At 48.9% G+C, this 68,043-nt stretch overlaps 1 protein-coding gene across 1 annotated transcript; it reads right to left on the minus strand.

Annotated features, from left to right (window-relative positions):
• Positions 1-8,232: 8,232 nt before the first annotated feature.
• On the minus strand, positions 8,233-56,207 carry LOC311124645 (protein spire homolog 1-like; the record flags this gene model as incomplete). Its single annotated transcript, XM_084198757.1, has 10 exons — positions 8,233-8,450; positions 15,044-15,110; positions 15,425-15,594; positions 27,355-27,484; positions 29,443-29,529; positions 33,855-34,019; positions 34,436-34,510; positions 35,729-35,854; positions 40,806-41,042; positions 56,176-56,207. Coding segments are annotated over 10 exons (1,307 nt in total), but the record flags the coding sequence as incomplete, so codon positions are not given.
• Positions 56,208-68,043: the final 11,836 nt, after the last annotated feature.

Below are 68,043 nucleotides of genomic sequence, written 5' to 3' on the forward strand. Positions count from 1 at the left end.
CCTCCATGTGCTCCTAGTCTCCCTCCACGACACACCGCCTGACCTGACCAGTACCAGCCCTCCATGTGCTCCTAGTCTCCCTCCACGACACACCGCCTGACCTGACCAGTACCAGCCCTCCATGTGCTCCTAGTCTCCCTCCACGACACACCGCCTGACCTGACCAGTACCAGCCCTCCATGTGCTCCTAGTCTCCCTCCACGACACACCCGCCTGACCTGACCAGTACCAGCCCTCCATGTGCTCCTAGTCTCCCTCCACGACACACCGCCTGACCTGACCAGTACCAGCCCTCCATGTGCTCCCTAGTCTCCCTCCACGACACACCGCCTGACCTGACCAGTACCAGCCCTCCATGTGCTCCTAGTCTCCCTCCACGACACACCGCCTGACCTGACCAGTACCAGCCCTCCATGTGCTCCTAGTCTCCCTCCACGACACACCGCCTGACCTGACCAGTACCAGCCCTCCATGTGCTCCTAGTCTCCCTCCACGACACACCGCCTGACCTGACCAGTACCAGCCCTCCATGTGTCCCTAGTCTCCCTCCACGACACACCGCCTGACCAGTACCAGCCCTCCATGTGCTCCTAGTCTCCCTCCACGACACACCGCCTGACCTGACCAGTACCAGCCCTCCATGTGTCCCTAGTCTCCCTCCACGACACACCGCCTGACCTGACCAGTACCAGCCCTCCATGTGCTCCTAGTCTCCCTCCACGACACACCTCCTGACCTGACCAGTACCAGCCCTCCATGTGTTCCTAGTCTCCCTCCACGACACACCGCCTGACCTGACCAGTACCAGCCCTCCATGTGCTCCTAGTCTCCCTCCACGACACACCGCCTGACCTGACCAGTACCAGCCCTCCATGTGCTCCTAGTCTCCCTCCACGACACACCGCCTGACCTGACCAGTACCAGCCCTCCATGTGCTCCTAGTCTCCCTCCACGACACACCGCCTGACCTGACCAGTACCAGCCCTCCATGTGTTCCTAGTCCCCCTCCACGACACACCGCCTGACCTGACCAGTACCAGCCCTCCATGTGCTCCTAGTCTCCCTCCACGACACACCGCCTGACCTGACCAGTACCAGCCCTCCATGTGCTCCTAGTCTCCCTCCACGACACACCGCCTGACCTGACCAGTACCAGCCCTCCATGTGTTCCCTAGTCTCCCTCCACGACACACCGCCTGACCTGACCAGTACCAGCCCTCCATGTGCTCCTAGTCTCCCTCCACGACACACCGCCTGACCTGACCAGTACCAGCCCTCCATGTGCTCCTAGTCTCCCTCCACGACACACCGCCTGACCTGACCAGTACCAGCCCTCCATGTGTCCCTAGTCTCCCTCCACGACACACCGCCTGACCTGACCAGTACCAGCCCTCCATGTGCTCCTAGTCTCCCTCCACGACACACCGCCTGACCTGACCAGTACCAGCCCTCCATGTGCTCCTAGTCTCCCTCCACGACACACCGCCTGACCTGACCAGTACCAGCCCTCCATGTGCTCCTAGTCTCCCTCCACGACACACCGCCTGACCTGACCAGTACCAGCCCTCCATGTGTCCCTAGTCTCCCTCCACGACACACCGCCTGACCTGACCAGTACCAGCCCTCCATGTGCTCCTAGTCTCCCTCCACGACACACCGCCTGACCTGACCAGTACCAGCCCTCCATGTGCTCCTAGTCTCCCTCCACGACACACCGCCTGACCTGACCAGTACCAGCCCTCCATGTGCTCCTAGTCTCCCTCCACGACACACCGCCTGACCTGACCAGTACCAGCCCTCCATGTGCTCCTAGTCTCCCTCCACGACACACCGCCTGACCTGACCAGTACCAGCCCTCCATGTGCTCCTAGTCTCCCTCCACGACACACCGCCTGACCTGACCAGTACCAGCCCTCCATGTGCTCCTAGTCTCCCTCCACGACACACCGCCTGACCTGACCAGTACCAGCCCTCCATGTGCTCCTAGTCTCCCTCCACGACACACCGCCTGACCTGACCAGTACCAGCCCTCCATGTGTCCCTAGTCTCCCTCCACGACACACCGCCTGACCAGTACCAGCCCTCCATGTGCTCCTAGTCTCCCTCCACGACACACCGCCTGACCTGACCAGTACCAGCCCTCCATGTGTCCCTAGTCTCCCTCCACGACACACCGCCTGACCTGACCAGTACCAGCCCTCCATGTGCTCCTAGTCTCCCTCCACGACACACCTCCTGACCTGACCAGTACCAGCCCTCCATGTGTTCCCTAGTCTCCCTCCACGACACACCGCCTGACCTGACCAGTACCAGCCCTCCATGTGCTCCTAGTCTCCCTCCACGACACACCGCCTGACCTGACCAGTACCAGCCCTCCATGTGCTCCTAGTCTCCCTCCACGACACACCGCCTGACCTGACCAGTACCAGCCCTCCATGTGTCCCTAGTCTCCCTCCACGACACACCGCCTGACCTGACCAGTACCAGCCCTCCATGTGTTCCTAGTCCCCCTCCACGACACACCGCCTGACCCAGTACCAGCCCTCCATGTGCTCCTAGTCTCCCTCCACGACACACCGCCTGACCAGTACCAGCCCTCCATGTGCTCCTAGTCTCCCTCCACGACACACCGCCTGACCTGACCAGTACCAGCCCTCCATGTGTTCCTAGTCTCCCTCCACGACACACCGCCTGACCTGACCAGTACCAGCCCTCCATGTGCTCCTAGTCTCCCTCCACGACACACCGCCTGACCTGACCAGTACCAGCCCTCCATGTGCTCCTAGTCTCCCTCCACGACACACCGCCTGACCTGACCAGTACCAGCCCTCCATGTGTCCCTAGTCTCCCTCCACGACACACCGCCTGACCTGACCAGTACCAGCCCTCCATGTGCTCCTAGTCTCCCTCCACGACACACCGCCTGACCTGACCAGTACCAGCCCTCCATGTGCTCCTAGTCTCCCTCCACGACACACCGCCTGACCTGACCAGTACCAGCCCTCCATGTGCTCCTAGTCTCCCTCCACGACACACCGCCTGACCAGTACCAGCCCTCCATGTGCTCCTAGTCTCCCTCCACGACACACCGCCTGACCAGTACCAGCCCTCCATGTGCTCCTAGTCTCCCTCCACGACACACCGCCTGACCTGACCAGTACCAGCCCTCCATGTGTTCCTAGTCTCCCTCCACGACACACCGCCTGACCTGACCAGTACCAGCCCTCCATGTGCTCCTAGTCTCCCTCCACGACACACCGCCTGACCTGACCAGTACCAGCCCTCCATGTGCTCCTAGTCTCCCTCCACGACACACCGCCTGACCTGACCAGTACCAGCCCTCCATGTGTCCCTAGTCTCCCTCCACGACACACCGCCTGACCTGACCAGTACCAGCCCTCCATGTGTTCCTAGTCCCCCTCCACGACACACCGCCTGACCAGTACCAGCCCTCCATGTGCTCCTAGTCTCCCTCCACGACACACCGCCTGACCAGTACCAGCCCTCCATGTGCTCCTAGTCTCCCTCCACGACACACCGCCTGACCTGACCAGTACCAGCCCTCCATGTGTTCCTAGTCTCCCTCCACGACACACCGCCTGACCTGACCAGTACCAGCCCTCCATGTGCTCCTAGTCTCCCTCCACGACACACCGCCTGACCTGACCAGTACCAGCCCTCCATGTGCTCCTAGTCTCCCTCCACGACACACCGCCTGACCTGACCAGTACCAGCCCTCCATGTGTCCCTAGTCTCCCTCCACGACACACCGCCTGACCTGACCAGTACCAGCCCTCCATGTGCTCCTAGTCTCCCTCCACGACACACCGCCTGACCTGACCAGTACCAGCCCTCCATGTGCTACTAGTCTCCCTCCACGACACACCGCCTGACCTGACCAGTACCAGCCCTCCATGTGCTCCTAGTCTCCCTCCACGACACACCGCCTGACCTGACCAGTACCAGCCCTCCATGTGTCCCTAGTCTCCCTCCACGACACACCGCCTGACCTGACCAGTACCAGCCCTCCATGTGCTCCTAGTCTCCCTCCACGACACACCGCCTGACCTGACCAGTACCAGCCCTCCATGTGCTCCTAGTCTCCCTCCACGACACACCGCCTGACCTGACCAGTACCAGCCCTCCATGTGCTCCTAGTCTCCCTCCACGACACACCGCCTGACCTGACCAGTACCAGCCCTCCATGTGTCCCTAGTCTCCCTCCACGACACACCGCCTGACCTGACCAGTACCAGCCCTCCATGTGCTCCTAGTCTCCCTCCACGACACACCGCCTGACCTGACCAGTACCAGCCCTCCATGTGCTCCTAGTCTCCCTCCACGACACACCGCCTGACCTGACCAGTACCAGCCCTCCATGTGCTCCTAGTCTCCCTCCACGACACACCGCCTGACCTGACCAGTACCAGCCCTCCATGTGTCCCTAGTCTCCCTCCACGACACACCGCCTGACCAGTACCAGCCCTCCATGTGCTCCTAGTCTCCCTCCACGACACACCGCCTGACCTGACCAGTACCAGCCCTCCATGTGTCCCTAGTCTCCCTCCACGACACACCGCCTGACCTGACCAGTACCAGCCCTCCATGTGCTCCTAGTCTCCCTCCACGACACACCTCCTGACCTGACCAGTACCAGCCCTCCATGTGTTCCTAGTCTCCCTCCACGACACACCGCCTGACCTGACCAGTACCAGCCCTCCATGTGCTCCTAGTCTCCCTCCACGACACACCGCCTGACCTGACCAGTACCAGCCCTCCATGTGCTCCTAGTCTCCCTCCACGACACACCGCCTGACCTGACCAGTACCAGCCCTCCATGTGTCCCTAGTCTCCCTCCACGACACACCGCCTGACCTGACCAGTACCAGCCCTCCATGTGTTCCTAGTCCCCCTCCACGACACACCGCCTGACCAGTACCAGCCCTCCATGTGCTCCTAGTCTCCCTCCACGACACACCGCCTGACCAGTACCAGCCCTCCATGTGCTCCTAGTCTCCCTCCACGACACACCGCCTGACCTGACCAGTACCAGCCCTCCATGTGTTCCTAGTCTCCCTCCACGACACACCGCCTGACCTGACCAGTACCAGCCCTCCATGTGCTCCTAGTCTCCCTCCACGACACACCGCCTGACCTGACCAGTACCAGCCCTCCATGTGCTCCTAGTCTCCCTCCACGACACACCGCCTGACCTGACCAGTACCAGCCCTCCATGTGTCCCTAGTCTCCCTCCACGACACACCGCCTGACCTGACCAGTACCAGCCCTCCATGTGCTCCTAGTCTCCCTCCACGACACACCGCCTGACCTGACCAGTACCAGCCCTCCATGTGCTCCTAGTCTCCCTCCACGACACACCGCCTGACCTGACCAGTACCAGCCCTCCATGTGCTCCTAGTCTCCCTCCACGACACACCGCCTGACCAGTACCAGCCCTCCATGTGCTCCTAGTCTCCCTCCACGACACACCGCCTGACCAGTACCAGCCCTCCATGTGCTCCTAGTCTCCCTCCACGACACACCGCCTGACCTGACCAGTACCAGCCCTCCATGTGTTCCTAGTCTCCCTCCACGACACACCGCCTGACCTGACCAGTACCAGCCCTCCATGTGCTCCTAGTCTCCCTCCACGACACACCGCCTGACCTGACCAGTACCAGCCCTCCATGTGCTCCTAGTCTCCCTCCACGACACACCGCCTGACCTGACCAGTACCAGCCCTCCATGTGTCCCTAGTCTCCCTCCACGACACACCGCCTGACCTGACCAGTACCAGCCCTCCATGTGTTCCTAGTCCCCCTCCACGACACACCGCCTGACCAGTACCAGCCCTCCATGTGCTCCTAGTCTCCCTCCACGACACACCGCCTGACCAGTACCAGCCCTCCATGTGCTCCTAGTCTCCCTCCACGACACACCGCCTGACCTGACCAGTACCAGCCCTCCATGTGTTCCTAGTCTCCCTCCACGACACACCGCCTGACCTGACCAGTACCAGCCCTCCATGTGCTCCTAGTCTCCCTCCACGACACACCGCCTGACCTGACCAGTACCAGCCCTCCATGTGCTCCTAGTCTCCCTCCACGACACACCGCCTGACCTGACCAGTACCAGCCCTCCATGTGTCCCTAGTCTCCCTCCACGACACACCGCCTGACCTGACCAGTACCAGCCCTCCATGTGCTCCTAGTCTCCCTCCACGACACACCGCCTGACCTGACCAGTACCAGCCCTCCATGTGCTACTAGTCTCCCTCCACGACACACCGCCTGACCTGACCAGTACCAGCCCTCCATGTGCTCCTAGTCTCCCTCCACGACACACCGCCTGACCTGACCAGTACCAGCCCTCCATGTGTCCCTAGTCTCCCTCCACGACACACCGCCTGACCTGACCAGTACCAGCCCTCCATGTGCTCCTAGTCTCCCTCCACGACACACCGCCTGACCTGACCAGTACCAGCCCTCCATGTGCTCCTAGTCTCCCTCCACGACACACCGCCTGACCTGACCAGTACCAGCCCTCCATGTGCTCCTAGTCTCCCTCCACGACACACCGCCTGACCTGACCAGTACCAGCCCTCCATGTGTCCCTAGTCTCCCTCCACGACACACCGCCTGACCTGACCAGTACCAGCCCTCCATGTGCTCCTAGTCTCCCTCCACGACACACCGCCTGACCTGACCAGTACCAGCCCTCCATGTTCTCCTAGTCTCCCTCCACGACACACCGCCTGACCTGACCAGTACCAGCCCTCCATGTGCTCCTAGTCTCCCTCCACGACACACCGCCTGACCTGACCAGTACCAGCCCTCCATGTGCTCCTAGTCTCCCTCCACGACACACCGCCTGACCTGACCAGTACCAGCCCTCCATGTGTCCCTAGTCTCCCTCCACGACACACCGCCTGACCAGTACCAGCCCTCCATGTGCTCCTAGTCTCCCTCCACGACACACCGCCTGACCTGACCAGTACCAGCCCTCCATGTGTCCCTAGTCTCCCTCCACGACACACCGCCTGACCTGACCAGTACCAGCCCTCCATGTGCTCCTAGTCTCCCTCCACGACACACCGCCTGACCTGACCAGTACCAGCCCTCCATGTGTTCCTAGTCTCCCTCCACGACACACCGCCTGACCTGACCAGTACCAGCCCTCCATGTGCTCCTAGTCTCCCTCCACGACACACCGCCTGACCTGACCAGTACCAGCCCTCCATGTGCTCCTAGTCTCCCTCCACGACACACCGCCTGACCTGACCAGTACCAGCCCTCCATGTGTTCCTAGTCCCCCTCCACGACACACCGCCTGACCAGTACCAGCCCTCCATGTGCTCCTAGTCTCCCTCCACGACACACCGCCTGACCAGTACCAGCCCTCCATGTGCTCCTAGTCTCCCTCCACGACACACCGCCTGACCTGACCAGTACCAGCCCTCCATGTGTTCCTAGTCTCCCTCCACGACACACCGCCTGACCTGACCAGTACCAGCCCTCCATGTGCTCCTAGTCTCCCTCCACGACACACCGCCTGACCTGACCAGTACCAGCCCTCCATGTGCTCCTAGTCTCCCTCCACGACACACCGCCTGACCTGACCAGTACCAGCCCTCCATGTGTCCCTAGTCTCCCTCCACGACACACCGCCTGACCTGACCAGTACCAGCCCTCCATGTGCTCCTAGTCTCCCTCCACGACACACCGCCTGACCTGACCAGTACCAGCCCTCCATGTGCTCCTAGTCTCCCTCCACGACACACCGCCTGACCTGACCAGTACCAGCCCTCCATGTGCTCCTAGTCTCCCTCCACGACACACCGCCTGACCTGACCAGTACCAGCCCTCCATGTGTCCCTAGTCTCCCTCCACGACACACCGCCTGACCTGACCAGTACCAGCCCTCCATGTGCTCCTAGTCTCCCTCCACGACACACCGCCTGACCTGACCAGTACCAGCCCTCCATGTGCTCCTAGTCTCCCTCCACGACACACCGCCTGACCAGTACCAGCCCTCCATGTGCTCCTAGTCTCCCTCCACGACACACCGGTACCAGGTCATTCAGCCAGTTACCTCAGAGAAGCCATCTCCCAGTAGGGCAGGGAGATGGGACGATGTTGTTATCCCATTTGTAGCGTCATACAATGCGTTTGAAAACATGAGGTCAACCAGGTAATTGAGTTGCATAACCTAGCAGCATTTGAATGGCTGTGTCTAAAGCCCTGCTGCAATGCCGTGGAGAGGCTTGACTGTCTGCAGTGACACACACAGTGGTGTACGTACCAGAGACTTGGAGCTCTGTCTGTTGGGGGCTGTGAAGGGTCGTACGCTGGTGGGGGTCTCCTCCTCAATGCAGTGTCTCCTCTGAGGGGAGGGGAGACTGTCAGGCTGGGGGGGCGACGACACGGTGATGGGCAGGAACCTGGGGGGTGCTGGAATAGAGAGAGAGAGGGAACAGTTAGATTACAGAGTAGAAGAGTTGAGACACGGTGAGACAGGATGGAAGGTTGGACCCACAGGATGGAAGGTTGGACCCACAGGATGGAAGGTTGGACCCACAGGATGGAAGGTTGGACCCACAGGATGGAAGGTTGGACCCACAGGATGGAAGGTTGGACCCACAGGATGGAAGGTTGGACCCACAGGATTAAAGTAGTGCACTATCACTCCTGCTACTATGGACATTCCCCCCCTATGGACATTTCCCCCCCTCCTACTCCCCCTATGGACATTCCCCCCCCTATGGACATTCCCCCCCCCATGGACATTTCCCCCCCTCCTACTCCCCCTATGGACATTCCCCCCCCTATGGACATTTCCCCCCCTATGGACATTCCCCCCCTATGGACATTCCCCCCCCTCCTACTCCCCCTATGGACATTTCCCCCCCCCTCCCTCCTACTCCCCCTATGGACATTCCCCTCCCCCCCTCCCACTCCCCCTATGGACATTCCCCTCCCCCCCTCCCACTCCCCCTATGGACATTCCCCTCCCCCCCTCCTACTCCCCCTATGGACATTCCCCTCCCCCCCTCCCTCCCTCCTACTCCCCCCATGGACATTTCCCTCCCTCCTACTCCCCCTATGGACATTTCACTCCCTCCTACTCCCCCTATGGACATTTCCCTCCCCTCCCTCCCTCCCCCCCTCCTACTCCCCCTATGGACATTTCCCTCCCCTCCCCCCTACTCCCCCTATGGACATTTCCCCCCCTCCTACTCCCCCTATGGACATTTCCCCCCCTCCTACTCCCCCTATGGACATTTCCCTCCCCTCCCCCCTACTCCCCCTATGGACATTTCCCCCCCCTCCTACTCCCCCTATGGACATTTCCCTCCCCTCCCTCCCTCCCCCCCTCCTACTCCCCCTATGGACATTTCCCTCCCCTCCCCCCTACTCCCCCTATGGACATTTCCCCCCCCTCCTACTCCCCCTATGGACATTTCCCTCCCCTCCTACTCCCCCTATGGACATTTCCCTCCCCTCCCCCCTACGGACATTTCCCTCCCCCTCCCCCCCTCCCTCCCTCCTACTCCCCCTATGGACATTTCCCTCCCCTCCCTCCCTCCCCCCCTCCTACTCCCCCTATGGACATTTCCCTCCCCTCCCCCCTACTCCCCCTATGGACATTTCCCCCCCCTCCTACTCCCCCTATGGACATTTCCCTCCCCTCCTACTCCCCCTATGGACATTTCCCTCCCCTCCCCCCTACGGACATTTCCCTCCCCCTCCCCCCCTCCCTCCCCCCTACTCCCCCTATGGACATTTCCCCCCCCTCCTACTCCCCCTATGGACATTTCCCTCCCCTCCTACTCCCCCTATGGACATTTCCCTCCCCTCCCCCCTACGGACATTTCCCTCCCCCTCCCCCCCTCCCTCCCTCCTACTCACCCTATGGACATTTCCCCCCCCCCCCCCCCTACGGACATTTCCCTCCCCCTCCCCCCCTCCCTCCCTCCTACTCCCCCTATGGACATTTCCCTCCCTCCTACTCCCCCTATGGACATTTCCCCCCCTATGGACATTCTCCCCCCATGGACATTTCCCCCCACCCCCCCTCCTACTCACCCTATGGACATTCCCCCCCCTACTCCCCCTATGGACATTTCCCTCCCCTCCCTCCTACTCCCCCTATGGACATTTCCCTCCCTCCTACTCCCCCTATGGACATTTCCCTCCCTCCTACTCCCCCTATGGACATTCTCCCCCCCCCCCCCCCCCCATGGACATTTCCCTCCCTCCTACTCCCCCTATGGACATTCCCCCCCCCCCCCATGGACATTTCCCCCCCATGGACATTTCCCCCCCATGGACATTTCCCCCCCCCCCCAATTCAGAGCAGGTGGGACAGCTAAACAAATATATATATTCATTTATTTTGCTTGTTTTGCCTGTTATTTTGGCATTAATACGTGTCACATATCAGTTTGCAAACAATGTAAAAAAATATATATATAATCATTGAGTTAATAAAGCCGCATACAAACATTCTCTTTTTTTGTTTTCGTGAGTAAAGCAGCTCCTAAATGCAGGTGTTTCAGCCTAGCTCAGTGCTTTCTGTGGTGGTGTTTCAGCCTAGCTCAGTGCTTTCTGTGGTGGTGGGGCAGCCAGCTCAGTGCTTTCTGTGGCAGTGTTTCAGCCTAGCTCAGTGCTTTCTGTGGTGGTGGGGCAGCCAGCTCAGTGCTTTCTGTGGTGGTGGGGCAGCCAGCTCAGTGCTTTCTGTGGTGGTGTTTCAGCCTAGCTCAGTGCTTTCTGTGGTGGTGGTGGGGCAGCCAGCTCAGTGCTTTCTGTGGCGGTGTTTCAGCCTAGCTCAGTGCTTTCTGTGGTGGTGTTTCAGCCTAGCTCAGTGCTTTCTGTGGTGGTGGGGCAGCCAGCTCAGTGCTTTCTGTGGTGGTGTTTCAGCCCAGCTCAGTGCTTTCTGTGGTGGTGTTTCAGCCTAGCTCAGTGCTTTCTGTGGCGGTGTTTCAGCCTAGCTCAGTGCTTTCTGTGGTGGTGGGGCAGCCAGCTCAGTGCTTTCTGTGGTGGTGTTTCAGCCTAGCTCAGTGCTTTCTGTGGTGGTGGTGGGGCAGCCAGCTCAGTGCTTTCTGTGGCGGTGTTTCAGCCTAGCTCAGTGCTTTCTGTGGTGGTGTTTCAGCCTAGCTCAGTGCTTTCTGTGGTGGTGGGGCAGCCAGCTCAGTGCTTTCTGTGGCAGTGTTTCAGCCTAGCTCAGTGCTTTCTGTGGTGGTGGGGCAGCCAGCTCAGTGCTTTCTGTGGTGGTGGGGCAGCCAGCTCAGTGCTTTCTGTGGTGGTGTTTCAGCCTAGCTCAGTGCTTTCTGTGGTGGTGGTGGGGCAGCCAGCTCAGTGCTTTCTGTGGCGGTGTTTCAGCCTAGCTCAGTGCTTTCTGTGGTGGTGTTTCAGCCTAGCTCAGTGCTTTCTGTGGTGGTGGGGCAGCCAGCTCAGTGCTTTCTGTGGTGGTGTTTCAGCCCAGCTCAGTGCTTTCTGTGGTGGTGTTTCAGCCTAGCTCAGTGCTTTCTGTGGCGGTGTTTCAGCCTAGCTCAGTGCTTTCTGTGGTGGTGGGGCAGCCAGCTCAGTGCTTTCTGTGGTGGTGTTTCAGCCTAGCTCAGTGCTTTCTGTGGTGGTGGTGGGGCAGCCAGCTCAGTGCTTTCTGTGGCGGTGTTTCAGCCTAGCTCAGTGCTTTCTGTGGTGGTGTTTCAGCCTAGCTCAGTGCTTTCTGTGGTGGTGGGGCAGCCAGCTCAGTGCTTTCTGTGGTGGTGTTTCAGCCCAGCTCAGTGCTTTCTGTGGTGGTGTTTCAGCCTAGCTCAGTGCTTTCTGTGGCGGTGTTTCAGCCTAGCTCAGTGCTTTCTGTGGTGGTGGGGCAGCCAGCTCAGTGCTTTCTGTGGTGGTGTTTCAGCCTAGCTCAGTGCTTTCTGTGGTGGTGGTGGGGCAGCCAGCTCAGTGCTTTCTGTGGCGGTGTTTCAGCCTAGCTCAGTGCTTTCTGTGGTGGTGTTTCAGCCTAGCTCAGTGCTTTCTGTGGTGGTGGGGCAGCCAGCTCAGTGCTTTCTGTGGTGGTGTTTCAGCCCAGCTCAGTGCTTTCTGTGGTGGTGTTTCAGCCTAGCTCAGTGCTTTCTGTGGCGGTGTTTCAGCCTAGCTCAGTGCTTTCTGTGGTGGTGTTTCAGCCTAGCTCAGTGCTTTCTGTGGTGGTGGGACAGCCTAGCTCAGTGCTTTCTGTGGTGGTGTTTCAGCCTAGCTCAGTGCTTTCTGTGGTGGTGTTTCAGCCTAGCTCAGTGCTTTCTGTGGTGGTGTTTCAGCCTAGCTCAGTGCTTTCTGTGGTGGTGTTTCAGCCTAGCTCAGTGCTTTCTGTGGTGGTGTTTCAGCCTAGCTCAGTGCTTTCTGTGGTGGTGTTTCAGCCTAGCTCAGTGCTTTCTGTGGTGGTGTTTCAGCCTAGCTCAGTGCTTTCTGTGGTGGTGTTTCAGCCTAGCTCAGTGCTTTCTGTGGTGGTGTTTCAGCCTAGCTCAGTGCTTTCTGTGGTGGTGGGGCAGCCAGCTCAGTGCTTTCTGTGGCGGTGTTTCAGCCTAGCTCAGTGCTTTCTGTGGTGGTGGGGCAGCCAGCTCAGTGCTTTCTGTGGTGGTGGGGCAGCCAGCTCAGTGCTTTCTGTGGTGGTGTTTCAGCCTAGCTCAGTGCTTTCTGTGGTGGTGGGGCAGCCAGCTCAGTGCTTTCTGTGGTGGTGGGGCAGCCAGCTCAGTGCTTTCTGTGGCGGTGTTTCAGCCTAGCTCAGTGCTTTCTGTGGTGGTGTTTCAGCCTAGCTCAGTGCTTTCTGTGGTGGTGGGGCAGCCAGCTCAGTGCTTTCTGTGGTGGTGTTTCAGCCTAGCTCAGTGCTTTCTGTGGCGGTGTTTCAGCCTAGCTCAGTGCTTTCTGTGGTGGTGTTTCAGCCTAGCTCAGTGCTTTCTGTGGTGGTGGGACAGCCTAGCTCAGTGCTTTCTGTGGTGGTGTTTCAGCCTAGCTCAGTGCTTTCTGTGGTGGTGTTTCAGCCTAGCTCAGTGCTTTCTGTGGTGGTGTTTCAGCCTAGCTCAGTGCTTTCTGTGGCGGTGTTTCAGCCTAGCTCAGTGCTTTCTGTGGTGGCGTTTCAGCCTAGCTCAGTGCTTTCTGTGGTGGTGTTTCAGCCTAGCTCAGTGCTTTCTGTGGTGGTGTTTCAGCCTAGCTCAGTGCTTTCTGTGGCGGTGTTTCAGCCCAGCTCAGTGCTTTCTGTGGTGGTGGGACAGCCTAGCTCAGTGCTTTCTGTGGTGGTGGGGCAGCCAGCGGAAAATACGGAGCGTAGGGGTTGGTAATGTTCTCTAGTTGAACCGTGATTGGCTCAGTGTTCTGTCACTCATGGGGACACTACGTCACCGCAAAATCTACTGGTAGAGCTAGAAAATGCAAGCCCCTTGGGTGCTGCCATGGAGTTACATTAGAAGTGCCCATTCAAGGAGGCTCAAGGTCATTGGCCACAGATAAAATGACATCAAATCACGTTATATCTACAGTAGCTTTGATTGGACTGATCATGTCAACATCATACTTTCAAAATCTTAACTAACAAGCTAGCAGTCATCATCATCATCATGAATCAAGTCGCCAATATATTAGCAAATCCTTTTCAAGCCTTGTGAAGACAAATTATGAAGAGAAATTATAGATAAAACGTATCGGTGCTCATCGGCCATAAACATTACATAACAAGTTGGAAATTGCAAATTCAACAATGAGCACAGCACAACAAGGTGAGACCAAAAATGTATTATATGATGCTGCATAAATGATGTAATATGCCAGGGAGATATGTATACTGTAGCTAAGAAAGTAATACTAAGTGTATGTTGTGTAGTAAGCTGTTAGTAGCCCATGTGTCTCACCCTAATAATTTGGTCCCTTTTCCCCTCATAACTTAGCCTACTGTTCTGACTTGGTGGTGCACATGTAGCCTATAGCCTGTTTTAGAGAAATGTAATCATTGAATATTGTAAGAGCTTTCATTGTCTGCTTATATGCCCCCTTTATTTATCCTACGGTTCTGACTTGGTGTACAGGGAGAACACTGTAAGAACGGCCCATGTTCTGAATTCTGTCGCTGTACATTTCAAAGGGGCTGAACAAATAGTTATATTGACTACATCCGTCCTAGCTCGCTCATTAATGTCTTAATCGAAATTTCGGATTGCCTCTTGTCCGCTCGTCATCCCCTTATGCCATAGTTTGTACATCTCAATTGTCAGTAGAAACCACATTTGTTTAAGCAAGTCAGCCATATCAGCTATGTTTTTTAAAAGCCAGTAAATGAGGCTGAATGACCAGTTTCGCTGCCAGACAAGGCTCCGCTGATGGAGGCCCTAACAGTTTGTCACCGTTATAGTGCAACTAATGTATTGTTTATAGTGTTGTGTCTTTGCTGGCATGCATCCCATTTATTTTATGATGTGCTAGGGGATCACTGTGTTTGGGTGGGGCTGTATTGGACCATGGGGGGGTTGATGGGGATCAGTGTGTGTTTTGCCTTCTACATGTTTGAATGGGTTGTCTGTATAATCTTTCAAATATCAAATAAAAATAGCTTGATAAAAACAGTAGTGCACCATCTAGTGAATAGGGTGCAATTTGGGATGCAACATTAGTTTTTCTATACATTTACATTACATTTACATTTACGTCATTTAGCAGACGCTCTTATCCAGAGCGACTTACAGGAGCAATTAGGGTTAAGTGCCTTGCTCAAGGGCACATCGACAGATTTTTCACCTAGTTGGCTCGGGGATTAGAACCAGCGACCTTTCGGTTACTGGCACAACGCTCTTAACCACTAAGCTACCTATACCTGGGGAGCCTTCAAAGAGTGGAGGGATCTAGTGTACTAGCTAGTGTTCATGATTGGTGTTATGGAACGTCTAGAAATGTACTTTGTCATTCAGTAATGTGTACGTTTTCGTGGAATATGGAACGGTTTATGAATTCATAGTGAAAATTGTATAAATACAACTTTCAAAATCAACAAAAAGAGAGTGAAGGTATCTTACTGTTCTTCCCCAGGACAGATTCAGGAGACGAGGCGTCCAACATGGAGGAGCTGAGACTGGGCTCATCCTGTTAATGAGGAGATCATGATACATGACTGCTGTAGGTATAGAGACACCATTACAGACTAACCTGCTCCTCAGAAAACATGATCATTTCAGACGACAACATCGACTCATTACTGCCACTGGATATGGGGCTAGATACACTCTGGATACGGGGCTAGATACAGGGCTAGATACAGGGCTAGATACAGGACTAGATGCACTTGTCTCTGTGTTCAAGTCAAGAGCTTGTACTCCTCGTTGTAGAAAAGCAGCTTTCGTGTAGGTGATGTATGGATACCACAAACAATCACATTCTATCCACACACAGACACGTACGTCAGACTCTGAGCTTTCCAGTTCAGCCAGCGTGGGCGCTTTCAGCAGCCTCTTCCTCTGACCCAGAGTCCCTCCCATCCTGTGAGCTGGTGGACAGGACAGGGACGGGGACGGGGACAGGGACGGGGTGCTGGCGGCATGCTTCCTGGGGGCATCTGGAGTGGACAGGTCTGTGGGAGGAGTCAGAGAGGACATCATTAGTCACAGGAAGACAATACGCTTCAACATGGGGATCTGGCTGAACAACACTGCTCCTAGGGATTCATTGGCTTTGTCCCAAATGGCATCCTACTCACTACATAGTGCACTACTGTTGACCAGAGCAGTCTAAAGTAGTGCACTATTATAGGCAGTAGGGTGCCATTTGGGATGCAGATACTGAACATTGGGCTGTTCTGTAGAACCAGGAGACCACACGTTGAACAGGAGAACCAGGAGACCACACGTTGAACAGGAGAACCAGGAGACCACACGTTGAACAGGAGAACCAGGAGACCACACGTTGAACAGGAGAACCAGGAGACCACACGTTGAACAGGAGAACCAGGAGACCACACGTTGAACAGGAGACCACACGTTGAACAGGAGAACCAGGAGACCACACGTTGAACAGGAGACCACACGTTGAACAGGAGAACCAGGAGACCACACGTTGAACAGGAGAACCAGCTACTATGTATTCTTTCATGACTCTCCTCGGTTTTCTGTACTCTTATCTTAACTTCACCTTCAACATGTCGGCTAGCACGGAATCTTCCAGGCATGAAGTGAAGCATCCACTTCCTTGAATGAATAATCATACAGCTTCAAGACGACAACACACAGTAACACACCCATTCTCATCAAAGTTGCAACAGCTTTGACCCCCTAAGGTTGATGTCCGTGCCCCCACGGAAATCTAAATAGCATAATTTTAAAAATCCCCATAAAACAAAAATCTGTCAGTTTAAACTAGAGATATGTTTTTTTGCATTGGATGCGTCTCAATCCACCGCATCCTCCGATAACCCCTCTATGGAAAGATGAGACTCTCACGAACATGTTGGCTGTTTTGCTCTAGGACGCCCACGGGCCTCACAAGACTCATCTGAAAGGCCCCCCGGTACCAGTGCATTCCGAAAGTATTCAGACCCCTTGACTTTTTCCACATTTTGTTACGTTACAGCCTTATTCTAAAATTGATTAAATAAAAAATCCTCAATCTACACACAATGCCCCATAACGACAAAGCAAAAACAGGTTTTTATACATTTTTTCAAATTTAAAAAAGAGAAATACCCTATTTATATAAGTATTCAGACCCTTTGCAATGAGACTCGAAATTGAGCTCAGGTGCATCCGGTTTCCATTGATCATCCTTGAGATGTTTCTACAACTTGACTGGAGTTCACATGTGGTAAATTCAATTGATTGGACATGATTTGGAAAGGCACACACCTGTCTATATAAGGTCCCACAGTAGACAGTGCATGTCAAAGCAAAAACCAAGCCATGAGGTCGAAGGAATTGTCCGTAGAGCTCCGAGACAGGATATTATGTCGAGGCACAGATCTGGGGAAGGGTAACAGAACATTTCTGCAGCATTGAAGGTCCCCAAGAATACAGTGGACTCCATCATTCTTAAATGGAAGAAGTTTGGAAACACCAAGACTCTTCCTAGAGCTGGCCGCCCGGTCAAACTGAGCAATCAGGGGAGAAGGGCCTTGGTCAGGGAGGTGACCAAGCACCCAATGGTCACTCTGACAGAGCTCCTCTGTGGAGATGGGAGAACCTTCCAGAAGGACAACCATCTCTGCAACACTCCACCAATCAGGCCTTTATGGTAGAGAGGCCAGACCGAAGCCACTCCTCAGTAAAAGGCACATGACAGCCCACTTGGAGTTTGCCAAAAGGCACCTAAAGGACTCTCAGATCATGAGAAAAGATTCTCTGGTCTGATGAAACCAAGATTGAACTCTTTGGCCTGAATGCCAAGTGTCACGTCTGGAGGAAACCTGGCACCATCCCTACGGTGAAGCACGGTGGTGGCAGCATCATGCTGTGGGGATGTTTTTCAGCGGCAGGGACTGGGAGACTAGTCAGGATCGAGGCAAAGATGAACAGAGCAAAGTACAGAGATCCTTGATGAAAACCTGCTCCAGAGCTCTCAGGACGAAGGTTCACATTCCAACAGGACAACGACCCTAAGCACACAGCCAAGACAACGGAGGAGTGGCTTCGGGACAAGTCTCTGAATGTCCTCGAGTTGCCCTGCCAGAGCCCGGACTTGAACCCAATCGAACATCTCTGGAGAGACCTGAAAATAGCTGTGCAGCGACACTCCCCATCCAACCTGACAGAGCATGAGAGGATCTGCAGAGGAGAAAGGGAGAAACTCTGCCAAGCTTATTTTTAATATATTTGCCTACATTTATAAAAAAAAAAAAAAAAAAAAAAAAAAAAAAACTGTTTTTGCTTTGTCATTATGGGGTATTGTGTGTAGATTGATGAGGGAAATAAAAATTTCAATCCATTTTAGAATAAGGCTGTAACGTAACAAAATTTGGAAAAAGTCAAGGGGTCTGAACACTTTCCGAAGGCACTGTACAAGTAGGACACATGGAGCGAGTGAAATAAAACATTTTCTCTTTCATCAACGTATGAAACCTCTAACTTTGGTTTGGGGAATCCTGTGGGTTTTGATAGGTCAGGTCACTTGTTTCTCTGTCCATGTGTATCTGTTTTGTTATTAAAAATAATAAAAACATTTGATCACAAAAGGAGGGCTTCAGACAGACACCATAACAGAGGAAGAGGTGGTGAGGGGTCAAGTGCCAAAGGTAATCCCAGTGCATGATGGGATGTCTGCTGCAGAACAGAGCTGCAGTAACACTGGTTCAAGTGTTACGTGGGAGGAGCCTACATACTGTAACTTCATCACAGGAATGAAATCATCAACATGTATTGATCACATCTTTACTAATGCTGCAGAAATGAAATCATCAACATGTATTGATCACATCTTTACTAATGCTGCAGAAATGAAATCATCAACATGTATTGATCACATCTTTACTAATGCTGCAGAAATGAAATCATCAACATGTATTGATCACATCTTTACTAATGCTGCAGAAATGAAATCATCAACATGTATTGATCACATCTTTACTAATGCTGCAGAAATGAAATCATCAACATGTATTGATCACATCTTTACTAATGCTGCAGAAATGTGCTTGAAAGCAGTATCCAGATCCATCGGATCTAGTGATCACAATATAGTAGCTATATCTAGGAAAACCAAAGTTCCAAAGGATGGGCCTAATATATTATTAGGCCCATATATATTATTTTTTTATTTATTATTACTAATATTGTGTATAGGAGGTTTTGTAGTGATTCATGTGTTGTTGATGTAAATAATATTTGTTGGTCCGTGGTGTGTAATGAGGAGCAAACAGACGTTGCACTTCACACATTTATGAAATTGCTTATCCCAGTTACTAATAAGCATGCACCCATTAAGACAATGACTGTAAAAACAGTTAAATCCCCGTGGATTGATGAGGAATTGAAAACGTGTACGGTTGAGAGGGATGAGGCAAAAGGAATGGCAAATAAGTCTGGCTGCACAACCGATTGTGACTAAACTGAATAAAAAGTACTAGAAACGACACTATGAAACAAAGACAAATTACAAAGAATGATAGGAAAACCCTTTGGAGCACCTTAAATGACATTTTGGGGGAAAAGGGCAAACTCAGCTCCATCATTCATTGAATCAGATGGCTCATTCATCACAAAACCCACTGATATTGCCAACTACTTTAATGATTTTTTCGTTGGCAAGATTAGCACATTTAGGCATGAAATGCCAGCAACAAACGCTGACACTACACATCCAAGTATATCTGACCAAATTATGAAAAGACAAGCATTGTATTTTTGAATTCCGTAAAGTGAGTGTGGAAGAGGTGAAAAAATTAGACTTCAGTGTGGCTTTTGACATTATCGATCATAGTCCGCTGCAGGAAAAACGTATGTGTTATGGCTTTTGGTCGGATTATGGCATTCATAAAGAGTCTCAGAGTAGGAGGGCTGATCTGGGATCAGGTGTCCCCTACTTATTCAATATAATCTAAAAGAGCCAAACTGATCATAGATCAGCAGTCCTCCTATAAGACACTGGGAATATGGGCCCAGGAGGAGCACAAACCATGACAGTCAGAGAGAGGCTTTACCTGCTGTAAGAGATGTGCATGGGCTGCATGGTACCATATCATACCATACCAACCGTACCAAAGCCCTACCCAACCATACCCCTACCCTACTCAACCGTACCAAAGCCCTACCCAACCATACCCCTACCCTACTCAACCGTACCATACCCCTACCCAACCAAACCAACCCCTACCCAACCAAACCATACCCCTACCCAACCAAACCCCTACCCTTACCCAACCATATCACAACCGTACCATAATCCCTACCCAACCATACCATACCCCACCCCTACCCAACCATAACAATAACCATAACCCAACCATAACCCAACCCAACCGTACCATTTACATTTTAGTCATTTAGCAGACGCATACATTTTCATACTGATCCCCCGTGGGAAACGAACCCACAACCCTGGTGTTGCAAACGCCATGCTCTACCAACTGAGCTACAGGTGACTACATTATATTAGCATTATATATTATTAGAACATATTTACATTTACATTTTAGTCATTTAGCAGACGCTCTTATCCAGAGCGACTTACAGGAGCAATTAGGGTTAAGTGCCTTGCTTAAGGGCACATCGACAGATTTTTCACCTAGTCGGCTCGGGGATTAGAACCAGCGACCTTTCGGTTACTGGCACAACGCTCTTACCAACATATGAATAATGTATATAATCATCTTCCTGTCAAGACCATTTCTATAGTGTATACTATTGAATGCCACACCAGAAGTTCCCCCCTGAAACCAAGGCTATTCTATTCTACATGCCCTTGGCTATTTATGTGGATTCAAATGAGTTTGGGAAGTAAACTAGTGACAAGTGTATCTTGCATCCGACCTTTGATACACTTGCAGGAGCAAGGGGGAAATAAATAGTGGTAGCTAACCAATGATGTATATAAACCCTGGATTCCTGATGCTATGTTTTGGCCATGGAGAGGTTTTGGAGCCACCGGTCGGCCATATTGGAACTCCCCAGTAGGAGCAGTAGGAGCAGCCCTCCATAGGAATGAATGGATTTCAATTAAACGTTTCAGACAAAATTACATATATGTACAGTGAGGGGAAAAAAGTATTTGATCCCCTGCTGATTTTGTACGTTTGCCCACTGACAAAGAAATTATCAGTCTATAATTTTAATGGTAGGTTTATTTGAACAGAGACAGAATAACAACAAAACAATCTAGAAAAACGCATGTCAAAAATGTTATAAATTGATTTGCATTTTAATGAGGGAAATAAGTATTTGACCCCCTCTCAATCAGAAAGATTTCTGGCTCCCAGGTGTCTTTTATACAGGTAACGAGCTGAGATTAGGAGCACACTCTTAAAGGGAGTGCTCCAAATCTCAGCTTGTTACCTGTATAAAAGACACCTGTCCACAGAAGCAATCAATCAATCAGATTCCAAACTCTCCACCATGGCCAAGACCAAAGAGCTCTCCAAGGATGTCAGGGACAAGATTGTAGACCTACACAAGGCTGGAATGGGCTACAAGACCATCGCCAAGGAGCTTGGTGAGAAGGTGACAACAGTTGGTGCGATTATTCGCAAATGGAAGAAACACAAAATAACTGTCAATCTCTCTCGGCCTGGGGCTCCATGCAAGATCTCACCTCATGGAGTTGCAATGATCATGAGAACGGTGAGGAATCAGCCCAGAACTACACGGGAGGATCTTGTCAATGATCTCAAGGCAGCTGGGACCATAATCACCAAGAAAACAATTGGTAACACACTACGCCGTGAAGGACTGAAATCCTGCAGCGCCCGCAAGGTCCCCCTGCTCAAGAAAGCACATATACAGGGCCGTCTGAAGTTTGCCAATGAACATCTGAATGATTCAGAGGAGAACTGGGTGAAAGTGTTGTGGTCAGATGAGACCAAAATCTAGCTATTTGGCATCAACTCAACTCGCCGTGTTTGGAGGAGGAGGAATGCTGCCTATGACCCCAAGAACACCATCCCCACTGTCAAACATGGAGGTGGAAACATTATGCTTTGAGGGTGTTTCTGCTAAAAGGACAGGACAACTTCGCCGCATCAAAGGGACGATGGACGGGGCCATGTACCATCAAATCTTGGGTGAGAACCTCCTTCCCTCAGCCAGGGCATTGAAAATGGGTCGTGGATGGGTATTCCAGCATGACAATGACCCAATATACACTGTCAAGGCAACAAAGGAGTGGCTCAAGAAGAAGCACATTAAGGTCCTGGAGTGGCCTAGCCAGTCTCCAGACCTTAATCCCATAGAAAATCTGTGGAGGGAGCTGAAGGTTTGAGTTGCCAAACGTCAGCCTCGAAACCTAAATGACTTGGAGAAGATCTGCAAAGAGGAGTGGTGGCCAACTACAAGAAACGTCTGACCTCTGTGATTGCCAACAAGGGTTTTGCCACCAAGTACTCAGTCATGTTTTGCAGAGGGGTCAAATACTTATTTCCCTCATTAAAATGCAAATCAATTCATAACATTTTTGACATGCGTTTTTCTGGATTTTTTTGTTGTTATTCTGTCTCTCACTGTTCAAATAAACCTACCATTAAAATTATAGATTGATCATGTCTTTGTCAGTGGGCAAACGTACAAAATCAGCAGGGGATCAAATACTTTTTTCCCTCACTGTAGGTGTTTTTGTTGTTGTAGTGGGACAGTAACATTAGTAAATCAAGAAAAAATTTGGAAAATAGTTTGCTATTAATCTCACCGACAATATCAGTAATTCTCCTTCCATGCTAGCTAATTGGTCCCCTGTAGCTCAGTTGGTAGAGCATGGCGCTTGCAACGGCAGGGTTGTGGGTTCATTTCCCACGGGGGGCCAGTATAAAAAATGTATGCACTCACTAACTGTAAAATCGCTCTGGATAAGAGCGTCTGCTAAATGACTAAAATGTAAAATGTAGCTAGTAGCCATGTTTGGTGGGTTTGGCTCCGCCTCTGCTTTGCGGAAGATCCACTCATCTTCGTCTCCGACGGATTTCGACAGAACGGTCCCAAATTTCTCGCTGTAAATATACTTGTAGACTTCTGAGCTTTTAAGATTTCCCATAGCCTGACCATCAACAGCAAGAGAATCAATGATATATGCACATATTTTGGCATACGTTATGGACGGCCACAGTTTCATATCATCCTCCCAGCCGGTGAGGAGTCCTGCTGGGTGGGGGACTGTTTTTCCGTCTCCTCTCATAAGTTGACTTTGAGAATACTCCCACCTTCTACCTTGGTGATACATACCGGTCTTAGCTTGCCAACATTGATTAGTATTATTATTGTAGTTGTTTACTAAATAATGCAGGAACATGCTAATGGCGGGGTTTTTAGTGTCGCGCATATGAAGAATTATGATAATGAACGAGTGCGGGGGAAGTTGCATTCATAGTTTCCACGTTTGACTTCCGTCTTTTAAAGGTGTTTGAAAATAAGTTGGATATAACGTCCCGGTCGAGAGCGCGTGAGTTTTCCCTTGGTCGTTTCCCTTCTGCGTGTGCATGTGACAAGCTCGCCCACGTCACAGCATGAATCAAAAATGTTACCTTTCGGGTGTGAGTGATAAAAAAATAATCGCCTCTAAGACAATTACTTGAATAATTAAATGGATGTTTTCTTTACAAAGTTGATGACTAAAGTGTCTCATTTGGAATTTAATGGGAATGGTCTAGGCCAGGATTGTCCAACCCTGCTCCTGGAGAGCCACCGTCCCTCAGGTCCCTGCTCCAACCCCAATCGAGCACACCTGATTCTGATAATTAGCAGGTTGGAATGAAAACCTACAGGAGGGTCTCTCTCCAGGAACAGGGTTGGAGTTAAAACCTACAGGAGGGCATCTCTCCAGGTCCCGGTCCACCCCGGTCCAGGCCAACCCCGGTCCGGGCCAACTTAATGCACCATAGTACACGTCGGTCGAGAGCTTTGCCGGGGCAGTCAGTTTGTTCTCTTATATACTGCTTACACAGACAAGTTATACAGTGGGGAGAACAAGTATTTGATACACTGCCGATTTTGCAGGTTTTCCTACTTACAAAGCATGTAGAGGTCTGTAATTTTTATCATAGGTACACTTCAACTGTGAGAGACGGAATCTAAAACAAAAATCCAGAAAATCACATTGTATGATTTTTAAGTAATTAATTTGCCTTTTATTGCATGACATAAGTATTTGATCACCTACCAACCAGTAAGAATTCCGGCTCTCACAGACCTGTTAGTTTTTCTTTAAGAAGTCCTCCTGTTCTCCACTCATTACCTGTATTAACTGCACCTGTTTGAACTTGTTACCTGTATAAAAGACACCTGTCCACATACTCAATCAAACAGACTCCAACCTCTCCACAATGGCCAAGACCAGAGAGCTGTGTAAGGACATCAGGGATAAAATTGTAGACCTGCACAAGGCTGGGATGGGCTACAGGACAATAGGCAAGCAACTTGGTGAGAAGGCAACAACTGTTGGCGCAATTATTAGAAAATTGAAGAAGTTCAAGATGACGGTCAATCACCCTCGGTCTGGGGCTCCAAGCAAGATCTCACCTCGTGGGGCATCAATGATCATGAGGAAGGTGAGGGATCAGCCCAGAACTACACGGCAGGACCTGGTCAATGACCTGAAGAGAGCTGGGACCATAGTCTCAAAGAAAACCATTAGTAACACACTACGCCGTCATGGATTAAAATCCTGCAGCGCACGCAAGGTCCCCCCTGCTCGAGCCAGCGCATGTCCAGGCCCAACTGAAGTTTGCCAATGACCATCTGGATGATCCAGAGGAGGAATGGGAGAAGGTCATGTGGTCTGATGAGACAAAAATAGAGCTTTTTGATCTAAACTCCACTCGCCGTGTTTGGAGGAAGAAGAAGGATGAGTACAACCCCAAGAACACCATCCCAACCGTGAAGCATGGAGGTGGAAACATCATTCTTTGGGGATGCTTTTCTGCAAAGGGGACAGGACGACTGCACCGTATTGAGGGGAGGATGGATGGGGCCATGTATCGCGAGATCTTGGCCAACAACCTCCTTCCCTCAGTAAGAGCATTGAAGATGGGTTGTGGCTGGGTCTTCCAGCATGACAACGACCCGAAACACACAGCCAGGGCAACTAAGGAGTGGCTCCGTAAGAAGCATCTCAAGGTCCTGGAGTGGCCTAGCCAGTCTCCAGACCTGAACCCAATAGAAAATCTTTGGAGGGAGCTGAAAGTCCGTATTGCCCAGCGACAGCCCCGAAACCTGAAGGATCTGGAGAAGGTCTGTATGGAGGAGTGGGCCAAAATCCCTGCTGCAGTGTGTGCAAACCTGGTCAAGACCTACAGGAAATGTATGATCTGTAATTGCAAACAAAGGTTTCTGTACCAAATATTAAGTTCTGCTTTTCTGATGTATCAAATACTTATGTCATGCGATAAAATGCAAATTAATTACTTAAAAATCATACAATGTGATTTTCTGGATTTTTGTTTTAGATTCCGTCTCTCACAGTTGAAGTGTACCTATGATAAAAATTACAGACCTCTACATGCTTTGCAAGTAAGAAAACCTGCAAAATCGGCAGTGTATCAAATACTTGTTCTCCCCACTGTAGGTCACAGTACTGAGGGGTGGTTGAGTAGCCACAAAGTCTTCCGTCTGCTACTAATGGGCTGTCCTCGTTTGGCGCTAGTTCTCCCAGTCTGCTACTAATGGGCTGTCCTCGTTTGGCGCTAGTTCTCCCAGTCTGCTACTAATGGGCTGTCCTCGTTTGGCGCTAGTTCTCCCAGTCTGCTACTAATGGGCTGTCCTCGTTTGGCGCTAGTTCTCCCAGTCTGCTACTAATGGGCTGTCCTCGTTTGGCGCTAGTTCTCCCAGTCTGCTACTAATGGGCTGTCCTCGTTTGGCGCTAGTTCTCCCAGTCTGCTACTAATGGGCTGTCCTCGTTTGGCGCTAGTTCTCCCAGTCTGCTACTAATGGGCTGTCCTCGTTTGGCGCTAGTTCTCCCAGTCTCGCACTCAGCTCTGTGAAACACTGACTGGGTCTGAAGGCAGTGCAGACGGCTGCCAGTGGATTATGTTAAAGCATGTCTGTCTGTGTTTGGGTCTGATAACCTGGTAGATTTGATAAATTGAACATGAAATTCATCAGATATGGGGTGATATTGTCAGAGTAATGTAATGAATACTAGGGAGTAAATGTGACTTGACTGGATTGGAGTTTGTATGTGTGTGAATACATGTCCCCCTTCTAGCGCACCGTGGCTGATGTTAACTCCCCACTGCCTGCTGCACTGGGAATCTGGGCTGCATCAAGTGAACTCCCCACTCATGCTGCACACAAGTTAACACACTTGAATAATGCGACATGGCATGTTGAAATTTTGAAACTGCTAATTACTGTTCGCAAAAAAAATGTCCATACAAGCTAGAACAATGGAAGAGCTTTGTAGGCCAACTTTCCTTTGTAGCTGACAGCTAAAGCTAACCTCAATTCACTAATCTAGTACTTAGTTTGTGATAATATGCAAACCATAACACAGAATACGCCGATTTCAAAAGCTGATTGCCACCAGAACCTTATTAATTCACTTAAAATCGGTTTCTCATGTCTCTCCCAAAGAGGATCTATTGCCTCAGCGAACGGACTCCGGGCCGCTCTCCTCTTGCCATGCGAACGGACTCCGTGCCGCTCTCCTCTTGCCATGTGAACGGACTCCGGGCCGCTCTCCTCTTGCCATGTGAACGGACTCCGGGCCGCTCTCCTCTTGCCTCAGCGAACGGACTCCGGGCCGCTCTCCTCTTGCCATGTGAACGGACTGCGGGCCGCTCTCCTCTTGCCATGTGAATGACCTCATTACTGGTTAAAGAGACAGCGCACCCTTTTATAAAATAAGCTTCTCCGCAAATGTTGTGGATCAGTACAATAAAATACGTCATCAATGGAAGGGAAACAGGCTGTCATCTGTAACCCATTAAATCAGCCAAAACAAGCTCCTATTGAATATGCATTCACCTGTATTGTGAATACGCCTAGGCTACGTCTTTGATTTACCCAGTTTATCAACAGAGATTTACCATTCAAATAAATGATTACCATTATGTTGTTATGTAGTTGGCTTGGTAAAAACAAAGTCAAATTGATTGTATAATTGATTCATTAATGCATACATAGACGTCTCTGAAAAATGTTGACGTAAAAGATGTCAAATGTAATGATCTTGAACTCAAAGGATGCCCAACAATGGAACAGAGCAGTGGCCGAGTTTATCTGTCTGGATCAAGTGCCATTTTGTGACTTTGGCTAATATGGTATCGTTTTGGTATCGTGATGGTATCGTGATGGTATCGTGATGGTATTGAGTATTATGATACTAAACCTGGTAACAAAGTCCACATTCTAATATGTGACACTAATATAATAATATGTGGGTAGGAAATGGAGCGAGGGTCAACATGTGTAACACCGTGTGTGTGCGTGTGTGTGTGTAACACCGTGTGTTTGTGCTGCTCACCCAGGCGGTGTGTGTGTGTGTGTGTGTGTGTGTGTGTGCGCTGCTCACCCAGGCGGTGTGTGTGTGTGTGTGTGTGTGTGTGTGTGTGTGTGCTGCTCACCCAGGCGGTGTGTGTGTGTGTGTGTGTGTGTGTGTGTGTGTGTGTGTGTGTGTGTGTGTGTGCTGCTCACCCAGGCGGTGTGTGTGTGTGTGTGTGTGTGTGTGTGTGTGTGTGTGTGTGTGTGTGTGTGTGTGTGGTGCTCACCCAGGCGGTTGCGTCGGATCATGTCAGGTGATACAGGCCGTAGCTTCCTCTCCTGTTTGATGCCCTCTAGGAGGCGCTCATGGAGGCTCCGCGGCCTCGCAGGAAGAGGCTTCAGCTTCCTGGCAGAAACCTGCACGCAGACAGACAAGCAGATAATGACTTCTGAAGCAGGAGAGACCGCTCATCAACCATCCCCAATGAAACACATACTGAAGCACGAGAGACCGCTCATCAACCATCCCCAATGAAACACATACTGAAGCAGGAGAGACCGCTCATCAACCATCCCCAATGAAACACATACTGAAGCAGGAGACCGCTCATCAACCATCCCCAATGAAACACATACTGAAGCAGATCCCATTCCTTTCAATTCAATAAAACTGGATTCATCCCCTTGGGGACAAGAAGGCATCCCAATAAGGGCACTAATGACAGCCTAGTGCGCATCGCTGTGCTCTCAGAGGTAACAGCAGGGAGCTGACAGACAAGCCACCATCTCAATTCATCCTCTTCATCATCTCTGTCGTAACACAGCAGTTAGTCTGTCAGAATTCATCACCATCATGTCTGTCGTAACAGCAGTTAGTCTGTCAGAATTCATCACCATCATGTCTGTCGTAACAGCAGTTCGTCTGTCAGAATTCATCACCATCATGTCTGTCGTAACAGCAGTTAGTCTGTCAGAATTCATCACCATCATGTCTGTCGTAACAGCAGTTAGTCTGTCAGAATTCATCACCATCATGGCTGTCGTAACAGCAGTTAGTCTGTCAGAATTCATCACCATCATGTCTGTCGTAACAGCAGTTAGTCTGTCAGAATTCCTCAGCATCATGTCTGTCGTAACAGCAGTTAGTCTGTCAGAATTCCTCAGCATCATGTCTGTCGTAACAGCAGTTAGTCTGTCAGAATTCATCACCATCATGTCTGTCGTAACAGCAGTTAGTCTGTCAGAATTCATCACCATCATGTCTGTGGTAACAGCAGTTAGTCTGTCAGAATTCATCACCATCATGTCTGTCGTAACAGCAGTTAGTCTATCAGAATTCATCACCATCATGTCTGTCGTAACAGCAGTTAGTCTGTCAGAATTCATCACCATCATGTCTGTCGTAACAGCAGTTAGTCTGTCAGAATTCATCACCATCATGGCTGTCGTAACAGCAGTTAGTCTGTCAGAATTCATCACCATCATGTCTGTCGTAACAGCAGTTAGTCTGTCAGAATTCATCACCATCATGTCTGTCGTAACACAGCATGTTAACAATGTGAAATAGGTCTGCATCATAGGCAATGATGTATATTATCAACAATATGAACAGTACTCACAGGGTTGAGAGCTGGTCAGAGACTAGGTCAGTACTCACAGGGTTGAGGTGGTCTGAGACTAGGTCAGTACTCACAGGGTTGAGAGGTGGTCAGAGACTAGGTCAGTACTCACAGGGTTGACAGGTGGTCAGAGACTAGGTCAGTACTCACAGGGTTGACAGGTGGTCAGAGACTAGGTCAGTACTCACAGGGTTGACAGGTGGTCAGAGACTAGGTCAGTACTCACAGGGTTGAGAGGTGGTCTGAGACTAGGTCAGTACTCACAGGGTTGAGAGGTGGTCAGAGACTAGGTCAGTACTCACAGGGTTGAGAGGTGGTCAGAGACTAGGTCAGTACTCACAGGGTTGAGGTGGTCAGAGACTAGGTCAGTACTCACAGGGTTGAGAGGTGGTCAGAGACTAGGTCAGTACTCACAGGGTTGACAGGTGGTCAGAGACTAGGTCAGTACTCACAGGGTTGAGAGGTGGTCAGAGACTAGGTCAGTACTCACAGGGTTGACAGGTGGTCAGAGACTAGGTCAGTACTCACAGGGTTGACAGGTGGTCAGAGACTAGGTCAGTACTCACAGGGTTGAGAGCTGGTCAGAGACTAGGTCAGTACTCACAGGGTTGAGAGGTGGTCAGAGACTAGGTCAGTACTCACAGGGTTGACAGGTGGTCAGAGACTAGGTCAGTACTCACAGGGTTGAGAGGTGGTCAGAGACTAGGTCAGTACTCACAGGGTTGAGAGCTGGTCAGAGACTAGGTCAGTACTCACAGGGTTGAGAGGTGGTCTGGAGCGTATGAAGTCCAGGATGATCTCATGAGCACTCCTCTTTAACCTGGGAGGGATGTCTCCATTCAGCTGGAGTAACAACACATGGGAACAGCAGAGGTAGTGAGCACACACACACACACACACACACACACACACACACACACACACACACACACACACACACACACACACACACATCATAACCCCTAAAAATGCTAACGTCCCGTGTTATTGTAATGGTGAGAGGTTAGCATGTCTTGGGGATATGATATAAAATGCTAACGTCCCGTGTTATTGTAATGGTGAGAGGTTAGCATGTCTTGGGGATATGATATTTGTGCGTCTAACTTCCTCACTAATCATTATTCACGATTCATTCAGGACTATCCGTAACCATGGTAGCATCCAGATTCATGTAGAAGTGTTTAGAAACATTATCTTTTCATTTACAAGAAAAGTGACTCCAAAATGACACAATACATTATTTACCATTCATTACTATTGGCAGAATGTAATCTGAAACACAACCAAAACAAACAGCAAACGCATCCAACAAGTTTGTAGAGTCAGCTTGACGTAGTCATTGCGTGCTACGAATTTGGCACCAAATATTAAAGTTGACTCCTTTAAGACACATACAGTGCATTCTGAATATTTCAGACCCCTTGACTTTTTCCACATTTTGTTAAGTTACAGCCTAATTCTAAAATGGATTAATTTGATAAAATCCTCATCAATCTACACACAATACCCCATAATGACAAAGCGAAAACAGGTTTTTAGAAAGTTTTACAAATTAAGTAAATATAAAAAAACAGAAATAACTTCTTTACATAAGTATTCAGACCCTTTGCTATGAGACTCGAAATTGAGCTCAGGTGCATCCTGTTTCCATTGATCATCCTTGAGATGTTTCTACAACTTGATTGGAGTCCACCTGTGGTCAATTCAATTGATTGGACATGATTTGGAAAGGCACACACCTGTTTATATAAGGCCCCACAGTTGACAGTGCATTATCAGAGCAAAAACCAAGCCATGAGGTTGAAGGAATTGTCCGTAGAGCTCCGAGACAGGATTGTGTCGCGGCACAGATCTGGGGAAAGGTACCATAACATTTCTGCAGCATTGAAGGTCCCCAAGAACACAGTGGCCTCCATCATCCTTAAATGGAAGAAGTTTGGAACCACCAAGACTCTTCCTAGAGCTGGCCGCCCGGCCAAACTGAACAATTGGGGAGAAGGGCCTTGGTCAGGGAGGTGACCAAGCACCCGATGGTCACTCTGACAGAGCTCCAGAGTTCCTCTGTGGAGATGAGAGAATCTTCCAGAAGGACAACCATCTCTGCAGCATTCCACCAATCAGGCCTATATGGTAGAGTGGCCAGATGGAAGCCACTCCTCAGTAAAAGGCACATGACAGCCCGCTTGGAGTTTGCCAAAAGGCACCTAAAGGACTCTGATCATGAGAAACAAGATTCTCTGGTCTGATGAAACCAAGATTGAACTCTTTGGCCTGAATGCCAAGCGTCATGTCTGGAGGAAACCTGGCACCATCCCTACGGTGAAGCATGGTGGTGGCAGCATCATGTTGTGGGGATGTTTTTTAGCTGCAGGGGCTGGGAGAATAGTCAAGATCGAGGGAAAGATGAACGGAGCAAAGTACAGAGAGATCCTTGTTGAAAACCTGCTCCAGAGCGCCCAGGACCTCAGACTGGGGTGAAGGTTCACCTTCCAACAGGACAACGACCCTAAGCACACAGCCAAGACAACGCAGGAGTGGCTTCGGGACAAGTCTCTGAATGTCCTTGAGTGGCCCAGCCAGAGCCCGGACATGAACCTGGTCGAACATCTCTGGAGAGACCTGAAAATAGCTGTGCAGCAACGCTCCCCATCCAACCTGACAGAGCTTGAGAGGATCTGCAGAGAAGAATGGGAGAAACTCCCCAAATACAGGTCTGCCAAGCTTGTAGCGTCATACCCAAGAAGACTCGAAGCTGTAATCGCTGCGAAAGGTGCTTCAACAAAGTACTGAGTAAAGGGTCTGAATACTTATGTAAACGGTATATTTCAGTTTTTTGCAAAATTGTCTAAAAACCATTATGGGGTATTGTGTGTAGACTAATGAGAAAACCCCCCCAGATTAAATACATTTTGGAATAAGGCTGTAACGTAACAAAATGTGTAAAAAGTAAATTGGTCTGAATACTTTCCAAATGCACTGTAAGTGAATTTGTCCAAATACTTTTGGTCAACTAAAATGGGGGGACTATGTACAAAAAGTGCTGTAATTACTAAACGGTTCACCCGATATGGATGAAAATACCCTCAAATTAACAGTCTGCACTTTAAACTTAATCATTGATTTTATTCCAAAGTGCTGGAGCACAGAGCCAAAACATACACAAATGTGTCACTGTCCCAATAACTATGGAGGGCGCTGTATCTCAGAAAATCATCAGAGCTCTACACTGCAGTCTGAGATATCTCAGATATACACAGTGCATTAGGAAAGCATTCAGACCCCTTTACTTTTTCCACATTTTGTGACGTTACAGCCTTATTCTAAAATGGATTCAATTGTTATTTTCCCTCAATCTACACACAATACCCCATAATGACAAAGCACAAAACAGGTTTCTATAATGTTTTGCACATTTATTAACAATACAAATATTTACTCATTTACATAAGTATTCAGACCCTTTACTCAGTACTTTGTTGAGGCTGTAATCACTGCCAAAGGTGCTTTGAGTCTTCTTGGGTATGACACTACAAGCTTGGAGTTTCTCCCATTCTTCTCTGCAGATCCTCTCAAGCTCTGTCAGGTTGGATGGGGAGCGTTGGTGCACAGCTATTTTCAGGTCTCTCCAGAGATGTTCGATCAGGTTCAAGTCCGGGCTCTGGCTGGGCCACTCAAGGACATTCAGAGACTTGTCCCGAAGCCACTCCTGTGTTGTCTTGGCTGTATGCTTAGGGTCATTGTCCTGTTGGAAGGTGAACCTTCGCCCCCAGTCTGAGGTCCTGAGCGCTCTGGAGCAGGTTTTCATCAAGGATCTCTCTGTACTTTGCTCCGTTCATCTTTCCCGATCCTGACTAGTCTCCCAGTCCCTGCCGCTGAAAAACATCCCCACAGCATGATGATGCCACCACCATGCTTCACCGTAGGGATGATGCCAGGTTTCCTCCAGATGTGAAGCTTAGCATTCAGGCCAAAGAGTTCAATCTTGGTTTCATCAGACCAGAGAATCTTGTTTCTCATGGTCTGAGAGTCCTTTAGGTGCCTTTCGGCAAACTCCAAGCGGGCTGTCATGTGCCTTTCTACTGAGGAGTGGCTTCCGTCTGGTCACACTACCATAAAGGCCTGATTGGTGGAGTGCTGCAGAGATGGTTGTCCTTCTGGAAGGTTCTCCCATCTCCACAGAGGAACTCTAGAGCTCTGTCAGAGTGACCATCGGGTTCTTGGTCACCTCCCTGACAATGGCCCTTCTCCTCCGATTCTTCAGTTTGGCCAGGCGGCCAGTTCTAGGAAGAGTCTTGGTGGTTCCAAACTTCTTCCATTTAAGAATGATGGAGGCCACTGTGTTCTTGGGGACCTTCAATGCTGCAGACATTGTTTGGGACCCTTCCCCAGATCTGTGCCTCTACACAATCCTGTCTCGGACCTCTACGGACAATTCCTTCGACCTCATGGCTTGGTTTTTGCTCTGACATGCACTGTCAACTGTTGGACCTTATATAGACAGGTGTGTGCCTTTCCAAATCATGTCCAATCAATTGAATTTTCCACAGGTGGACCAATCAACTTGCAGAAACATCTCAAGGATGATCACTGGAAACCTAAGATCAATTTCAAGTGTCAGAGCAAAGGGTCTGAATACTTACGTAAATAAGGTATCGTTTTTTTATTTGTAATACATTTGCAAACATTTCTAAAAACCTGTTTTCGTTTTGTCATTATGGGGTATTGTGTGTAGATTGATGAGGATGTTTTATTTATTTAATCCAGTTTAGAATAAGGCTGTAACGTAACAAAATGTGGAAAAAGGGAAGGGGTCTGAATAATTTCCGAAAGCACTGTATGAAAAAAATTTATAAAATCAGGGCCCGTATCCAAAAAGCATCTCGGAGTAGGACTGCTAATCTAGTATCAAATCGGTCACATGCTTCGTAAACAGGTGTAGACTAACAGTTACATGAAATCAGGATCAGCTCCTCCTCTCCATACAATCTTATTCATTATGATCTAAAAGGCTAAACTGATCATAGAGCAGAACTCTGCAACGTTTTATGAACACGAGAGCCCAGAGATGTGGAACCAGGCTAACAGACGAGACCCTCCCTCACCATGACTTAAAACATGAACATCCATCGTTCCCTTAAGATAATATTCCTCACGTAGAACTCCCTCACCATGACTTTCCGTAGTTTGTATCGTTTGAAGCGGATGTCATCCATCAGCATCTCGTAGGGTGTGAGCTGGAACTCTATAGATAGAGGGTTGTACTGTCTCTCGTGGACCTTCTTCAGCTTGACCCCGTTACGCAGGTCACCCATCACCTGCATCCAGAACTTAGCCTGGGGGACACCAGATAATAACATGGTTGGGGTCCATTTCATTTCTAATTCCAGTCAATTCGGATAGTAAACCAAATTTCAATTCCAAATGTTCCTAATTGAAGAGAATTGGAATTAAAATGTAAGGTTCAGTGTACTTCCTGAATTGAAATTGACCCCAACCCCGTAAAATAGCGTCAACATTGAGAGGGTTTTAGAAGGATCGTTTTTTTTACAGTATGCAGTGTCAAGTATCATTCCCGTGTTAAGAGATAATAAAGGGAATTGTGGCGTGTCTTTCCCACCATCCTCGCTGTCGTCAGAAAGCAGATTTTTCTGGTTTTCAGGGATAAGGTATTTTCAAGCTAACTTCCGATTCCCCTGTAAATCGGATGTGGGGACTATTTTTTTGCCCTGCTACGTTAGGTTACTCTTACCCAGTCAGCGTTCTGTAGCTCGTTGAGATCTCTGACTGGTTCCTCTCCAGTGTCTCCCTCCATCCGCAGCAGGTTCTACAAGGTACAGGGGGAAGACAGGAATGGAGAGAGAGAGGGGGGAGGATATCATTTGAATACACTGTGGGAGTTATTTTGAGGTGTTGCTAAGCACTAGAAGCATTAGAGCTCTGGGTCAACACTAGAAGCATTAGACCTCTGGGTCAACACTAGAAGCATTAGAGCTCTGGGTCAACACTAGAAGACCATTATACGGGGTCTCTCCGGTGCGTTTCTAAATCGATACGTTTTCATGTAATGAGGATGTCAGATATAGGTAATGTTCAATCAGATAGTCCACATTGAACCTCTCAGTGGGGATAAATCAATGGGGAACTAAGGATGCATTTTAAAATGTATGTCTGCCAGCTCCTCTACACTACTGGTGGTCACAGCAGAGCCCCACCAGCTCCTCTCTACACTACTGGTGGTCACAGCAGAGCCCCACCAGCTCCCCACTACACTACTGGTGGTCACAGCAGAGCCCCACCAGCTCCCCACTACACTACTGGTGGTCACAGCAGAGCTCCTCTCTACACTACTGGTGGTCACAGCAGAGCCCCACCAGCTCCCCACTACACTACTGGTGGTCACAGCAGAGCTCCTCTCTACACTACTGGTGGTCACAGCAGAGCCCCACCAGCTCCTCTCTACACTACTGGTGGTCACAGCAGAGCCCCACCAGCTCCTCACTACACTACTGGTGGTCACAGCAGAGCCCCACCAGCTCCTCTACACTACTGGTGGTCACAGCAGAGCCCCACCAGCTCCTCTACACTACTGGTGGTCACAGCAGAGCCCCACCAGCTCCTCTACACTACTGGTGGTCACAGCAGAGCCCCACCAGCTCCTCTACACTACTGGTGGTCACAGCAGAGCCCCACCAGCTCCTCTCTACACTACTGGTGGTCACAGCAGAGCCCCGCCAGCTCCTCTCTACACTACTGGTGGTCACAGCAGAGCCCCACCAGCTCCTCTCTACACTACTGGTGGTCACAGCAGAGCCCCACCAGCTCCTCTACACTACTGGTGGTCACAGCAGAGCCCCACCAGCTCCTCTACACTACTGGTGGTCACAGCAGAGCCCCACCAGCTCCTCTCTACACTACTGGTGGTCACAGCAGAGCGGTTGTGGTCAGTGTGGTGATTTCTACCCCGTCTAGTCAGTGTGGCGATTTCTACACCATCTAGTCAGTGTGGTGATAGGGTGAATAAACGTGTCAGTGGCGTTCTCACCTCTTTGGCACTCCTGATCTTCTCCAGGAAGGTGCGCAGCTCCCTGGTCTCTGCGTAGAGCGCCCTACACACCGCCTGGTAGTGGTTAGGGGCATCAGAGGGCCTGGGCAGGTGGGACGTACACAGCTGAGAGGAGAGGAGGGGGGGGGGGGTCAAAGTCACACACTGATAACAACTTCATGTATACACAAATCATTATCCTAAGGAGCTTGAGAAGACAGCCCGGAACAGTGTGATGGAGAGAGGTTGTTGATGGCTGATGTTCTCTGGGGAGCAACGGGCTCTAGCAAGTAAGTAAACCATTAAAAATCAGTACAAGAATATCATTTAGCACACAAAAAAACCTTACATATACAATGTTAACAATTGACTTATTAAATCGCTTCTATACCAGCGGTAACCCGTAGTAACACTAATTCTAACACTACTAGGCCGTGTGAGTGATTGATTTGTTATTACATAATGGTTCTATGAGGAGGAGAGGCATTCAGAAAGACGGCTCTTTCTCCATCATCATTAACATGGAATTCACGTCCTTTAGTTTCCTGTCCTACACACCTTGTTAGGGTCCCAAATAGAACCCTACGGCCCCTGGTGCACTAAATATGGACCCATTAGGGACACAGCCCTTGAATAAGTGCATGACAAGCAACCACCAACACAGACACGCTCCATTTAAAGCTGTGAACCTCATGGTATGCTGCTGTGATTAACAACAGGTCTGGAAGAAAGGCATGTGACTGTGACATTTAAACTAGAAAGAAATAACATCGGGTAAAAACCAGAGGGGTGACATTCTCCACTCCACCCTGACTGTCACAACGCCCAAAACAGGATGACATGGCCAGGGGAGGGACTGAGTCCCAAATGGCACCCTATTCCCTATATAGTGCACTACTTTAGACCAGAGAATGACACCCTATTCCCTATATAGTGCACTACTTTAGACCAGAGAATGGCACCCTATTCCCTATATAGTGCACTACTTTAGACCAGAGAATGGCACCCTATTCCCTATATAGTGCACTACTTTAGACCAGAGAATGGCACCCTATTCCCTATATAGTGCACTACTTTAGACCAGAGAATGGCACCCTATTCACTATGTAGTGCACTACTTTAGACCAGAGAATGGAACCCTATTCCCTAGATAGTGCACTACTTTAGACCAGAGAATGGCACCCTATTCCCTATATAGTGCACTACTTTAGACCAGAGAATGGCACCCTATTCCCTACATAGTGCACTACTTTAGACCAGAGAATGGCACCCTATTCCCTATATAGTGCACTACTTTAGAACAGAGAATGGCACCCTATTCCCTCTATAGTGCACTACTTTAGACCAGAGAATGGCACCCTATTCCCTATATAGTGCACTACTTTAGACCAGAGAATGGCACCCTATTCCCTCTATAGTGCACTACTTTAGACCAGGGGCCCACGGGGAATAGGGTACCGTTTGGGACACACAGGTCTCATCTTCATTCTTCCTCCTCTGAGGGACGCTGGGGGAATTCCAGGTAAACTGACAGCAGACCAGGCTTGTTCAGACCAGGCTGCGTCCCACATGGCATCCTATTGGGGTATTTCCAGCTCTGTATCAGACAGTAAAACCACAGCAGTCCTCAGCTCTGTATCAGACAGTAAAACTACAGCAGTCCTCAGCTCTGTATCAGACAGTAAAACTACAGCAGTCCTCAGCTCTGTATCAGACAGCAAAACTACAGCAGTCCTCAGCTCTGTATCAGACAGTAAAACTACAGCAGTCCTCAGCTCTGTATCAGACAGTAAAACTACAGCAGTCCTCAGCTCTGTATCAGACAGTAAAACTACAGCAGTCCTCAGCTCTGTATCAGACAGTAAAACTACAGCAGTCCTCAGCTCTGTATCAGACAGTAAAACCACAGCAGTCCTCAGCTCTGTATCAGACAGTAAAACTACAGCAGTCCTCAGACGAGACAGAATACAGACGAGGCTGTTGCGGTGACCGTATTACCGCCACACAAGTCATAAAGGCAGTCAAATTCCACATGAACATTTAGTCACGGTAACTAGGCTTCTCCAAGCTCTGATGCTGCTGATGGTCATTAGTAGCCTACCTACTAAATGTTCATGTGGAACATGAGGGGGGGGGGGGGGGGGGGGGCGTCTCGGATGGTTGAGGGGCAGCTCTAAGGGAACTGGGGGGGGTGATCTTTTCTTGGATGGTTGGTGGCCTGGCAATTGGGAGCTTGGTCCAGTGGCCGATAGGTCGCTGCTTCTGGTCCCCGTTTTCACGTGGTGGGAGACCCGTCGACGTGCCCTTGGGCAGAGTGTTGACCCTGGCTGCTTCTGTGGGTCGCTCAGGATGAGAGTCTGTTAGATGACTGAATGTAGATGTTGAGCGGCTTCACTGCAGGTAGATTGTTTTAATATTCAATAAAAATAAAGAAATAGTAAAGAAACAGCGCATGCCTTTCTTTCTCTACTTTTTCTAATCATAGTCCACACCTCATGTAGCCCTATACGTTTTAATAAGGTTTGTATCACAACTAAAGTGGCCAAATAACGTCTTAAAATGAAGCACATTAATCCGCTTTACAAGGGGTGTAGAGACTAACTGGCATACGTACAGTGGGGGAAAAAGTATTTAGTCAGCCAACAATTGTGCAAGTTCTCCCACTTAAAAAGATGAGAGGCCTGTAATTTTCATCATAGGTACACGTCAACTATGACAGACAAAATGAGAAAACAAAATCCAGAAAATCACATTGTAGGATTTAATGAATTTATTTGCTAATTATGGTGGGAAATAAGTATTTGGTCAATAACAAAAGTTTCTCAATACTTTGTTATATACCCTTTGTTGGCAATGACACAGGTCAAACGTTTTCTGTAAGTCTTCACAAGGTTTTCACACACTGTTGCTGGTATTTTGGCCCATTCCTCCATGCAGATCTCCTCTAGAGCAGTGATGTTTTGGGGCTGTTGCTGGGCAACACAGACTTTCAACTCCCTCCAAAGATTTTCTATGGGGTTGAGATCTGGAGACTGGCTAGGCCACTCCAGGACCTTGAAATGCTTCTTACGAAGCCACTCCTTCGTTGCCCGGGCGGTGTTTGGGGTCATTGTCATGCTGAAAGACCCAGCCACGTTTCATCTTCAATGCCCTTGCTGATGGAAGGAGGTTTTCACTCAAAATCTCACGATACATGGCCCCATTCATTCTTTCCTTTACACGGATCAGTCGTCCTGGTCCCTTTGCAGAAAACAGCCCCAAAGCATGATGTTTCCACCCCCATGCTTCACAGTAGGTATGGTGTTCTTTGGATGCAACTCAGCATTCTTTGTCCTCCAAACACGACAAGTTGAGTTTTTACCAAAAAGTTATATTTTGGTTTCATCTGACCATATGACATTCTCCCAATCCTCTTCTGGATCATCCAAATGCACTCTAGCAAACTTCAGACGGGCCTGGACATGTACTGGCTTAAGCAGGGGGACACGTCTGGCACTGCAGGATTTGAGTCCCTGGCGGCGTAGTGTGTTACTGATGGTAGGCTTTGTTACTTTGGTCCCAGCTCTCTGCAGGTCATTCACTAGGTCCCCCCGTGTGGTTCTGGGATTTTTGCTCACCGTTCTTGTGATCATTTTGACCCCACGGGGTGAGATCTTGCGTGGAGCCCCAGATCGAGGGAGATTATCTGTGGCCTTGTATGTCTTCCATTTCCTAATAATTGCTCCCACAGTTGATTTCTTCAAACCAAGCCGCTTACCTATTGCAGATTCAGTCTTCCCAGCCTGGTGCAGGTCTACAATTTTGTTTCTGGTGTCCTTTGACAGCTCTTTGGTCCTGGCCATAGTGGAGTTTGGAGTGTGACTGTTTGAGGTTGTGGACAGGTGTCTTTTATACTGATAACAAGTTCAAACAGGTGCCATTAATACAGGTAACGAGTGGAGGACAGAGGAGCCTCTTAAAGAAGAAGTTACAGGTCTGTGAGAGCCAGAAATCTTGCTTGTTTGTTATTGACCAAATACTTATTTTCCACCTTAATTTGCAAATCAATTCATTAAAAATCCTACAATGTGATTTTCTGGAGAAAAAAAATCTCAATTTGTCTGTCATAGTTGACATGTACCTATGATGAAAATTACAGGCCTCTCTCATCTTTTTAAGTGGGAGAACATGCACAATTGGTGGCTGACTAAATACTTTTTTTCCCCACTGTAGACAGCGCGTGAGTTTCATGTTTGGGGAAGATCATTTTCAGGATAAAATTGCACCTTTATAATAAAAAGCATTACATGCATAATTGCATTTGCGGTCACTTTTTGATTGCTGCGCTTATGTGAAGAAATAGCCTAATAGTTTATCAACATTTTAAGATAAACGTTCTCATCTGTTGCATCAGCCTCATTGCTTTTAGAAGGTATTTTGATGCTAGTGGTTGTATTAATTTGGGATCTATCACATCCCACAACTGTCCCAGACTATGTTTGGAATATTTATTTCTCCCACAGAATAGAACAGGTCAACTTCTGTACTATGGGGGATAGTAGATTGACATGGGCTAGTGATTTTGCTGTTCGTTAGGCCGACTCATCTTGTTGGCTGACGAAAAGTAAATATGGACAGTTCTTCCAACGTCTTCAATATGCGCCTCGTAATTCGATAATTATACTTTTTTCAAATCATCATTGGAGTCTCATCATGCAGCCTTAGAATGTACTAAAATCAAAACGTAGAGCCCAACGTTTGTAGAACAACTAAAGTTACATTAATAACTAAACTAAGCATAATAGGAGGATCTGATTCTTTGTTAACTGCTCAACACAGAATAGCCGCATGTGCACCCTCCCTCAAATAGTTTGGAGAAAATATCCTTTCTATTTTATTCAGCTTTGTTCAAATGTATCATACATACTATAAAAAATAAAATAATGGCATGGAATTCTAAGCTAATCTTGTCTGCTAAATGAACTAGTGTAGCCCACAGCCATCCTAAACTGATGCTCCTTATGAGAAGAGCAGGAGGGAAGGTTGGAGAGAGGTCTGGACCCACTTATAACATGTCACAGGTAACTACAGGACATACCATGATGATGTCTCTGAATCCTTTAACATTACAGACGGTGTTAGGCTCTTCCTCATCTTCCTCCTCGGTGGCCTCGTAACCTTCATCAGGGCAGGGGTCACTGTCCCTCTCCATCTCCGTCATGTTGGTCATCATGTCTATGAGTTGCTCCAGAGGCGGACTGAGCTCTCGCTCCTCAGTCTCCTTCAGACCGTAGTCCAACGCCTTGTAGATCATGATGCCCAGAGACTCAATCACCTGCAGGACAAACAACAACAGGCCGTTATTCAATAATAATTAGTCATTTAGCAGACGTTCTTATCCAGAGCGACTTACAGGAGCAATTAGGGTTAAGTGCCTCGCTCAAGGGCACCGACAGATTTTTCACCTAGTCGGCTCGGGGATTAGAACCAGCGACCTTTCGGTTACTGGCACAACGCTCTTAACCACTAAGCTACCTGCCGCCCAATCACATACTGAACCAGTAGACACTAACCAACTAACTCCTGCTAGTGTTATGATTCCCCAATGACACAATATGAAGACCAGTCCAGACAAATACATCTCGTCAGTTTATCAGATTGACCATCCTGGACCAGATCAGGATGATGACCAACTCCTCAATAACCAGACAGACAAATTAAACTGTTCCATGACCTCATGCCCAAGTGAAACCATGACAAAATAGTTTCTGAACCAAAATAGTAAAATCTGTCAGTGGTGATTCAGTCTGTGAATGGTTCGTTCTTTCAGTCAACCAGACATGACCCATCTACTCCTGTTACATCCGACTGGACCTCAACCCCTGACTGTCCTTACCTCATACAAACTGATAAAAGACTAAGAACATACAGAGTTTCACTGTGGTGTTCCTCCTAGTGAGGTACTTGACTCTCCATGCCCTGCAAAAACAACTCAATCATCCCAAATGTGGAACTTTGTTGGTTGCAGGGCCAGAGAGAGAGGAGAGAGGAGAGAGGAGAGAGGAGAGAGGAGAGAGGAGAGAGGAGAGAGGAGAGAGGAGAGAGGAGAGAGGAGAGAGGAGAGAGGAGAGAGGAGAGAGGAGAGAGGAGAGAGGAGAGAGGAGAGAGGAGAGAGGAGAGAGGAGAGAGGAGAGAGGAGAGAGGGAGAGAGAGAGAGATGACTCTTCTAGATATTAATGAACAAACACACAGTGCTGAACGAGAACCTGTCATGATCCTGTGAAAACAACTCAATCAGCAGAAATATGACCCTCTGTGAAAAGGCCAGGGATCTCCTTTACAGACATGATCTCACCAACCAGGCGAGAGGGAGGGGCCAAGAAACAGACCAAAACAGAGTGCTGAACCTGGATCAGTTCCTGTATTCCCAGAGAGTAGCAGCGTCCCCCTACTTATTCATTATGATTTAAAAGGATCAGCACTGCTACACTGATATGCTTTGTGCCTCCAGGCCCAGGAACCTGGCCAGTGGAGGTTGCTGAGGGGTAGCGGTCATAATATGCTTTGTGCCTCCGGGCCCAGGAACCTGGCCAGTGGAGGGAGCTGAGGGGCCCAGGAACCTGGCCAGTGGAGGGAGCTGAGGGGCCCAGGAACCTGGCCAGTGGAGGGAGCTGAGGGGCCCAGGAACCTGGCCAGTGGAGGGAGCTGAGGGGCCCAGGAACCTGGCCAGTGGAGGGTGCTGAGGGGTAGCGGTCATAATATGCTTTGTGCCTCCGGGCCCAGGAACCTGGCCAGTGGAGGGAGCTGAGGGGCCCAGGAACCTGGCCAGTGGAGGGAGCTGAGGGGCCCAGGAACCTGGCCAGTGGAGGGAGCTGAGGGGCCCAGGAACCTGGCCAGTGGAGGGAGCTGAGGGGCCCAGGAACCTGGCCAGTGGAGGTAGCTGAGGGGCCCAGGAACCTGGCCAGTGGAGGTAGCTGAGGGGCCCAGGAACCTGGCCAGTGGAGGGAGCTGAGGGGCCCAGGAACCTGGCCAGTGGAGGTAGCTGAGGGGCCCAGGAACCTGGCCAGTGGAGGTTGCTGAGGGGTGTACGGTCATAATAAAGGCTGGAATGGAGTCAATGGAATGGCATCAAACACGTCAAAGAAGTGGTTTTCCATGTGGTTTCGCCACTCCATTGACTCCATTCCAGACATTATTTTGAGCCGTCCTCCCCTCAACTGAACCTGGCATAACCTGCACCAACTTCAGACGACGGCGGTATCCAATTACAGCTAATACAATTTTGGACCTGAAACTGATTGTGGGCGAGGCCGATACCATAGAGACGGAAATATCTTTTAAAGGCCGATTGCGGTCATGCAGCACTGAACATGGAAGCATTGGCTTTGATCATTACATCACAAAAGGGCATCTACTATCAGGTGTGCTGCTATGTCCACAGACAGACAGACAGACAGCTGGCGAGCGCCGGGACAGACGAGGGCATCTCTATATTTAGCCTCACAGGACAATACAGCATGGGTAGGTCTAACACTTATCTTCCAAACAAAAAGGTTAACCCCCAGTCATTCCAGATCAGTGTTAAAGGTCAAACGGTGAACAGGTTAGTCAGTGGACAACCCAGTGGAGGCTAGTGGGTGGACTCATTCCATTCCAGTCATTACAATGAGCCTGTCCTCCCATTTAAAGCTACACCAGCCTCCACTGATACAGGGAGTACAGTATGAGCCTGTGGTGTGGGTCATGATCTCTGGTTCTGTGGTGGTGGTGTAGTGTGGGTCATGTTCTCTGGTTCTGAGGTGGTGGTTTTGTGGAAGGGAGGTCCTGTAGGGAGGTCCTGTAGGGAGGTCCTGTAGCTGCCTGGGCGGTGTCTCATCTATTAATTTAACCTTTATTTAACTAGGCAAGTCAGTTAAGAACAAATTCTTATTTACAATGACGGCCTGCAGCGGCCAAACCCGGACGACACTGCGCCGCCCTATGGGACTCCCAATCACGGCTGGCACTGAGATGCAGTGCCTTAGACCGCTGCGCCACTCGGGAGCCCTCTGGGAGCCCTCTGGGAGGACTCTGGGAGGACTCGGGAGCTAGCTGGGAGGACTCTGGGAGGACTCAGGAGCTAGCTGGGTAGAGCACCAGTCTGTCTGGAGGATGGCGGGAGGGAGGGGTGTTGATTGGGCTGTGTGGCAGCGGTCATTTCTCTTATGAAATAAATACGCTTTTATCGTGACCTAACTGACATGTCATTCTCAATGAGACTTGCCAGAACTAATAATAATAATAATAAAATGAAATCTGAACACTTTTAATCGTGATGTATCCCTGCATTGCTTGCTCCTTGGGGTTTAGGCTGGGTATTTGTAAAGCACTTGTGACAACTGCGGATTTAAAAAGGGCTTTATAAAATCCATTTGATTGATTGAATTTGAAATGTGTATATGTGATTGGCCTCAGCGTATAGGCTTTGATTCACCTCAAAAAGACGGATCCTGTCTTTGGTCATGTGAGCCGTTCCCTGGTCATGCTATCAGATCTCTATGTCGGGTTGTAATCCACTCCATGGCTTAGTATTGCGTAACCTAATCCATGTCTCTCAGGGCAGGGCTGGGCTGGTGGAGGCACGTGATTAACAGGCTAAACAGACGGTAACAGACGGTAACAGACGGTAACAGACTCGCTGTCAGACGGCTACTTTTTCATTTAGAAGTTCCAATTCACTGATCAGAAAAGTCTGCATAGCCTTCTCCTATATCAAATCCCATGTTATTGGTGGCATACACATATTTAGCAGATGTTATTGCTGGTGTAGCGAAACGCTTGTGTCCCAGCGGTGCAGTAATATCTAACAATACACACATCTAAAAACCTAACATAAAGGAATTAAATATAGAAATATTAGGATGAGCAATGTCAGATTCCTGTGTGTGTTATACCTGTATTTATTAGATGTCAGCTTCCTGTGTGTGTTATAAATGTATTTATTAAATCACACACTATTCAGAAAGCATTTAGACCACTTGACTTTTTCCAAAAACATCCCCACAGCATGATGCTGCCACCACCATGCTTCACCGTAGGGATGGTGCCAGGTTTCCTCCAGACGTGATGCTTGGCATTCAGGCCAAAGTGTTCAATCTTGGTTTCGTCAGACCAGAGAATCTTGTTTCTCATGGTCTGAGAGTCCTTTAGGTGCCTTTTGGAAAACTCCAAGAGGGCTGTCATGTGCCTTTTACTGAGGAGTGGCTTCCTTCTGGCCACTCTACCATAATGGCCTGACTGGTGGAGTGCTGCAGAGATGGTTGTCCTTCTGGAAGGTTCTCCCATCTCCACAGAGGAACTCTGTTTGGTCGGATGACCAGCTCTAGGTAGAGTCTTTTTTCAATTTCCCAATGATGGAGACCACTGTGCTCTTGGAAACGTTCAACAATCTAGAAATAGTTTTATACCCTTCCCCAGATATATGCCTCATCACAATTATATCTCTGGGAGCTCTACGGACAGTTCCTTGGACTTCATGGTATAGTTTCTGCTCTGACATGCACTGGCAACTGTGTGTTTCCTTCTTAGTCATGTCCAAACAGTAGAGACGGTTGTCCTTCTGGCAGGCCACTTGCTCCGTTTGGTCGGACGGCCAGCTCTAGCCAGAGTCTGGGTAGTTCTATATTTTGTCCATTTCCCAGTGATTGAGACCACTGTGCTCTTGGAAACTTTCAACACAATTCTATCTCGGCGATATACGGACAGTTCCTTGGACTTCATGGTAGAGTTTCTGCTCTGACATGACCTGTACTCTGTGGGACCTTATATAGACAGGTGTGTTTCTCTCTAAATAATGTTCAAACAATTGAATTGGCCACAGGTGGACTCCAATCAAGTTGTAGTGACACCAAGGATGATCAAAGGAAATGTGGATGCACCTGAGCTCAATTTGGAGTGTCATTGCAAAGGGGTGTGAATACTTACGTAAATGAGTTATTTCTGTATTCCATTTTCAATATAAGTCAAGTCTAGAGGACTGTAATATTTATTGACACAAAAATATTTTAAAACCGGTTCTCAAATTACCAAAGCCCTCGTTGTCTGGAGGTAAATTAACGGTTCCATGTATCTACTACGCTTTGTTTCGGGACAAACTGGATCACTCAGTTCCAGTTTGCCGAGGATTATAGGCTTGAGGTGGCTTCCTTGATCACGCAGGTCGCCAGCCTATTTAAGTGTCTGGGGAAAACGCAGAGTGGAACGCCGGTGGCTGGACTGCGTTCGCGCATGTTGGATGCATCTCCGTCTTGTATTTATCCTACTGGCCGGTGTTTTCCGGAGTTCATTTGCCAGGGGAGCCATCTCTTGCCTCTCCTCCCCCATCTGATAGCAGCGTCGAAGGAGCACAGCAAGAGGAGAAAGGCAATCAACGATGGTCGCATGTCACGAGCCGTGGAAGCCGAAGACAGCGACCTCCCTCAAAGCATCTACACTCCCAACGAGAGGCCCGGAGCGGATACAAACAACGAATAGCTTCGCCGTCCTGGAGCCTGATCTTCCTGCTCCTTCGTCGCTGGGGGTGCCTGTGTCTGCAGCCGCTGTGCCTACTCCTACTCCTTCCCCTAAGATTTCGAAGTCGACATCGGCAACCTTCCGTCCCTGCTCTGGATTGAGGGGGCTTCTCCATCTGTCAGAGGCCTGCACCATCCTGTGAAGCGTGGGAGTGGGCGGATTTCCTCGTCCTTCTCGCCAGCCGTGATTTTGGGCAGTTCCATGGTAAGAAATGTGACTGTTCCTGGTGCAAAAACAATGTCCTATCCTGGAGCTCGAGTAAATGACATTACTAAACTGCTCCCGAAGGTTATCTTACTTAGAAAATATTCACCCCCCTTGGCATTTTTCCTATTTTGTTGCCTTACAACCTGGAATTAAAACTGGATTTTTTTGGGGGTTTGTATCATTTAATTTACATAACATGCCTACCACTTTGAAGATGCAAAATATTTTTTATTGTGAAACAAACAAGAAATTAGACAAAAAAACAGAAAACTTGAGCTTGCATAACTATTCACCCCACCCAAATTCAATACTTTGTAGAGCTGCCTTTTGCAGCAATTACAGCTGCAAGTCTCTTGGGGTATGTCTCTATAAGCTTGGCACATCTAGCCACTGGGATTTTTGCCCATTCTTCAAGGCAAAACTGCTCCAGCTCCTTCAAGTTGGATGGGTTCCGCTGGTGTACAGCAATCTTTAAGTCATACCACAGATTCTCAATTGGATTGAGGTCTGGGCTTTGACTAGGCCATTCCAAGACATTTAAATGTTTCCCCTTAAACCACTCGATTGTTGCTTTAGCAGTATGCTTAAGGTCATTGTCCTGCTGGAAGGTGAACCTCCATCCCAGTCTCAAATCTCTGTAAGACAAACTGGTTTCCCTCAAGAATTTCCCTGTATTTAGCGCTATCCATCATTCCTTCAATTCTGACCAGTTTCCCAGTCCCTGCCGATGAAAAACATCCCCACAGCATGATGCTGCCACCACCACGCTTCACTGTGGGGATGGTGTTCTCGGGGTGATGAGAGGTGTTGGGTTTGCGCCAGACATAAAGTTTTCCTTAATGGCCAAAAAAAATTCTCATCTGACCAGAATACCTTCTTCCATATGTTAATGGGAGTCTCCCACGAGCCTTTTGGCGAACACCAAACGTGTTTGCTTATTTTTTTTCTTTAAGCAATGGCTTTTTTCTGGCCACTCTTCCGTAAAGCCCAGCTCTGTGGAGTGTACAGCTTAATCTGTGGTCCTCTGTAGCTCAGCTGGTAGAGCACGGCGCTTGTAACGCCAAGGTAGTGGGTTCGATCCCCGGGACCACCCATACACAAAAAAAATGTATGCACGCATGACTGTAAGTCGCTTTGGATAAAAGCGTCTGCTAAATGGCATATTATTATTTAAGGTGGTCCTATGGACAGATACTCCAATCTCCGCTGTGGAGCTTTGCAGCTCCTTCAGGGTTATCTTTGGTCTCTTTGTTGCCTCTCTGATTAATGCCCTCCTTGCCTGGTCCGTGAGTTTTGGTGGGCGGCCCTCTCTTGGCAGGTTTGTTGTGGTGCCATATTCTTTCAATTTTTTAATAATGGATTTAATGGTGTTCCGTGGGATGTTCAAAGTTTCTGATATTTTTTTATAACCCTACCCTGATCTGTACTTCTCCACAACTTTGTCCCTGACCTGTTTGGAGAGCTCCTTGGTCTTCATGGTGCCGCTTGCTTGGTGGTGCCCCTTGCTTAGTGGTGTTGCAGACTCTGGGGCCTTTCAGAACAGGTGTATATATACTGAGATCATGTGACACTTAAATAAAGTCCACCTGTGTGCAATCTAACTAATTATGTGACTTCTGAAGGTAATTGGTTGCACCAGATCTTATTTAGGGGTTTCATAGTAAAGGGGGTGAATACATATGCACACACCACTTTTCCGTAATTTCTTTTTTTTATAATTTTTTGAAACATTTAACTTCACCAATTTGGACTATTTTGTGTATGTCCATTACATGAAATCCAAATAAAAATCAATTTAAATTACAAGTTGTAATGCAACAAAATAGGAAAAACGCCAAGGGGGATGAATACTTTAGCAAGGCACTGTATGAGAGGCGCAGCTGTGATAAAAATGTGCCTGCATACATTTCTGCTAAATCTGACATGGTGCCAATAGGGACCTGTAGTTATTGACTAACCCCATGGCTCCCCTCAGTCTATATGGTCCTAATTACAACACACAGGATCAATACAGTCTAATCTCCTGTTAGGTCGCTCCAGGAGAGAGCCCCCAAATCTGGACAAACAGACTGACTGACATGACGCACCAATCAGAGCTGACTGTCAGCGAGGGGAACACCCAACAGGATGCTGACCAATGGCCCTCTATTCCCTATACAGGGCACTACTTTTGACCAATGGGACACCAAAGACACTCCCCTAATCCCACTTTAATAATATCACCTTAATCTCTAAACTAGACTGACTAGGTTAAACCTCTGTCTGTCCACTACGTGGGGGAGGGGGAGCCTGTCCACTACGTGGGGGAGGGGGAGACTGTCCACTACGTGGGGGAGGGGGAGACTGTCCACTACGTGGGGGAGGGGGAGACTGTCCACTAAGTGGGGGAGGGAAGACTGTCCACTACGTGGGGGAGGGGAAGACTGTCCACTACGTGGGGGAGGGGAAGACTGTCCACTACGTGGGGGAGGGGAAGACTGTCCACTACGTGGGGGAGGGGGAGACTGTCCACTACGTGGGGGAGGGGGAGACTGTCCACTACGTGGGGGAGGGGGAGACTGTCCACTACGTGGGGGAGGGGGAGACTGTCCACTACGTGGGGGAGGGGGAGACTGTCCACTACGTGGGGGAGGGGGAGACTGTCCACTACGTGGGGGAGGGGGAGACTGTCCACTACGTGGGGGAGGGGGAGACTGTCCACTACGTGGGGGAGGGGGAGACTGTCCACTACGTGGGGGAGGGAAGACTGTCCACTACGTGGGGGAGGGGGAGACTGTCCACTACGTGGGGGAGGGGGAGACTGTCCACTACGTGGGGGAGGGGGAGACTGTCCACTACGTGGGGGAGGGGGAGACTGTCCACTACGTGGGGGAGGGGGAGACTGTCCACTACGTGGGGGAGGGGGAGACTGTCCACTACGTGGGGGAGGGGGAGACTGTCCACTACGTGGGGGAGGGGGAGACTGTCCACTACGTGGGGGAGGGAAGACTGTCCACTACGTGGGGGAGGGAAGACTGTCCACTACGTGGGGGAGGGAAGACTGTCCACTACGTGGGGGAGGGAAGACTGTCCACTACGTGGGGGAGGGGGAGACTGTCCACTACGTGGGGGAGGGAAGACTGTCCACTACGTGGGGGAGGGGGAGCCTGTCCACTACGTGGGGGAGGGGGAGCCTGTCCACTACGTGGGGGAGGGAAGACTGTCCACTACGTGGGGGAGGGGGAGCCTGTCCACTACGTGGGGGAGGGGGAGCCTGTCCACTACGTGGGGGAGGGGGAGCCTGTCCACTATGTGGGGGAGGGAAGACTGTCCACTACGTGGGGGAGGGGGAGCCTGTCCACTACGTGGGGGAGGGGGAGACTGTCCACTACGTGGGGGAGGGAAGACTGTCCACTACGTGGGGGAGGGGGAGACTGTCCACTACGTGGGGGAGGGGGAGACTGTCCACTACGTGGGGGAGGGGGAGACTGTCCACTACGTGGGGGAGGGGGAGACTGTCCACTACGTGGGGGAGGGGGAGACTGTCCACTACGTGGGGGAGGGGGAGACTGTCCACTACGTGGGGGAGGGGGAGACTGTCCACTACGTGGGGGAGGGGGAGACTGTCCACTACGTGGGGGAGGGGGAGACTGTCCACTACGTGGGGGAGGGGGAGACTGTCCACTACGTGGGGGAGGGGGAGACTGTCCACTACGTGGGGGAGGGAAGACTGTCCACTACGTGGGGGAGGGGGAGACTGTCCACTACGTGGGGGAGGGGGAGACTGTCCACTACGTGGGGGAGGGGGAGACTAAGGTGGAAACAGCTGCACTTCCTAACCTCCTGCCAAATGTATGACCATATTAGAGACACATATTTCCCTCTGATTAAAGAGATCCACAAAGAATTCAAAAACAAACCCAATTTTGATAACTCCCATATCTATTGGGTGAAAAACCACAGTGTGCCATCACAGGAGCAAGATTTGTGAGCTGTTGCCACAATAAAAGGGCAACCAGTGAAGAACAAACACCATTGTAAATACAACCCATATTTATGTTGATTTATTTTCCCTTTTGTTTACTATCTACTTCACTTGCTTTGGCTTAATGTTAACACACGTTTCCCATGACAATAAAGCCCTTACATGGAAAATTGAATTGAGAGGGGCAGGCAGGCCAGCATGACGGAGAGAGAGAGACTGTGGAGGAGAGAGAGAGGCAGAACCCTGCACATGATTGGTAATTTGCATATCACAATGTCTTCATTTTCTTGCAAATTCACCAAAGCAACAGTTCTCCTTTCCCCAGGCCTTTATAGCCATGTCGTCTAGTTAGGCTATAACACAGAAAAGTATATGTATGTGGGGTAAAGAATTTAGTTTTTTAAAGGTTTTAACGTTAAAAAATGTTCACACCCCTAGTAACACTGAATAAAACAATTAATAGAAGTCCCATGGTGGTAGTGACTGCCCATTACTGATTATCCAGAATTTATTCACATTAATCAAATAAAACACATTTTTATTAAAGTAATGTATTTAATTCCAAGTCATCATCTCATCTCTATACAGCTTCTGCCTATGCGGCCTGACAAAAAAAAAAAATCACTATTTTAGTAGTTCTTCAAAGTAAAGTCATGCTTTTCTGACTGCTGAATACCAGCTATAAACCACTCAGATCATCTGCTTTTCTGACTGCTGAATACCAGCTATAAACCACTCAGATCGTCTGCTTTCTATCCCCCTCTGTCATAGAACGGACTAGATTAAGCTGGCATGCAAAGGATTATGGTCAATGTAGTTAATTACCACATTTTCTGCACAAAATTATGTGGAATATTGGCCTGTTGGAAACAACTCCCTACCACGTCGCACAGTTCAGACTTCATCTAAAATGATCTCTACAGAAACTGCACAGAGCTCACCCCAAAAAAATATGAACATAATGGAATTCAAATAATTGAACAGACGGTCAATTAGTGTAAATCCGAAAAATAACAAAATGTTGGTTAATCGCTCTGCACTAGTTGTTGACCAATTCCCTCTGTTCTATCCAAGCTGCATCGATCATTACATTAGATGAGTTGACTGTGAAAGTGGGTCAGTGATCCACACCAGTGAGAGCCAGATTAGAGCCAGTGGGGCAAAGTGTTTAGAGGAGAGCGACCAGCTAAATCACATCAGAGAGAGACCAGCTAAATCACATCAGCGAGAGACCAGCTAAATCAGAGAGAGACCAGCTGAATCACATCAGCGAGAGACCAGCTAAATCAGAGAGAGACCAGCTGAATCACATCAGAGAGAGAGACCAGCTAAATCACATCAGAGAGAGACCAGCTGAATCACATCAGAGAGAGACCAGCTAAATCACATCAGAGAGAGACCAGCTAAATCACATCAGAGAGAGAGACCAGCTAAATCACATCAGAGAGAGACCAGCTAAATCACATCAGAGAGAGACCAGCTAAATCACATCAGAGAGAGACCAGCTAAATCACATCAGAGAGAGAGACCAGCTAAATCACATCAGAGAGAGACCAGCTAAATCACATCAGAGAGAGACCAGCTAAATCACATCAGAGAGAGACCAGCTAAATCACATCAGAGAGAGAGACCAGCTAAATCACATCAGAGAGAGACCAGCTAAATCACATCAGAGAGAGAGACCAGCTAAATCACATCAGAGAGAGACCAGCTAAATCACATCAGAGAGAGAGACCAGCTAAATCACATCAGAGAGAGACCAGCTAAATCACATCAGAGAGAGAGACCAGCTAAATCACATCAGAGAGAGAGACCAGCTAAATCACATCAGAGAGAGACCAGCTAAATCACATCAGAGAGAGACCAGCTAAATCACATCAGAGAGAGAGAGACCAGCTGAATCACATCAGAGAGAGAGAGACCAGCTGAATCACATCAGAGAGAGAAAAAGACCAGCTGAATCACATCAGAGAGAGAAAAAGACCAGCTGAATCACATCAGAGAGAGAGAGACCAGCTGAATCACATCAGAGAGAGAGAGACCAGCTGAATCACATCAGAGAGAGAAAAAGACCAGCTGAATCACATCAGAGAGAGAGAGACCAGCTAAATCACATCAGAGAGAGACCAGCTAAATCACATCAGAGAGAGACCAGCTAAATCACATCAGAGAGAGACCAGCTAAATCACATCAGAGAGAGACCAGCTAAATCACATCAGAGAGAGAAAAAGACCAGCTGAATCACATCAGAGAGAGAAAAAGACCAGCTGAATCACATCAGAGAGAGAGAGACCAGCTAAATCACATCAGAGAGAGAAAAAGACCAGCTGAATCACATCAGAGAGAGAAAAAGACCAGCTGAATCACATCAGAGAGAGAGAGACCAGCTAAATCACATCAGAGAGAGAGAGACCAGCTGAATCACATCAGAGAGAGAAAAAGACCAGCTGAATCACATCAGAGAGAGAAAAAGACCAGCTGAATCACATCAGAGAGAGAGAGACCAGCTAAATCACATCAGAGAGAGACCAGCTAAATCACATCAGAGAGAGACCAGCTAAATCACATCAGAGAGAGAGAGACCAGCTAAATCACATCAGAGAGAGAGAGACCAGCTGAATCACATCAGAGAGAGAAAAAGACCAGCTGAATCACATCAGAGAGAGAAAAAGACCAGCTGAATCACATCAGAGAGAGAGAGAGACCAGCTGAATCACATCAGAGAGAGAGAGACCAGCTAAATCACATCAGAGAGAGACCAGCTAAATCACATCAGAGAGAGACCAGCTAAATCACATCAGAGAGAGACCTGCTGAATCACATCAGAGAGAGACCAGCTAAATCACATCAGAGAGAGACCAGCTGAATCACATCAGAGAGAGACCAGCTAAATCACATCAGAGAGAGACCAGCTAAATCACATCAGAGAGAGAGAGGCAACACTATAGGGTTATTATTAAGGTAGAGCAGTCAATCCCACAGAGATATTGTGAACATTAAGAATCTGAAATATTTGAAAAATAGTTATAAAATGTCATAAAGAGGAAGATATGAGTTAGTTCATGTCAGCATTTAAGGGGAATTTTGGGCCCATGTTGTGGTGATTTCTGACTGGGTCATTGTCCTGCTGGAAGGTGAACCTCCTTCCCAGTCTCAAATCTCTGGAAGACTGAAACAGGTTTCCCTCAAGAATTTCCCTGTATTTAGCGCCATCCATCATTCCTTCAATTCTGACCAGTTTCCCAGTCCCTGCCGATGAAAAACATCCCCACAGCATGATGCTGCCACCACCATGCTTCACTGTGGGGATGGTGTTCTCGGGGTGATGAGAGGTGTTGGGTTTGCACCAGACATAGCGTTTTCCTTGATGGCCAAAAAGCTACATTTTAGTCTCAGCTGACCAGAGTACCTTCTTCCATATGTTTGGGGAGTCTACCACATGGCTTTTGGCGAACACCAAACGTGTTTACTTATTTTTTTTCTTTAAGCGATGGCTTTTTTCTGGCCACTCTTCCGTAAAGCCCAGCTCTGTGGAGTGTACGGCTTAAAGTGGTCCTATGGACAGATACTCCAATCCCCGCTGTGGAGCTTTGCAGCTCCTTCAGGGTTATCTTTGGTCGTGAGTTTTGGTGGGCGGCCCGCTCTTGGCAGGTTTGTTGTGGTGCCATATTCTTTCTATTTTTTAATAGTGGATTTAAAAATGGTGCTCCGTGGGATGTTCAAAGTTTCTGATATTTTTTTTATAACCCAACCCTGATCTGTACTTCTCCACAACTTTCTCCCTGACCTGTTTGGAGAGCTCCTTGGTCTTCCTGGTGCCGCTTGCTTGGTGGTGCCCCTTGCTTAGTGGTGTTGCAGACTCTGTGGCCTTTCAGAACAGATAGATAGATATATATATATACACACACTGAGATCATGTGACACTTAAAGTCCACCTGTGTGCAATCTAACTAATTATGTGACTTCTGAAGGGAATTAGTTGCACCAGATCTTATTTAGGGGCTTCATAGCAAAGGGGGTGAATATATATGCACACACCACATCTCCATTATTTATTTTTTAGAATTTTTTGAAACAAGTTATTTGATTAATTTCACTTCACTAATTTGGACTATTTTGTGTGTCCATTACATGAAATCCCAAAAAAATCCATTAAAATTACATTTTACATTTACATTTTTTGTCATTTAGCAGACGCTCTTATCCAGAGCGACTTACAGTTAGTGAATACAATTTTTATTTTATTTTTTTATTTTTTTATACTGGCCCCCCGTGGGAATCAAACCCACAACCCTGGCGTTGCAAACGCCATGCTCTATCAACTGAGCTACATCCCTGCCGGCCATTCCCTCCCCTACCCTGGACGACGCTGGGCCAATTGTGCGCCGCCCATGAGTCTCCCGGTCGCGGCCGGCTGCGACAGAGCCTGGATTCGAACCAGGATCTCTAGTGGCACAGCTAGCACTGTGATGCAGTGCCTTAGACCACAGCGCCACTCAGGAGTTGTAATGCAGGTTGTAATGCAACAAAATAGGAAAAACACCAAGGGGGATGAATACTTTTGCAAGGCACTGTGTGTGTGTGTGTGTGTGTGTGTGTGTGTGTGTGTGTGTGTGTGTGTGTGTGTGTGTGTGTGTGTGTGTGTGTGTGTGTGTGTGTGTGTATATATATATATATATATATATATATATATACACAAACTTTCAAAAGTTTGGGGTCACTTAGAAATGTCCTTGTTTTCGAAAAAAAGCAATTTGTCCATTAAAATAACATCAAATTGATCAGAAATACAGTGTAGACATTGTTAATGTTGTAAATGGCCATTGTAGCTGGAAACGGCTGATCTTTAATGGAATATCTACATAGGCGTACAGAGGCCCATTATCAGCAACCATCAGTCCTGTGTTCCAATGGCACGTTGTGTTTGCTAATCCAAGTTTATAATTTTAAAAAGCTAATTGATCATTAGAAAAGCCTTTTGCAATTATGTTAGCACAGCTAAAAACTGTTGTGCTGATTAAAGAAGCAATAAAACTGGCCTTCTTGAGACTAGTTGAGTATCTGGAGCATCAGCAATTGTGGGTTCGATTACAGGATCAGAATGGCCAGAAACAAAGAACTTTCTTCTGAAGCTCGTCAGTCTATTCTTGTTCTGAGAAATGAAGGCTATTCCATGCGAGAAATTATATATATATATATATATATATATATATATATATATATATATATATATATATATATATATATATATATATATATATATATATATATATATATATATATATATATTTATTATTATGTATTATATATTATATTAGAAATTGCCAAGAAACTGAAGATCTCGTACAACGCTGTGTACTACTCCCTTCACAGAACAGCGCAAACTGGCTCTAACCAGAATAGAAAGAGGAGTGGGAGGCCCCGGTCCACAACTGAGCAAGAGGACAAATACATTAGTGTCTAGTTTGAGAAACAGACGCCTCACAGGTCCTCAACTGGCAGCTTCATTAAATAGTACCCGCAAAACACTAGTCTCAACGTCAACAGTGAAGAGGCGACTCCGGGATGCTGACCTTCTAGGCAGAGTTGCAAAGAAAAAGCCATATCTCAGACTGGCCAATAAAAAGAAAAGATTAAGATGGGCAAAAGAACACAGACACTGGACTTTTTCCTTTGCAATTCTGCCTAGAAGGTCAGCATCCCAGAGTCACCGTTGTTCTGGAAGCATGGTATGTGTGTAACTCACCTCTAAGGACGTGTTGGGAGGTCTGTATTTATCTAGAAAGAGAAAAGAAAACAGTTAGTGAAATATGCAACACTAAATCCATATAGGGCCAGCACTGCAGTATCACTACATATATATATATAGGGCCAGCACTGCAGTATCACTACATATATATAGGGCCAGCACTGCAGTATCACTACATAAATATAGGGCCAGCACTGGAGTATCACTACATAAATATAGGGCCAGCACTGGAGTATCACTACATAAATATAGGGCCAGCACTGCAGTATCACTACATAAATATAGGGCCAGCACTGGAGTATCACTACATAAATATAGGGCCAGCACTGCAGTATCACTACATAAATATAGGGCCAGCACTGCAGTATAACTACATAAATATAGGGCCAGCACTGGAGTATCACTACATAAATATAGGGCCAGCACTGGAGTATCACTACATATATATAGGGCCAGCACTGCAGTATCACTACATATATATAGGGCCAGCACTGCAGTATCACTACATATATATAGGGCCAGCACTGCAGTATCACTACATATATATAGGGCCAGCACTGGAGTATCACTACATAAATATAGGGCCAGCACTGCAGTATCACTACATAAATATAGGGCCAGCACTGCAGTATCACTACATATATATAGGGCCAGCACTGCAGTATCACTACATACATATAGGACCAGCACTGCAGTATCACTACATATATATAGGACCAGCACTGCAGTATCACTACATATATATAGGGCCGGCACTGCAGTATCACTACATATATATAGGGCCAGCACTGCAGTATCACTACATATATATAGGGCCAGCACTGCAGTATCACTACATATATAGGGCCAGCACTGGAGTATCACTACATAAATATAGGGCCAGCACTGGAGTATCACTACATATATATAGGGCCAGCACTGGAGTATCACTACATAAATATAGGGCCAGCACTGGAGTATCACTACATATATATAGGGCCAGCACTGGAGTATCACTACATATATATAGGGCCAGCACTGCAGTATCACTACATATATATAGGGCCAGCACTGCAGTATCACTACATATATATATATATAGAGCCAGCACTGGAGTATCACTACATATATATAGGGCCAGCACTGGAGTATCACTACATATATATAGAGCCAGCACTGGAGTATCACTACATATATATAGAGCCAGCACTGGAGTATCACTACATATATATAGGGCCAGCACTGGAGTATCACTACATATATATAGAGCCAGCACTGGAGTATCACTACATATATATAGAGCCAGCACTGCAGTATCACTACATATATATAGAGCCAGCACTGGAGTATCACTACATATATATAGAGCCAGCACTGGAGTATCACTACATATATATAGGGCCAGCACTGGAGTATCACGGCAGGTAGCTTAGTGGTTAAGAGCGTTGTGCCAGTAAGCGAAAGGTCGCTGGTTCTAATCCCCGAGCCGACAAGGTGATTAGATAAGGCCGACAAGGCCAGCACTGCAGTATCACTACATAAATATAGGGCCAGCACTGCAGTATCACTACATATATATAGGGCCGGCACTGCAGTATCACTACATACACACTGCTCAAAAAAATAAAGTGAACACTAAAATAACACATCCTAGATCTGAATGAATGAAATAATCTTATTAAATACTTTTTTCTTCTTTACATAGTTGAATGTGCTGACAACAAAATCACACAAAAATTATCAATGGAAATCAAATGTATCAACCCATGGAGGTCTGGATTTGGAGTCACCCTCAAAATTAAAGTGGAAAACCACACTACAGGCTGATCCAACTTTGATGTAATGTCCTTAAAACAAGTCAAAATGAGGCTCAGTAGCGTGTGTGGCCTCCACGTGCCTGTATGACCTCCCTACAACGCCTGGGCATGCTCCTGATGAGGTGGCGGATGGTCTCCTGATGGATCTCCTCCCAGACCTGGACTAAAGCATCCGCCAACTCCTGGACAGTCTGTGGTGCAACGTGGCGTTGGTGGATGGAGCGAGACATGATGTCCCAGATGTGCTCAATTGGATTCAGGTCTGGGGAACGGGCGGGCCAGTCCATAGCATCAATGCCTTCCTCTTGCAGGAACTGCTGACACACTCCAGCCACATGAGGTCTAGCATTGTCTTGCATTAGGAGGAACCCAGGGCCAACCGCACCAGCATATGGTCTCACAAGGGGTCTGAGGATCTCATCTCGGTACCTAATGGCAGTCAGGCTACCTCTGGCGAGCACATGGAGAGCTGTGCGGCCCCCCAAAGAAATGCCACCGCACACCATGACTGACCCACCGCCAAACCGGTCATGCTGGAGGATGTTGCAGGCAGCAGAACGTTCTCCACGGCGTCTCCAGACTCTGTCACGTCTGTCACGTGCTCAGTGTGAACCTGCTTTCATCTGTGAAGAGCACAGGGCGCCAGTGGCGAATTTGCCAATCTTGGTGTTCTCTGGCAAATGCCAAATGTCCTGCACGGTGTTGGGCTGTAAGCACAACCCCCACCTGTGGACGTCGGGCCCTCATACCACCCTCATGGAGTCTGTTTCTGACCGTTTGAGCAGACACATGCACATTTGTAGCCTGCTGGAGGTCATTTTGCAGGGCTCTGGCAGTGCTCCTCCTGCTCCTCCTTGCACAAAGGCAGAGGTAGCGGTCCTGCTGCTGGGTTGTTGCCCTCCTACGGCCTCCTCCACGTCTCCTGATGTACTGGCCTGTCTCCTGGTAGCGCCTCCATACTCTGGACACTACGCTGACAGACACAGCAAACCTTCTTGCCATAGCTCGCATTGATGTGCCATCCTGGATGAGCTGCACTACCTGAGCCACTTGTGTGGGTTGTAGACTCCGTCTCATTCTACCACTAGAGTGAAAGCACCGCCAGCATTCAAGTCACCAAAACATCAGCCAGGAAGCATAGGAACTGAGAAGTGGTCTGTGGTCACCACCTGCAGAACCACTCCTTTATTGGGGGTGTCTTGCTAATTGCCTATAATTTCCACCTGTTGTCTATTCCATTTGCACAACAGCATGTGAAATGTATTGTCAATCAGTGTTGCTTCCTAAGTGGACAGTTTGATTTCACAGAAGTGTGATTGACTTGGAGTTAGTGGTTGGTAGTGGAGTGAGAGCTATTTTCATTCTCCAGGATGATCTCCAGTGCAGATATGTGTCCATTACGTCACTAGAGCCAGACACACTGAAACACCGGAATAAACTTCAAGGCTGATTTGTCCAATTCCCGCTGGCCTGAATCCTTATGCAAACACTGCCTTATTCTGTCTGAAAGCCCTTGCGGTCTGAAAGCCCTTGCGGTCTGAAAGCCCTTGCTGCGAAAGTCAGTATGTCATTGGTCAGACAGGTCTAACGCCCAGTACCTAACCCTCTGCTCTGGTAGTAACCTCCTGAACTAGCTAACCCTCTGCTCTGGTAGTAACCTCCTGAACTAGCTAACCCTCTGCTCTGGTAGTAACCTCCTGAACTAGCTAACCCTCTGCTCTGGTAGTAACCTCCTGAACTAGCTAACCCTCTGCTCTGGTAGTAACCTCCTGAACTAGCTAACCCTCTGCTCTGGTAGTAACCTCCTGAACTAGCTAACCCTCTGCTCTGGTAGTAACCTCCTGAACTAGCTAACCCTCTGCTCTGGTAGTAACCTCCTGAACTAGCTAACCCTCTGCTCTGGTAGTAACCTCCTGAACTAGCTAACCCTCTGCTCTGGTAGTAACCTCCTGAACTAGCTAACCCTCTGCTCTGGTAGTAACCTCCTGAACTAGCTAACCCTCTGCTCTGGTAGTAACCTCCTGAACTAGCTAACCCTCTGCTCTGGTAGTAACCTCCTGAACTAGCTAACCCTCTGCTCTGGTAGTAACCTCCTGAACTAGCTAACCCTCTGCTCTGGTAGTAACCTCCTGAACTAGCTAACCCTCTGCTCTGGTAGTAACCTCCTGAACTAGCTAACCCTCTGCTCTGGTAGTAACCTCCTGAACTAGCTAACCCTCTGCTCTGGTAGTAACCTCCTGAACTAGCTAACCCTCTGCTCTGGTAGTAACCTCCTGAACTAGCTAACCCTCTGCTCTGGTAGTAACCTCCTGAACTAGCTAACCCTCTGCTCTGGTAGTAACCTCCTGAACTAGCTAACCCTCTGCTCTGGTAGTAACCTCCTGAACTAGCTAACCCTCTGCTCTGGTAGTAACCTCCTGAACTAGCTAACCCTCTGCTCTGGTAGTAACCTCCTGAACTAGCTAACCCTCTGCTCTGGTAGTAACCTCCTGAACTAGCTAACCCTCTGCTCTGGTAGTAACCTCCTGAACTAGCTAACCCTCTGCTCTGGTAGTAACCTCCTGAACTAGCTAACCCTCTGCTCTGGTAGTAACCTCCTGAACTAGCTAACCCTCTGCTCTGGTAGTAACCTCCTGAACTAGCTAACCCTCTGCTCTGGTAGTAACCTCCTGAACTAGCTAACCCTCTGCTCTGGTAGTAACCTCCTGAACTAGCTAACCCTCTGCTCTGGTAGTAACCTCCTGAACTAGCTAACCCTCTGCTCTGGTAGTAACCTCCTGAACTAGCTAACCCTCTGCTCTGGTAGTAACCTCCTGAACTAGCTAACCCTCTGCTCTGGTAGTAACCTCCTGAACTAGCTAACCCTCTGCTCTGGTAGTAACCTCCTGAACTAGCTAACCCTCTGCTCTGGTAGTAACCTCCTGAACTAGCTAACCCTCTGCTCTGGTAGTAACCTCCTGAACTAGCTAACCCTCTGCTCTGGTAGTAACCTCCTGAACTAGCTAACCCTCTGCTCTGGTAGTAACCTCCTGAACTAGCTAACCCTCTGCTCTGGTAGTAACCTCCTGAACTAGCTAACCCTCTGCTCTGGTAGTAACCTCCTGAACTAGCTAACCCTCTGCTCTGGTAGTAACCTCCTGAACTAGCTAACCCTCTGCTCTGGTAGTAACCTCCTGAACTAGCTAACCCTCTGCTCTGGTAGTAACCTCCTGAACTAGCTAACCCTCTGCTCTGGTAGTAACCTCCTGAACTAGCTAACCCTCTGCTCTGGTAGTAACCTCCTGAACTAGCTAACCCTCTGCTCTGGTAGTAACCTCCTGAACTAGCTAACCCTCTGCTCTGGTAGTAACCTCCTGAACTAGCTAACCCTCTGCTCTGGTAGTAACCTCCTGAACTAGCTAACCCTCTGCTCTGGTAGTAACCTCCTGAACTAGCTAACCCTCTGCTCTGGTAGTAACCTCCTGAACTAGCTAACCCTCTGCTCTGGTAGTAACCTCCTGAACTAGCTAACCCTCTGCTCTGGTAGTAACCTCCTGAACTAGCTAACCCTCTGCTCTGGTAGTAACCTCCTGAACTAGCTAACCCTCTGCTCTGGTAGTAACCTCCTGAACTAGCTAACCCTCTGCTCTGGTAGTAACCTCCTGAACTAGCTAACCCTCTGCTCTGGTAGTAACCTCCTGAACTAGCTAACCCTCTGCTCTGGTAGTAACCTCCTGAACTAGCTAACCCTCTGCTCTGGTAGTAACCTCCTGAACTAGCTAACCCTCTGCTCTGGTAGTAACCTCCTGAACTAGCTAACCCTCTGCTCTGGTAGTAACCTCCTGAACTAGCTAACCCTCTGCTCTGGTAGTAACCTCCTGAACTAGCTAACCCTCTGCTCTGGTAGTAACCTCCTGAACTAGCTAACCCTCTGCTCTGGTAGTAACCTCCTGAACTAGCTAACCCTCTGCTCTGGTAGTAACCTCCTGAACTAGCTAACCCTCTGCTCTGGTAGTAACCTCCTGAACTAGCTAACCCTCTGCTCTGGTAGTAACCTCCTGAACTAGCTAACCCTCTGCTCTGGTAGTAACCTCCTGAACTAGCTAACCCTCTGCTCTGGTAGTAACCTCCTGAACTAGCTAACCCTCTGCTCTGGTAGTAACCTCCTGAACTAGCTAACCCTCTGCTCTGGTAGTAACCTCCTGAACTAGCTAACCCTCTGCTCTGGTAGTAACCTCCTGAACTAGCTAACCCTCTGCTCTGGTAGTAACCTCCTGAACTAGCTAACCCTCTGCTCTGGTAGTAACCTCCTGAACTAGCTAACCCTCTGCTCTGGTAGTAACCTCCTGAACTAGCTAACCCTCTGCTCTGGTAGTAACCTCCTGAACTAGCTAACCCTCTGCTCTGGTAGTAACCTCCTGAACTAGCTAACCCTCTGCTCTGGTAGTAACCTCCTGAACTAGCTAACCCTCTGCTCTGGTAGTAACCTCCTGAACTAGCTAACCCTCTGCTCTGGTAGTAACCTCCTGAACTAGCTAACCCTCTGCTCTGGTAGTAACCTCCTGAACTAGCTAACCCTCTGCTCTGGTAGTAACCTCCTGAACTAGCTAACCCTCTGCTCTGGTAGTAACCTCCTGAACTAGCTAACCCTCTGCTCTGGTAGTAACCTCCTGAACTAGCTAACCCTCTGCTCTGGTAGTAACCTCCTGAACTAGCTAACCCTCTGCTCTGGTAGTAACCTCCTGAACTAGCTAACCCTCTGCTCTGGTAGTAACCTCCTGAACTAGCTAACCCTCTGCTCTGGTAGTAACCTCCTGAACTAGCTAACCCTCTGCTCTGGTAGTAACCTCCTGAACTAGCTAACCCTCTGCTCTGGTAGTAACCTCCTGAACTAGCTAACCCTCTGCTCTGGTAGTAACCTCCTGAACTAGCTAACCCTCTGCTCTGGTAGTAACCTCCTGAACTAGCTAACCCTCTGCTCTGGTAGTAACCTCCTGAACTAGCTAACCCTCTGCTCTGGTAGTAACCTCCTGAACTAGCTAACCCTCTGCTCTGGTAGTAACCTCCTGAACTAGCTAACCCTCTGCTCTGGTAGTAACCTCCTGAACTAGCTAACCCTCTGCTCTGGTAGTAACCTCCTGAACTAGCTAACCCTCTGCTCTGGTAGTAACCTCCTGAACTAGCTAACCCTCTGCTCTGGTAGTAACCTCCTGAACTAGCTAACCCTCTGCTCTGGGTAGTAACCTCCTGAACTAGCTAACCCTCTGCTCTGGTAGTAACCTCCTGAACTAGCTAACCCTCTGCTCTGGTAGTAACCTCCTGAACTAGCTAACCCTCTGCTCTGGTAGTAACCTCTGAACTAGCTAACCCTCTGCTCTGGTAGTAACCTCCTGAACTAGCTAACCCTCTGCTCTGGTAGTAACCTCCTGAACTAGCTAACCCTCTGCTCTGGTAGTAACCTCCTGAACTAGCTAACACTCTGCTCTGGTAGTAACCTCCTGAACTAGCTAACACTCTGCTCTGGTAGTAACCTCCTGAACTAGCTAACCCTCTGCTCTGGTAGTAACCTCCTGAACTAGCTAACCCTCTGCTCTGGTAGTAACCTCCTGAACTAGCTAACCCTCTGCTCTGGTAGTAACCTCCTGAACTAGCTAACCCTCTGCTCTGGTAGTAACCTCCTGAACTAGCTAACACTCTGGCTGTAGTAACCTCCTGAACTAGCTAACACTCTGCTCTGGTAGTAACCTCCTGAACTAGCTAACCCTCTGCTCTGGTAGTAACCTCCTGAACTAGCTAACCCTCTGCTCTGGTAGTAACCTCCTGAACTAGCTAACACTCTGCTCTGGTAGTAACCTCCTGAACTAGCTAACCCTCTGCTCTGGTAGTAACCTCCTGAACTAGCTAACACTCTGCTCTGGTAGTAACCTCCTGAACTAGCTAACCCTCTGCTCTGGTAGTAACCTCCTGAACTAGCTAACCCTCTGCTCTGGTAGTAACCTCCTGAACTAGCTAACACTCTGCTCTGGTAGTAACCTCCTGAACTAGCTAACACTCTGCTCTGGTAGTAACCTCCTGAACTAGCTAACCCTCTGCTCTGGTAGTAACCTCCTGAACTAGCTAACACTCTGCTCTGGTAGTAACCTCCTGAACTAGCTAACCCTCTGCTCTGGTAGTAACCTCCTGAGCTAGCTAACCCTCTGCTCTGGTAGTAACCTCCTGAACTAGCTAACACTCTGCTCTGGTAGTAACCTCCTGAACTAGCTAACACTCTGCTCTGGTAGTAACCTCCTGAACTAGCTAACACTCTGCTCTGGTAGTAACCTCCTGAACTAGCTAACTCTCTGCTCTGGTAGTAACCTCCTGAACTAGCTAACCCTCTGCTCTGGTAGTAACCTCCTGAACTAGCTAACCCTCTGCTCTGGTAGTAACCTCCTGAACTAGCTAACCCTCTGCTCTGGTAGTAACCTCCTGACTAGCTAACACTCTGCTCTGGTAGTAACCTCCTGAACTAGCTAACCCTCTGCTCTGGTAGTAACCTCCTGAACTAGCTAACCTCTGCTCTGGTAGTAACCTCCTGAACTAGCTAACACTCTGCTCTGGTAGTAACCTCCTGAACTAGCTAACACTCTGCTCTGGTAGTAACCTCCTGAACTAGCTAACCCTCTGCTCTGGTAGTAACCTCCTGAACTAGCTAACACTCTGCTCTGGTAGTAACCTCCTGAACTAGCTAACCCTCTGCTCTGGTAGTAACCTCCTGAACTAGCTAACCCTCTGCTCTGCTAGTAACCTCCTGAACTAGCTAACACTCTGCTCTGTAGTAACCTCCTGAACTAGCTAACCCTCTGCTCTGGGTAGTAACCTCCTGAACTAGCTAACACTCTGCTCTGGTAGTAACCTCCTGAACTAGCTAACACTCTGCTCTGGTAGTAACCTCCTGAACTAGCTAACCCTCTGCTCTGGTAGTAACCTCCTGAACTAGCTAACACTCTGCTCTGGTAGTAACCTCCTGAACTAGCTAACCCTCTGCTCTGGTAGTAACCTCCTGAACTAGCTAACCTCTGCTCTGGTAGTAACCTCCTGAACTAGCTAACACTCTGCTCTGGTAGTAACCTCCTGAACTAGCTAACACTCTGCTCTGGTAGTAACCTCCTGAACTAGCTAACACTCTGCTCTGGTAGTAACCTCCTGAACTAGCTAACACTCTGCTCTGGTAGTAACCTCCTGAACTAGCTAACACTCTGCTCTGGTAGTAACCTCCTGAACTAGCTAACCCTCTGCTCTGGTAGTAACCTCCTGAACTAGCTAACCCTCTGCTCTGAGTAGTAACCTCCTGAACTAGCTAACCCTCTGCTCTGGTAGTAACCTCCTGAACTAGCTAACCCTCTGCTCTGCTAGTAACCTCCTGAACTAGCTAACACTCTGCTCTGGTAGTAACCTCCTGAACTAGCTAACCCTCTGCTCTGGTAGTAACCTCCTGAACTAGCTAACCCTCTGCTCTGGTAGTAACCTCCTGAACTAGCTAACACTCTGCTCTGGTAGTAACCTCCTGAACTAGCTAACCCTCTGCTCTGGTAGTAACCTCCTGAACTAGCTAACCCTCTGCTCTGGTAGTAACCTCCTGAACTAGCTAACCCTCTGCTCTGGTAGTAACCTCCTGAACTAGCTAACCCTCTGCTCTGGTAGTAACCTCCTGAACTAGCTAACACTCTGCTCTGGTAGTAACCTCCTGAACTAGCTAACCCTCTGCTCTGGTAGTAACCTCCTGAACTAGCTAACCCTCTGCTCTGGTAGTAACCTCCTGAACTAGCTAACACTCTGCTCTGGTAGTAACCTCCTGAACTAGCTAACCCTCTGCTCTGGTAGTAACCTCCTGAACTAGCTAACCCTCTGCTCTGGTAGTAACCTCCTGAACTAGCTAACACTCTGCTCTGGTAGTAACCTCCTGAACTAGCTAACCCTCTGCTCTGGTAGTAACCTCCTGAACTAGCTAACACTCTGCTCTGGTAGTAACCTCCTGAACTAGCTAACACTCTGCTCTGGTAGTAACCTCCTGAACTAGCTAACCCTCTGCTCTGGTAGTAACCTCCTGAACTAGCTAACACTCTGCTCTGGTAGTAACCTCCTGAACTAGCTAACCCTCTGCTCTGGTAGTAACCTCCTGAACTAGCTAACCCTCTGCTCTGGTAGTAACCTCCTGAACTAGCTAACACTCTGCTCTGGTAGTAACCTCCTGAACTAGCTAACCTCTGCTCTGGTAGTAACCTCCTGAACTAGCTAACCCTCTGCTCTGGTAGTAACCTCCTGAACTAGCTAACACTCTGCTCTGGTAGTAACCTCCTGAACTAGCTAACCCTCTGCTCTGGTAGTAACCTCCTGAACTAGCTAACCCTCTGCTCTGGTAGTAACCTCCTGAACTAGCTAACACTCTGCTCTGGTAGTAACCTCCTGAACTAGCTAACCCTCTGCTCTGGTAGTAACCTCCTGAACTAGCTAACCCTCTGCTCTGGTAGTAACCTCCTGAACTAGCTAACCCTCTGCTCTGGTAGTAACCTCCTGAACTAGCTAACACTCTGCTCTGGTAGTAACCTCCTGAACTAGCTAACCTCTGCTCTGGTAGTAACCTCCTGAACTAGCTAACCCTCTGCTCTGGTAGTAACCTCCTGAACTAGCTAACCCTCTGCTCTGGTAGTAACCTCCTGAACTAGCTAACCCTCTGCTCTGGTAGTAACCTCCTGAACTAGCTAACCTCTGCTCTGGTAGTAACCTCCTGAACTAGCTAACCCTCTGCTCTGGTAGTAACCTCCTGAACTAGCTAACCCTCTGCTCTGGTAGTAACCTCCTGAACTAGCTAACCTCTGCTCTGGTAGTAACCTCCTGAACTAGCTAACCCTCTGCTCTGGTAGTAACCTCCTGAACTAGCTAACACTCTGCTCTGGTAGTAACCTCCTGAACTAGCTAACCCTCTGCTCTGGTAGTAACCTCCTGAACTAGCTAACACTCTGCTCTGGTAGTAACCTCCTGAACTAGCTAACCCTCTGCTCTGGTAGTAACCTCCTGAACTAGCTAACCCTCTGCTCTGGTAGTAACCTCCTGAACTAGCTAACCCTCTGCTCTGGTAGTAACCTCCTGAACTAGCTAACCTCTGCTCTGGTAGTAACCTCCTGAACTAGCTAACCCTCTGCTCTGGTAGTAACCTCCTGAACTAGCTAACCCTCTGCTCTGGTAGTAACCTCCTGAACTAGCTAACCCTCTGCTCTGGTAGTAACCTCCTGAACTAGCTAACCCTCTGCTCTGGTAGTAACCTCCTGAACTAGCTAACCCTCTGCTCTGGTAGTAACCTCCTGAACTAGCTAACCCTCTGCTCTGGTAGTAACCTCCTGAACTAGCTAACCCTCTGCTCTGGTAGTAACCTCCTGAACTAGCTAACCCTCTGCTCTGGTAGTAACCTCCTGAACTAGCTAACACTCCTGGTAGTAACCTCCTGAACTAGCTAACCCTCTGCTCTGGTAGTAACCTCCTGAACTAGCTAACCCTCTGCTCTGGTAGTAACCTCCTGAACTAGCTAACACTCTGCTCTGGTAGTAACCTCCTGAACTAGCTAACACTCTGCTCTGGTAGTAACCTCCTGAACTAGCTAACCTCTGCTCTGGTAGTAACCTCCTGAACTAGCTAACACTCTGCTCTGGTAGTAACCTCCTGAACTAGCTAACCCTCTGCTCTGGTAGTAACCTCCTGAACTAGCTAACCCTCTGCTCTGGTAGTAACCTCCTGAACTAGCTAACCCTCTGCTCTGGTAGTAACCTCCTGAGACTAGCTAACCTCTGCTCTGGTAGTAACCTCCTGAACTAGCTAACCCTCTGCTCTGGTAGTAACCTCCTGAACTAGCTAACCCTCTGCTCTGGTAGTAACCTCCTGAACTAGCTAACCCTCTGCTCTGGTAGTAACCTCCTGACTAGCTAACCCTCTGCTCTGGTAGTAACCTCCTGAACTAGCTAACACTCTGCTCTGGTAGTAACCTCCTGAACTAGCTACACTGCTCTGGTAGTAACCTCCTGAACTAGCTAACACTCTGCTCTGGTAGTAACCTCCT

The sequence above is a fragment of the Coregonus lavaretus genome (genome assembly GCF_964263955.1).
Source record: "Coregonus lavaretus genome assembly, contig: HAP1_SCAFFOLD_3134, whole genome shotgun sequence".
Lineage (NCBI taxonomy): Eukaryota > Metazoa > Chordata > Actinopteri > Salmoniformes > Salmonidae > Coregonus > Coregonus lavaretus.